General features: G+C 43.4%; 2 protein-coding genes across 5 annotated transcripts; both read right to left on the minus strand.

Annotated features, from left to right (window-relative positions):
• Window positions 1-1,168: 1,168 nt before the first annotated feature.
• Window positions 1,169-25,262, minus strand: LOC117047348 (phospholipid scramblase 1-like). Of its 3 annotated transcripts, XM_033150394.1 has the most exons (10): window positions 25,141-25,219; window positions 19,346-19,378; window positions 15,441-15,551; window positions 13,655-13,773; window positions 12,961-13,003; window positions 10,933-11,159; window positions 9,437-9,598; window positions 7,543-7,704; window positions 2,113-2,312; window positions 1,905-1,956 (listed from the first exon to the last, which is right to left on the minus strand). In XM_033150394.1, exons 2-9 carry the CDS (start codon window positions 19,356-19,358, stop codon window positions 2,145-2,147), a joined length of 1,005 nt encoding a protein of 334 aa, XP_033006285.1. In that variant the 5' UTR covers window positions 19,359-19,378; window positions 25,141-25,219; the 3' UTR covers window positions 1,905-1,956; window positions 2,113-2,144. The 3 variants fall into 3 exon arrangements, with proteins under 3 accessions (XP_033006287.1, XP_033006285.1, XP_033006286.1); XM_033150395.1 differs by lacking the exons at window positions 1,905-1,956; window positions 2,113-2,312 and adding an exon at window positions 3,959-4,202; XM_033150396.1 differs by lacking the exon at window positions 19,346-19,378 and having other exon boundaries at window positions 1,169-2,312; window positions 25,141-25,262.
• Window positions 25,263-39,469: 14,207 nt separating this feature from the next.
• Window positions 39,470-60,307, minus strand: LOC117047349 (phospholipid scramblase 2-like). Of its 2 annotated transcripts, none has more exons than XM_033150397.1 (9): window positions 60,251-60,307; window positions 53,440-53,475; window positions 51,175-51,318; window positions 45,522-45,679; window positions 44,504-44,546; window positions 42,877-43,097; window positions 41,663-41,824; window positions 41,092-41,253; window positions 39,470-39,775 (listed from the first exon to the last, which is right to left on the minus strand). In XM_033150397.1, the coding sequence occupies exons 2-9, from the start codon at window positions 53,450-53,452 to the stop codon at window positions 39,716-39,718; spliced, it is 963 nt and encodes a 320-aa protein (XP_033006288.1). In that variant the 5' UTR covers window positions 53,453-53,475; window positions 60,251-60,307; the 3' UTR covers window positions 39,470-39,715. The 2 variants fall into 2 exon arrangements, with proteins under 2 accessions (XP_033006288.1, XP_033006289.1); XM_033150398.1 differs by having other exon boundaries at window positions 53,440-53,472; window positions 60,248-60,273.
• Between the last annotated feature and the right edge of the window lie 11,610 nt (window positions 60,308-71,917).

The following is a 71,917-nucleotide window of genomic DNA, read 5'->3' on the forward strand; positions in this document are numbered from 1 at the left end:
CGAGATGGTGGACAAAAACATTCCAAACTGCACCAGTTAGGACACTTCTGTAGATACCATCACCATATTAGGTATGACTTCTCAGGAGAAGTGGCTTTTGCTCTCTGTTTGGAAGCCATCAAATGCCATTTCGAATCAAGTTGGTGAACTGTCACTGCCCTGATTTGGACAACTTTGAATATTGTTGTTGTTGTTCAGTCGTTCAGTCGTGTCCGACTCTTCGTGACCCCATGGACCAGAGCATGCCAGGCACGCCTATCCTTCACTGCCTCTCGCAGTTTGGCCAAACTCATGTTAGTAGCTTCGAGAACACTGTCCAACCATCTCCTCCTCTGTCGTCCCCTTCTCCTTGTGCCCTCAATCTTTCCCAACATCAGGGTCTTTTCTAGGGAGTCTTCTCTTCTCATGAAGTGGCCAAAGTACTGAAGCCTCAACTTCAGGATCTGTCCTTCTAGTGAGCACTCGGGGCTGATTTCTTTGAGAATGGATAGGTTTGATCTTCTTGCAGTCCATGGGACTCTCAAGAGTCTCCTCCAGCACCATAATTCAAAAGCATCAATTCTTCGGCGATCAGCCTTCTTTATGGTCCAGCTCTCACTTCCGTACATTACTACTGGGAAAACCATAGCTTTAACTATACGGACCTTTGTCGGCAAGGTGATGTCTTTGCCTTTTAAGATGCTGTCTAGGTTTGTCATTGCTTTTCTCCCAAGAAGCAGGCGTCTTCTAATTTCGTGACTGCTGTCACCATCTGCAGTGATCATGGAACCCAAGAAAGTAAAATCTCTCACTTTGAATATACGGTCACTCAATTTGGCATGATGATCCCTGAGGTGATGGTTTTGGATACCATCAGACACTCTTCTGAATCAAGGTGATGGGCCGCTAAACCTTTCAAAACTGAAATGATTTTACCAAATTTGACACAAAACTAGTAGGGCCATGCCCAAGATTTGGCCAAAGCCTGAATCGCAAACTGAAGCGGATTCAGGTTTCTACCAGGTTGGGTCACAACAGCCCTAGGTCTCCCCAGGTTGGGCTCCCTGGAGTGATGCAGAGCTGTCAGGGAGTGGGGTGTTAGGTGGGAAGGCAGAAAGGCAGGCAGCCTCCACAAAGAGCACCATGGAGCCGTTTCTTTTTTTAAACAAAAATTTATTTAGTTTTTCAGATTTTTTAAAAAAATTATCGAACAGCCAACATAAAAAGAGAATTCCAAAGAGCTGTTTCAAGGGACTCTCAAACAGTCCCACACTGTGTTTTGGCAGTGTATACAATCCATATGTATCCTGTATTTGCCCCGTCATTTCTTAGGAAACCGTGTCTTGATTCATTTTCCCCCGAGCCAGTTCAATCCAAACTGAGAAAAAGAAGAAGCTAGCTGTGTTTTAAGCCAATTTTGCACACACAGTCCAACACTGAGTGTGCAGGCACAGCACTGCTCAGCACCATTGCCAATTGCTTTATTGAGTGATTTGGTAGGTTAAATAGCTGTGTTACCATTGGCAATGTGGCTTCCCAAAAATATACAACTGAACAAAACAGTTACACAACAATACAGTGCGAAACAATGCAGTACAAAATCATAGCAAACATCTTTCTTTTTGTTACACTTGCAGTATAAAATATAAAAAGGCAGATGTTAGGACCATCATATAGAATACAATCCTTCAAAGGCACTTGGAGAGCAGTAATCTGGTCACTTTCTAGGCTTTTCAACTGCAGCAGTGAAAAATGGGTTGGATTTCTGCCGCTTTGCTACTAAGCCTGTTGGTAATCTGGAAAGTATGCACAGTTTATTTTAACTATTATTTATAATTAACACTTATATTTATACAGTGATCTATTAGCTGCATCAAAATAGCCTTTTAAAGCAGGGTTTGTTTTGAATTACCTAGATGGAATATTATACCTTATACGGTATGAAGAATACAGCGATACTTGCAAATTACCAAAATAAGCTACTGTGGCAACCCAGTCAGATGGCCAGGGTATAAATGATTTTTAAAAAGTATTATTATTATTATTACTACTACTACTTTAAATGCAAAACACTGGTAACTTGTTTTAGTAAACAGTTATGGGAGAACACAATTTTGGATATTTGCACTCATATTTTCATTTTCACATTGCAAAATCAGCCTGAACTAACGTCGATGTATCCCATGATGCATCCCAGCACGATGATGTATCCCATGATGCATCCCAGCACGATGTATCCCGTGATGCATCCCAGCACCATGGTGTGTCCCATGATGCACCCCAGAACGACGTTGGCGGTTTCTGTTTCCCGTACGTTCGAAAAACATGAAATCCTAAGAAATAGAAAAAAGAACTATCAATTATATGAACTCTGGACTCAAATCCATAATTTACTTTATATATTACAACAGCTATCCCAAAATTATTTAAATGGAACTACTGGAGAAACCATGTTAAGCAAGAATAAGGAACATGTAACCCTCTAGATGTGGCTGAGCTACAACTCCCATGAGTCCCAGCCAGAATATCTAATGCTCAAGGATGATGGGCATTCTAGCTCAACAACATCTGGAAAGTCACACCTTTTCCATCTCTGCACTAAAGTATGGCTCACTGAACCCACTGCAGTGGAACGTGTGTGCAAGACTTGGGCACAGGCAACAATATATCCAGCTTTGTTTTTATTTTGCTTTAAATTCAAGGACCTGCATCCAGGAGCAGCACATGTCCCTAGGTCTGGTTCCTTTGTATCTTGAATGCAACTCCATGAGGCTGTAAGCAATTTATCAGTTGAGGAAATGTTTCCATGCTTGGAAGTTCATACTTCGGGGGTGGATGCTTCTTCACTGTTCCTTTTAGAACAAAAATGCTAAGTCACGGACATCTCAGTTGGTACAGCATGAGACTCTTCATCTCAGGGTTCTGGGTTCAAGCCCCACTTTGGGCAAAAGATTCCTGCATTGCAGCATCTACACTAATAAAGTGCAAGTGTCTCTGCGTCCAGTCCCTGTGTCCGTGGGATTGCGCTACTGCGCATGTGCCCCACGGACAGCCGTTGGGACTTGGAGCGCAGAGACTTCGGGTGGCCGGCGAAGCTGTTGAAGCGGCAGGTGTGCGTGGGCATGCGGCAGGTGCGCACTCGCGTGGACGTACTTCCAAGCGGCAGCGGCCATTACAAGTGGCGGCGGGCGAGCAGTCTGTTTTTAATAATGTTTCACCACATATGTTCTAGCGCCCGTTAATTTAACGGGTTGAAAGCACTAGTATTATATAATCCTCAGGTCCCTTCCAACTCTGCAATTCAATGATTCTATGATACTAGGCCAGGCATATATATAAAAAAATCAAATGCAAACTGAAAATTGTGCAACGCACATTATTCTGTGCAAATTTGCATTGGGTCATTTTCTTTTTTAAATTCTGGATTATTTTTTAACACAATCACTAGGCATGACTGCCCATCTTTTCTGGCACTCCAATTACAGTACTGACTGTTCAGTACTCATCAGACATAATGCCTCAGAGTGACATCATGCAGCTATGGTGGTTGCTGGAAACCACAGAGTGGCAGAGGGCTTGGTGGTTTCCCACGGGCATGCGGGTTGGCCACTGTGAGAACAGGACTGTGGACTTGATGGGTCATTGGTGGGCTGTTCTTATGCTCTCAACACAGTCATAAAATCTCCATTCCCACTGTTCACCTCCGAGGGCCTTCTGGCGGTTCCCTCACTGCGAGAAATGAGGTTGCCACGGAATCAGGCAGAGGGCCTTCTCGGTAGTGGCACCCGCCCTGTAGTACGCCCTCCCATCAGATGTCAAGGAAATAAGCAACTATCTGACTTTTAGAAGACATCTGAAGACAACCCTGTTTAGGGAAGTTTTTAATGTTTGGTGTTTTATCGTGTTTTTAATATTCTGTTGGGAGCTGTCCAGAGTGGCTGGGGAAATCCAGCCAGATGGGTGGGTTAGAAATGATAAAAAAAATTACTACTACTACTACTTTAAATGCAAAACAAAATTAAAAACTAAAATCCCTTTTACAAGTTGGATGGTAACTTGTTTTAGTAAAGTTATGGGAGAACACAATTTTGTATATTCACACTCATATTCTCATTGCAAAATTGGCCTGAACTAACGTCGATGTATCCCATGATGCACCCCAGCATGATGATGTATCACTCATGACGGTTTCTGTTTCCCGTACGTTCGAAAAACATGAAATCCTAAGTAGTAGAAAAAAGAACTATCAATTATATGAACTCTGGACTCAAATCCATAATTTACTTTATATTTTACAACAGCTATCCCAAAATTATTTAAATGGAACTACTGGAGAAACCATGTCAAGCAAGAATAAGGAACATGTAACCCTCTAGATGTGGCTGAGCTACAACTCCCATGACCTCCCGGCCAGAATATCTGATGCTCAAGGATGATGGGCATTCTAGTTCAAAAACATCTGGAAAGTCACACCTTTTCCATCTCTGCACTAAAGTATGGCTCACTGAACTCACTGCAGTGGAACATGTGTGCAAGACTTGGGCACAGGCAACAATATGTCCAGCTTGTTTTTATTTTGCTTTAAATTCAAGGACTTGCATCTAGGAGCAGCACATGTCCCTAGGTCTGGTTCCTTTGTATCTTGAATGCAACTCCATGAGGCCGTAAGCAATTTATCAGTTGGGGGTTGAGGAAATGTTTCCATGCTTGGAAGTTCGTACTTTGGGGGTGGATGCTTCTTCACTGTTCCTTTTAGAACAAAAATGCTAAGTCAGGGACAGCTTAGTCAGTAGAGTATGAGACTCTTCATCTCAAATTGTGGGTTCAAGCCCCACATTGGGCAAAAGATTCCTGCATTGCAGCATGTTAGATAACCCTCATGGTCCCTTCCAACTCTGCAGTTCTATTTATCCTGTGCAAATTTGCATTGGGTCATTCTCTTTTAAATTCTGGATTATTTTTTAACACACATCACTAGGCACGACTGCCCATCTTTTGTGGCACTCCAGTTACAGTACTGACCGATCAGTACTCATCAGACATAATGCCTCAGAGTGACATCATGTGGCTGTGGTGGTTGCTGGAAACCACAGGGTGGCAGAGGGCTTGAATCTTGCTTGGTGGTTTCCCACAGGCATCCGGGTTGGCCACTGTGAGAACAGGACTGTGGACTTGATAGGTCATTGGCGAGCTGTTCTTATGCTCTCAACAGAGTCATAAAATCCCTTCGTCATGCAAGAAGGATAAAGTGATCTAGCAACATAACTATGGTTCTGCCACAGCTGCACTGGCTGAGCCCAGTTCAAAGTATTGACCTATAAAGCCCTATATGGCTTGAGGCCCAAATACATGACATAGCATCTCTCCCAGCATGAAGCTACCTGGACCCTACATTCATCCTCCAAGGCCTCTTTTCCAGCTATGGAAGGCTCTGCACACCGAGGGTGGCCTCAACATATTTTCAACGCTTACCCTAGACATTTGGTGGATTCTGATGGGTTACCATAACCCATAGAGGTTTTTATAATAATAAGCAGTTTACAAATTCTTTAGGAGTAAGTAAAAAAACTAAACTAAAATATACAGCTGGTGTTTCTATAGTTGCCATTCCCGCTTTGTTAAGTTTATTGATAATTGGTATGCTTTTAACACTATATTTTTGCATTGCCTGGAACTGTATTAAGGGACAAATAAATAAAACAATCGTTGTAATGCTACTCTGCTTTCTTTCCACATATATATACAGCTCTGGATTCAATGCATGTTTTGACCAGTTATCTTCCAGTAATAGCAGCTGGCAATGTGACCTCGTGTACAGCTTAAGCTACCTCAGAATAAGCAATGAATTTTGCTGCTACGACTGGGCTGCAATTCCTTCCCCCTAAAGCTTGCTTGCAAGAAGCCACCTTCTTCCTCACATCATTATCCAATAGTACCAGCCTCTCTGTCTTCTGTCAGAAATAGATTACCATTTAGTTCATGCCCTTGGCAGGAATTGGCAGGTATGGAGATCCAAGAAGCACATTTATGAATAAGTATGGATTGAAAAGAATTCTAGAGCAAAGAAGCTTTCTTTTACTTGTCTGAGCAATTCATCCAAAGCAACTGAATTTTGATGACTGAAAGAATCCTTTCTGCTATTTGTATTGTTGGAGAAGAAAATGTTCTGGACAGAAATTTTAGGAGTTGAAATCACTGTAGCTGGGAGAAATAATGGTGGGTGGTTCTCTACCCTTGAGAATCACAAAGCTTTGCAATAATGGTCTGCCTGCCTGCCCTTCATAAATGCCCTTGTCACTTTCTCCTTAAGATTTCAATTTTTAGTATACACTTGAAGAACTAATTCCTGTGTTGCTGGCTAAAGAAAATATGGCCTGGCCTCAAAGGTAAGAAGAATGAAAAACTTGATATTGTTGAAATCATTTGACGACAATAAAGAGGGACATGGGTGGCGCTGTGGGTTAAACCACAGAGCCTAGGGCTTGCCGATCAGGTCAGCGGTTCAAATCCCCCCAATGGGCTGAGCGCCTGTTGCTCGGTCCCTGCTCCTGCCAACCTAGCAGTTCGAATGCACAAAGTGCAAGTAGATAAATAGGTACTGCTCTGGCGGGAAGGTGTTTCTGTGCGCTGCTCTGGTTCGCCAGAAGCAGCTTAGTCATGCTGGCCACATGACCCGGAAGCTGTACGCTGGCTCCCTCGGCCAGTAACGCGAGATGAGCACCACAACCCCAGAGTTGTCCATGACTGTATATAATGGCCCAGGGTCCCTTTACTTTTACCTTTTAAGAGGTTGTAGCTGAATTGGCCCACTGTCTCAGCAACATCCAAGCAGAAATGGAATGTCTATATCATCCATTTTCTCAGCTTCCTCTTTTTCAGCACGCTGTCTACTTTTGCCCACTAATGCTGCATTCTCCATCCATCCAATATTATCTCCTTATCTTCTCTGCTGTGAAGTACAGCACTGTTTATAAGAAAAGTCTGCTGGATCAGGCCAGTGACCCATCTAGTCCAGCATCCTGTTCTCACAGCGGCCAGCCAGATGCCTGCGAGAAACCCACAAGGAAGATTCAAGCACAAGAGCACTCTTCCCTCCCATGGTTTTCAGCAACTGGTATTCAGAATCATTGCTGCCTCCAACAGCAGAAGCACAGAATAGCCATCATAGCTAATAGCCCTCTTCTCCATTATAAGTTTGCTTAGAAGGTTGAGTGGGACTGCAATCTTAGACGGTAGCTTTTTCATTTTAAATGTATTAAACCATCAGTGTAAAGGAAATAATTTACTATACTGTACTCCTAATACCAAACAAATGGGATTCTTTGGTATTATGGGCCTATGGCCGTAAATAAAATTCTATTCTATTCTTTGGTATTAGGAATTTAGTAAATTATTTCCTTTATGTTGACAGATTAGTTCTGTTGCACATGGCCCTGGGCATCCAATTGTGAGGAAGAGTGGTGTAACATTAAAATAAAGGTCCTTATGCCAGTTCCCTTGAACCACTGCTCTAGTGCAACGGACCGTAATATCATACTGTGGAGTCTGATGTATAAGACTTACCAGGAGCATGCAGGCCCCCATGGTGATTGCTTTCATTTTGATATCAAGGTCCATGGGGAACTGGACATCAAAGATGCTAGCATCTGTGGCGGCCTCTCTTGCTAGGCCTGTCCACTGCCTATTAATTGTTCCGACCGTAGACTTCCCATCCAGTGTCTTCACCTGGTTTTTAGTATGAATAAAAAACAACATTTTATTTGCAATGTGGTTTTTTTTGTTTTCATTTAACTACATTTACAGAGTGCATTCAATAAAATAAGCACACAGTACAACATAAAGCACCAAAAAAAGACACAGTAGTAATAATTAAAATTATGAAATGGTCCTAAGTGTAGATGGTTCATCATCAGACATAATCTATCAATAAATATGTTGTGAAATTGTGTCAGGACCGTCACCAAGTCCACCAACTAAGACCAGTTGGACACAGCAGAGTGTGCGCAGTTCTCCCAGGAAGCTTTCGGTTGCGTTTGGTTGCAAGATGTCAATAGAACAGTAAGATGCAGGAACTCACTGCCACTAGTAACTGGATAACTATGTACAGCTTTATTTATATACAGCGGACTTCACACATTACTCTATACAGACTTGGATCTACGTGAAAATAACAAACAAAGCATAAACTATCCCTCTCTCTCTACAACTTACTCCGACCACCAGCATAAGAGCCTTACAGTAGTAGTATAGCAGACCTCAAAGCACATGGTTACTCTTGTCTCTTATGGGACTCTCAACCAATCACAAGGCTGTTGCTGAGGCTCATATCACCAGGCAGACTACTTCTTGGCATGTAGCCAACTCTAAATTGCCTTCAAGTGTGTAGCTGCATGTAGACATTCTAAAACTCCAACAAAATATACATCAACTCCAACATCAATTAAAAATTACACATCTTAATAACAATAAATGCTATAGTCATTTAAAAGGATCCAGTGGATTTCGGGCTGAGACATGAGGTTCCTGGTTCAGCTGATCTACACTGGTGAAACTCCCTCATCCTGGCTCAGCTGGAACCCCCCTAGCCAGCTGAGCTTAAGGTGGCGTAAGCCCTGAAAGCAGGGAATTCCAGGGGTGAGACTGGGGCGGGGGGAAACTTGGGCTGGATCCTAAGCCTATTCAGCTCAAGTCACATGACCTGGTAAATTCAGCCTACCATATTTTCCAGTGTATAAGATGACTGGGCGTATAAGATGGCCCCAACTTTTCCAATTAAAATATAGAGTTTGAGATATACTCGACCGCAGATTCTCCACCCAGCATATAAGACGACCCCAGACTTTTGAGAAGATTTTCGTGGATTAAAAGGTAGTCTTATACGCCAGAATATACAGTAAATTAAGCCAGCAAAAAATGGTATAACTTCAAACCTTTGTTAAAGGATTTCCCCCCTCTGCCAGGATTAGGCTGGTTTAGCCAGCAGTAGCCCTGCTCCCAAATGGAGTTTGGAACTGGTGTACCTTACGTGGGCTTAATTTAAGTTGGCACTCACAGCTGTCCATGGAGGCACAGGTTAATTCTGTGTCCAAGCCGCCTGTCTACCAGCTCCACTGGTACGTTGGCTGATACCCTGCCTGCCTGAGCACTGTCTCACTGAAGTGGTACATGCTCTGGTTATCTCCTTTTTGGACTACTACAATGCACTCTGCGTGGGGCTACCTTTGCTTTTATGATTTCCACTCCTGACCTTCAACAAAAACGTGAACTGCAGCAATTCCTGCTACCGCTTTGGACAGAATTATCCAACACCCCTAGCCCTGAGACACTAACACCTGCTCCTATGAGTAAATTCAATGCCACAGTAATGAATGCAATTAGCGTTCTGATACAATACACCTCAATAACAATGATCTGGGAGGGAAACCTAGGAGTTTAGTTTTTTTAAGGACTGACTTACCTCGAAATGAATATCCTGCCAACAGCGGCATGGCACACATGGCCCAGCCATTTTAAGTACGCTTTCTCTGGCCTCGTTTTGGAGAACGAATTTAGGGAGACAGGGGTGCCACTTCTGTTTAACATAACCAATGACCGTGCCTAGTGGGGCTTGAACTTCAAGCTTCAAAGGAAAAACAGCACAGTAAGAACAGGACCTTGCACTTTCGTCTAGTGCAGACATACACAAATAAGAATATGCAGGTTTATAATCCAAGCTGGAGTATGCCCAGGATGAAAATACATGGAAAGATAGGTTAACCAAAGGTATAGTGTGTCCTCACATACCGTATTTTCCGTGCCATAGGGCGCACCGGACCATAGGGCGCACCTCGTTTTTAGAGGAGGAAACAAGAGGAAAAAACTATTTTTCTGGTTTTCCTCCTCTAAAAGCCCTGGTTTTTTTTGAGGATCAACTAAAAGTTTTGCAGCTTTTTTTGCAAAGGGAAAAGCCCTGTTTTTCTGAGGATCAGCTAAAAGTTTTGCAGCTTTTTTTGCAAAGGGAAAAGCCCTGGGTTTTTTTGAGGATCAGCTAAAAGTTTCGTAGTTTTTTTTTGCAAAGGGAAAAGCCCTGGTTTTTTTTGAGGATCAGCTAAAAGTTTTGCAGCTTTTTTGCAAAGGGAGAAAAGCAAAGCTCCTTTTGCAAAGGGGGAAAAGCAAAGAGGAAAAGCCCCATTTTTATGGGGTTCAATTCACATTTCTGCAGCTTCAGAAGGAAAGGGAGCCATTTCTACAGTTTCCAGACAGATAATCTAATCAGCCAGTCACATGTCGCTGGGGAAACAAACAACCTCCCTCTGCAGCACATTCAACAATGGCGGGCGGGGCTGAAAGGGAGCCGGGACTCTTATCTCTCTCCCGATCTCTTGCTGATCAGCTGCTGAGCGGGGTCCTTTCAACACCCCTTTTTCTCTTTGTAAAATAAAAGGCACTATCTGCTTTTGGCCCCTGGGCAATTCGGCTCCAGGGACCACTATTCGCTCCATAAGACGCACAGATATTCCCCCTTAATTTTTAGGAGGAAAAAAGTGTGTCTTATGGAGCGAAAAATACGGTACATGGCATGTATTTTCTTGGGAAGGTATATGCTGGCATAAATGGGTATTTGCAGGGACATAAGCCTTAAGATGTCTAAAATAAAACACACACTCTTGCTAATGGTAGAGAGAGATGCACTTAAAGTTGTCAATGTGGCTTCAGAAAAAATAAAGGTCCCTGTCCCTACTATAATGGAAAGTTTCATAATTCAAATGAATGGAGAGAATCTCTGCAGTCGAAAATATGAACTGAAATGATGGGAGCCACCTGAAAAGAGCCACAAAGAAGTCTTGAGAATTAACAAAACTTATGTGAAGATGCCTAAGTAGGTATCCCTAAAGACCATCATCTTGAAAGTTGGAAAGACTAATTTGAGGAAGAAAATCAGAAGCTGGGCTCCTAGGATAGGTGCAAGTTTACCTCTTGCAAGCAGCAGATACAAGGGCAGCAGCAAATGGAACACTGGAAATCTCTTGACAGCTGCATGATCGGCTGGCTTGCACTGTCATAGAACTTAATGGTGAAGGGGCGTAAGGGCCCATAGCAATTCAGTGTGTAGTCGTCATTTTCCTCAGCTGCAAAATACACCATCTGCCCCGCAGAGTTTTTGACTTCGTATCTGTTGCAAGTTTCAAGGCCGCTTATCACTGAAAAGGAAGCAACTTCAGTTTGAGTGCCTAGTTGATCCAAATGCTTGTCACGAATATTACGAACAAAAATTGGAGCCATCAACTTCAGCCTCAAATCTACAGTACCAAAGCCTTGGAAGAACATTCAGCTCCTTGCCTGTCTAGTAAAATAAGGCAACATGTAGGTATTAGGCTGCCGGGCCAAACACTGAACCAGTTGAGCAAGCACCACAGTGAGGCTGCCGGGCCTCACTACATGTGACATCAAGGACATGAGTAGCAACAAGTATTGGCAAATGTTAATATACAGTGGTAACTCTAGTTACGAACTTAATTCATTCTGGAGGTCCGTTCTTAACCTGAAACTGTTCTTAACTAGAGGCGTGCTTTCGCTAATGGGACATGATTTCTGTTCTCATCCTGGGGCAAAGTTCTCAACTCCAGGTTAGCGGAGTTTGTAACCTGAGGTGTTTATAACCTGAGATGTTTGTAACTCGAGGTACCACTGTACTAGGTTCAGAGGGGATGGTTAAAGATTTCAGCAGGCGGGGATGTTTAAACCTGCCTCTCCAGCTGCAGTTTCCACCAAATCTACCACCTTCATGGACAGTAATTAGCACTGGAGGAAAAATCCTCTTGGTGCCAATGAGAACTCCCCCCCCCCATGTTAACTGCTGCAGGGTGGGGCATGATTTCAAATGAAGTAGGCCTAGAGAAAGGATCAAGCCTCCACTCCACACATGTCTAGGTAACAACCTGGTCCTTCATATTTTTAAGGTACAATGTGATTGCTCATCATGTCGTTAGCATTACATGTAGTCATGTTTCAGGATGTGAAAATCAGTTTGTATAAATAAGGGAAGAAAAGGAAAAGAATGCTCTCACTTGAATTCTTAGTCTTTTTTGCACAATGCATAATAATAATAATAATAATAATAATAATAATAATAATAATAATTTATTACTTATACCCCACCCATCTGGCTGGGCTTCCCCAGCCACTCTGGGCGGCTTCCAACAAAATATTAAAAATACATTAAAACATCAGTCATTAAAACCTTCCCTTCAGATGTCTTCTAAACATCAGATAGTTTTTTATTTCTTTGACATCTGATGGGAGGGCATTCCACAGGGCAGGCGCCACTACCGAGAAGGCCCTCTCCCTGGTAGTTGTGGTTGTTGTTGTTGTTAATTCTGACCTTTAGGTCAGCTGGCTAATTTGCCTTTACAAGCGTGCTGTTTCACCCCATCCCATTTTTGCTGGGTTTTTTTGTTTGGTTTTGTTTCATCCATCAAAGCATATACCGGTACTTGTGTTAATACAATCTAATTCACACATGACATAAAAATACATATTGATCCCAGGTACTTCAAATACAGGACTCTGCTTAAGGCTTCATGCAAGTAACTGAATTTAGCCTATTTTTATTTACCTATAGATTCTGAAGCAGGAAAAAAAACTTTTCTAAGGTAACTACTCCAATAAACTCCCGCAGCCCACATGGGCTGTGGAAATCTACCATGTTTAGGCATATAAACAACAAGTTTTTTTTAAATTTGTGAGGTCCATGCCTTTACACAAAATACCATAAAACATTATTAAAAAGATAAACAATAAAATTATTAAAATAAGTTTCTTTTTTCAAATGTGGTTTATTCTGAGTTGTTGTTTATCACGCACCACCTCTAGTACAGGAAAGGTAGCTAATGCATAGCTTTAGTAATAGATATAAATTAATTTTCCATCCATGAGAACATCCTGGATTTTTTTTAAAAAGGGACAGACAATTAGAGTTTAAGTAAAATAGCAAGATCATACTTTCCATGAGTTCAATCTGCTGTTGAATTGATAGGCGATCAAGCTGTTGGAAAGATGAAAGGCAAAAGACAAAAGTATACATGATAAAACAGAAATGCATTACAAAACGATTACATAGGTGCAATTATTTAATGTAACGCTGTGCATTTTGGGTAATATTTATGGTCATTTACACTGCCGCCATTTAAGTTTTCTGCACACTGCTTAGAGGTACTTATATCCACTGTTGATATTCATCTGTCTCGAGAGACAATTGAGTGTGCCTCCAGGGGTGAAGCCAACCTTCGACATTAGCCAGCTCCTCCTCAATGAGGAAGGCAAAGCAATGCAGCTCCTTTCGAATGGTATGAAAGGGTCGAAAACGGCTAATTATTCTTTTTTATGATTTATTTTATTTTTATTGCCATGGTGGGTGTCTGCGGAGAGTGGGGGAGGGAGATGGCAGGCAGCTGTCCATCTACTCATATTAGGAGAATGTGATTTTGAAAGTTTGGGTGGTAAGAAAAGAAAAGAAAAGAAAAGAAAAGAAAAGAAAATAAGGAAGGAAACGCCACAGCTGGTTCTTGTGCATGGCTTCCCAATTATGTTTGCCAGGATCAAGGCAGGGTTCACCACTGCAACTGTGGCGACCATATTTGTGGAGACTGCTGTGCTTGGTAAATGATGAGACATAGGGTTAAATGGAAGGAGATACCTGGCTTAAATATTCCAATCCTGGAGGGCATTTTGGAATTGCAGGAGGTGGCGGCATCCAAACCACAGGAACATTAGGCTGATACTGAACCGGGATAGCACTGTAAGTTGCTGGCAGACCTAGGGAATTTGAAGAAAGTTATCCAGGAGTGTTTTGAAAGATCAAAACCTAATTAAAACATCATTTTAACCTCTAGAATTCTTGAAGACTCTAAAGCTACAATCCGAACTCCCATTTACCTGGGAGGAAAAGCCACTGAATTCAATAGGACTTGGTTCCAAGTCGACATGGCTAGGGTTGCACTGCAAAGCAAAAATAACTGAAAGCAAACTGAGCAGCTTCAGAAGGGTTCGTGGTTGTATTGTATGTTTCAACAACAAAAACAACAACCCTTTACTTTCACCCATCAGTAAGAGCCCATAAAGGCATTCAATAAGGTGGAAGGGTCACTTTCAGTTTCCATATTCTCTATGCCTTTGGACTTCAGCCTTGCTGTATTTGATCATGGATTTGTTTCATTGCGGCAGATCATTTTGGATAATTTCACAAATGTGATTTATAACTATTGAAAATAAAATAGAAAATTCTTTCCAGTAGCACCTTAGAGACCAACTGAGTTTGTTCTTGGTATGAGCTTTCGTGTGCATGCACACGAAAGCTCATACCAAGAACAAACTCAGTTGGTCTCTAAGGTGCTACTGGAAAGAATTTTCTATTTCGTTTCGACTATGGCAGACCAACACGGCTACCCACCTATATTGAAAATAAATTCAATGTTAATTCTTCATTATGTTCCAATTAAATTCTGCAATAATCTCAGTCAAGATTGCAAGCCTTCTCTCCCCCCCTTCCCCCCCCCCCCCGAAGCCAGCTACATTACAGGAAATAAAATGCATTCCAAATGCAAGGTTTCACAAATGCAAGGTTTCATGAACTTTTCACCAATGGCTGAAAAATCCACTAGAGGGCGCGCAGAGTATTCACCATACACACACGGGTGTAAAATGAAAAATCAAAACACAGTACTACTTTATACAAACAATTTCCTCCACCACATTGTTGATAGATGTGTTGGAGGCCTGTAAGGGATATGGGGATGATGCGCTCTCCAGTTTCAATTCACCTGAATTCCAGTTCAAAACACAATTTAACTTCAAGCAAAATCACACCTGTTTCTTTGGCGCCCACTTCTCCCTGCTCACGTTGGGAGGAAGCAAGCTATGATGTGGAAGCCAAGAACAAACTTTGGCTACGAGTTGTGCTTTGTTAGCGGCAAAACAAACCACAATCCCCACCATGGACACGGCACAAAACCAAGGTTCGTGGTCTGTTTCTCCCAGCGGTGACACTTCCATCATCCACGGTGGGTGTGATTTCACTCTCACACAGTAAACCATGGGTTGTTGTTTTTTTTGCTTACTGTGCGATGTGGTGATGCAACAACCCAAGTTTTATGCTGTATGCCTTAACCTTGCACTACAAAAATCTGAACAGATAACAGCAACTGAGTCGTGATTAAGGATAGCAAACAGACTTTCAAATCCCCAGGAAGCCAGTAAGCTCAAGTGATTACATCAGGCCAGTCACTATTTCTTAGCCTAACTTGTTGTTTTCCGGGGGGGGGGGGAATATGGGCAGGAGGTGGATCTTGGAGGAAAGGCAGGATATAAATGTAATAAATGAAGATTTAAATGAATAGTCATACAGCCACATTCTGAATATTTTACCTATCTAAACATTGTTTTGTAAGCAAAGTAAGAAAGCCTGCATAGACCTAACTGCTTACCTGGGACTGCAGGTCCAGGTGCATTCTGAGGATATCCATATTGGGCCTGGCCAGGTGGATATCCTGGGCCTGAATATTGTGGAGGCGATGGGGCAGGCTCAGATTCCTTTGCTGGAAGAAGAGAAAGACAATCAGGTATATGGCGCATTACACTTGTGCCGTGCATCTCCATTATCCATACCCACACACTGTGCATGTGAAACATCTTGAAGCCTGTTAATGTTTTTTGAGGGGGTGGGTTATTGGTTTGTTTTTTGTTTTAATTATGCATTTTGTGTTTTGTATTGTGTATTTATTTTGTTGTTGTTATTGCTGTGAAGTGCCCTGAGATCTGTGGAAGAAGGGCGGCATACAAACTTCATGAATAAAAATAAATAAATACATGAGAGAGGCGAGGACAAAAGATTATCGATCAAAATTCAATTGCCAATCGCTGGGGATCCTTACATCCCTATTTCAGCCTTTTTAGAAGTGCTAATTTGTTGCAATATTCATATTAAAATGTGTTAGGTTTATCATTTCTAACAACATTTATAAATGTTTATAAACGTTTTATAAAATATTTCTTAAAAATATTAATAAACACAGCTGGTTGCTGAGAGAGAAACGTAGGCTGTGAGGTCAAGAGGGATGAAAAATGCCAAAAGTTGTCAATCTGCAACTTCTGAGTTTCATTTCCTTTGAGTGTTTTCATAATCTAGAGTGGTTGGCTGCTCAGACCCACTTGGATAGCCAGCCTGCATTTTATCAAGAAGCAATTCTTTTTGAGGGTTGTCATATCAATAAATCTAATTTTCAAAGTCTTTCTGGATAAAGGCTTGCAGGTCTACTTACCAACATGGGTGGTTTCCCCACAAAACAGAATAAGAACTCTGCTTAACAGTAGAAGCCTGAACCATTCAGAAGCAGAGAAAGAACTTCTGGTATATAGAAATGGATTGGGAAAGCTGAAAGCAGGTAATCATGAGCATGCTGCAAGTAAGACAAGCCAAAGTCTATGATTGACAAATGTAGACAGTGTACGTTCCCTGTCTTAGGAGAGAGAGTTATTAGGCTGCTAATTTGTAAGCTTATAATGAAAGGGATGGGACAGATGCAGCAATACAGCCTTCTGCCATCAGCAGAAATACATCAAGAATCCAAGCTTTTCTCTTATTGTACCTGAAAACTGGAGGTTGAAGCCATGTGCTCCAATGTATACTCAATGTATACTCAATCCCATCAACCAGCCTCTTGGGTTGCACAGAGGGTCAGCTGCTAAGCAAGTGCATGCCACACAGGCTATAGTCAAACTGTAAAGGTAAAGGTAAAGGGACCCCTGATGTTAGGTCCAGTCGCGGACGACTCTGTGGTTGTGGCACTCATCTCACTTTACTGGCTGAAGGAGCCGGCGTACAGCTTCCGGGTCATGTGGCCAGCATGACTAAGCCGCTTCTGGCGAACCAGAGCAGCACACGGAAACGCTGTTTACCTTCCCGCCAGAGCGGTACCTATTTGTCTACTTGCACTGCATGCTTTCGAACTGCTAGGTGGGCAGGAGCTGGGACTGAGCCACAGGAGCTCACCCCGTTGCGGGGATTCAAACCGCTGACCTTCTCATCAGCAAGCCCTAGGCTCTGTGGTTCAACCCACAGCGCCACCCACGTCCCTGCCATAGTCAAACTGTAGGGTTGAGCAAATATATCATTTTTAGTTTCTCTCATTTGTTTGTTGTTGTTGTTTTAATCTCAGTTTGCACTTTTTTAAATTCTGAGGGGGGGAAATCTCTACGAATTCCTCCTACTATACACATTTCAGATGCAGATTTCCCCAATGCACACATTTCCCCCCAAGACAATTTTAAATGTTTGTTTATTTAAGCAAATTGCACAGCACTTAAATACAATTATCTCTTAAGTGGCTTACAAAGAAAACTGCTTTGAGGCTGGTTTTATTTGACCATCAAGCGGTGGACTAAGTCTGTGGAATAAATAAATTTAAATGTTACTGTTAAAACTGTAAAATAAAACTGTCTGATGGAGTAAAAGTCTTCAGTATGTGCTGGAAATTCAGTCAAGAGGAGAGCCTGTCTGAACTCAACTAGATTATAAAATTGGGCCCACAATATCAAGTGAACAGCTCTTGGTGGGTTGAGAGCTGGACAATGGAGCCATGGGAGATCGACCCCTAACAGTGACTCCCCAAAGACGTCAGTGATCAGGCAGGAATAGAAGAGTTTAGGGAGTCCTTGAAGTATTCTGAACCCAAATTGTCAAGTACCTTGCAAATTAATAAAACAACCATGAACCATGAGAGCTCTACATCTCTTTCAAATCGGAACCAGTGAAGGCCCTGTGTGAGTGCCTGGAGGCGGTTGGAGGATGGATGGCGGCTAACAGATTGAGATTGAATCCTGACAAGACAGAAGTACTGTTTGGGTGGGTGTGGGGGACACCCCGGTCCTGAATGGGGTAACTATGCCCCTGAAGGACAAGGTGTGCAGCCTGGGGGTCATTTTGGACTCACAGCTGTCCATGGAGGCGCAGGTCAGTTCTGTGTCCAGGGCAGCTGTCTAACAGCTCCATCTGGTAAGCAGGCTGAGACCCTATCTGCCCACAGACTGTCTCGCCAGAGTGGTGCTTGCTCTAGTTATCTCCTGCTTGGACTACTGCACTCTACACCTTTGAAGGTGACCCGGAAACTACAACTAATCCATAATGTGGCAGCTAGACTGGTGACTGGGACCACAAAACACTGGTCTTGAAAGACCTACATTGGCTCCCAGTACGTTTCCAAGCACAATTCAAAGTGTTAGTGCTGACCTTTAAACCCCTAAATGGCCTCGACCCAGTATACCTGAAGGAGCATCTTGACCCCTATCATTCAGCTCAGACACTGAGGTCCAGCTCTGAGGGCCTTCTGGTGGTTCCCTCACTGTGAGAAGTGAGGTTACAGGGAACCAGGCAGAGGGCCTTCTCGGTAGTGGCACCTGCCCTGTGGAACGCCCTTCCATCAGATGTCAAAGAAATAAACAACTATCTGACGTTTAGAAGACATCTGAAGGTAGCCCTGTTTAGGGAAGTTTTTAATGACTGATGTTTTAATGTATTTTTAATCTTTTATGGAAGCCGCTCAGAGTGGCTGGGGAAATCCAGCCAGATGGGCATGTTATAAATATTATTATTATTATTATTATTATTATTATTATTATTATTATTATTACCACCAGGTTCATCAGTCAGTGCAGACTTTTCAGCACCAGATTTATATGCTGGCAATACATAGACTGTCTCACCAACAGCCTAGCTGCAACGTTTAGCTTCAGCTGCAGCCTCCTGTTTTTCTAATATAATGCCTTTCCCCCCCTTACTAATATACATATTTAAACCCACACTTTACTCTAGTTAATATACAGTACGTATTTTACACGTTACTCGGCTGGAGAATTGTACAGTGGTACCCTGGGTTATGCACACCCCGTGTTGCAGACGTTCGAGCTGCGAACGCCCGCAACCCAGAAGTGTTTCTGGAGTGCGCGTGACCTGTGTGCGACCCCCGGATGCGCAGAAGATCGCGTACGTAACCTGGGGTACCACTGTATTGCAAAATTCAGATAAGTGTGAATTTCAAACGTTTGCTGTATTTTGGTTTTTATGTGAGTGAGAATGATGTCACTTTGACTTCAAATGTAAACGGAATCAAATTTCTCTCCCAACTCTGTCTAGCAGAAGAGATTCCTGCTTCTGTAGCATTTAAGTCTTGCTCTTAAATCGGAAACTTGAGCACCCTCCTACATCAGACTGGAAATAAGAGCAGAAGCAGAAGCAGAGAGGCATTCATGCAAGCAAAACCAAGGAACGTGCATATTCCAAGTTCAAAAGCAAATAAGTCACACACATGAACTGCTTTTTTGTTGTTTTACTCACATGGCATTTCCATGATTTTGCATACAATCCTGTCTGAAAAAAATAATATATTTATTTTACAGTATGATCATTTCTCCCCACTTCAGTTTGCTCTTTGGGGTGATTGACAAAAAACAAATGTTACATCTGACCAGCTGTTATGAAAAGATAACATAGTCCATGTTTGTTTTCAAGGCACCCTTGTGGAGACATGAAATGCTACAAACCTAAACACACTCACTATGAAGTACCGGTAAGTCCCATTGAACTTGCTTCTCTAAATATATATGTACTGGATTGCACTGTACAAAACTGCAGGCATGATTCCATTTTGGTTCCAGGTTTCTTGGTTCCAAATCATAGATTTCCACAGAAACCTCCCCTGCCTGTTTTAAGGTTTGTTCAGTTGTATTTGCACTGCTATTCTCCGTCCCCCTCTGCAATGTTATCAACTATGCAATTCCTTCAAGGGCATGAATATAATCTTTCCGTTGAAGTCACAATCCACCAGGGGCTTTCTAATCTTATCAATGCACAGACAGTATTTCTCAAAATGTGGGGGAGTTACAAAATGTTTTCGGAATCCGACCTACAGCACAACAGAAATTTCTTCTGTACAACCACTGTTTGCAGTGTTAAAGTTCTTTTACACAATAGGCCACTCGGAAGGGTTATTCTTACACATACACAAGATGTCCTATGTTTGGAAGAATCTGTGGCCTCTGGATATTGTTGGATTCCAACCATAATTGTCTATTGGCAATGTTGGCTGCAGCTGATGGGGTTTGGAACTATACGTTCCCTATGCCTGCCCTAGGGAAATCCTGCAGGAAGCCTGTGTTATGGGACCCAGCTAGTGCAGCATGTAGGGTTCTGATAATAAATAAACTAGTTCACTTACCACAACTTTTGTAGAGTCTGAAATGAGTTATTAAATCCAACAGTCAATGGAAACACTATTCAATTTCTCAGGTGGTGACAGAGTTAAAATGAGGGGGGGAAATGATCCTTGAGACATCGGATTTCCTTACTTGTTTGTGTTGAGTGATCATTTGCTAGACTTGGTGGTGTGGAAATATGAGGTGGGTGGGCAGGGTATATTGAGAGTAGATTCCCAGGGTTGGAATTCTATGGCATGTTATTAACAAATGTTCCGTCTGTGCAAGCATATCAGATTGCCAGGTGGAATGACCTCCTTCCCCTCTCCCTGTGTGCTATTCTGTGGGTTCCCCTGAGCCAATTTGGGTGTGTGTGCATGGAGTATGGAGGGAAGGAGATGGGAGAAGCTGCATGGCACAAGTGGAAGCCCTTATGAAGGGCTTCCTCTGATGGGGTTCATCGGGTGAATCCCACCACACAACTGACAGCATTTGTCCTATATCAGCAGTGGCATGTGTGGTAGGGCAGAGCTACCTAACAATGCCATCACCGCTGTTGTTCACCTGGACAGGGTGGTTGGTGGTGGTGAGGTCAGGGCAGTGTGGTTGCAGTGGCAGGAGCTTAGTGCAACCATGCGGCCCTGACCTTGTTGTTGCTTCTCTCCAGTTTCACTAAGGGAAGAAGAAGAAATGCTGGTATCAAGAGGTAGCCTCGCTCTTGATTACAATTGAATATAAGCAATTATAATTACAGATTAGGACCTAGTCTCTGGGCAAATGTTCTCCTCACCAATAGACACTGCAGCTTCCGTTTAATAAGATGCAGTTTGTTGGCAGAACAATGAGCCAGATTAACATAAGGGCCACCATTTTCCACATGGGCCTGTCCAGTTATGGAGCTATGTACTGGAAAACCTTCTTCACATCCCTTTGCATTCAAACGTTAGATGGGTGAGGACTTCTCTTCAGTGGTGGTGCCATGATTCTGGAATTCACTTGGCACTGAGGGTGCTTCCAGGCAGGAGCATTATCTCACAAACAAGTCATTGAGATCCAATATTTCTATGTGAGCCAGGCATAGGGAAACTCGGCCCTCCAGATGTTTTGGGACTACAACTCCCATCATCCCTAGCTAACAGGACCAGTGGTCAGGGATGATGGGAATTGTAGTCCCCAAACATCTGGAGGGCCGAGTTTGCCTATGCCTGGCTGTGAGCAATGGGCGGCATGCAAATATCTACACACTCCTTGTTTTCCAACCATATTCATCTGCTATTGTGACCAGACCCAGAAATAAAGAGGTGAGGTGCAAGTAATGGGTTTAAATAGGGCCACAATTTATTAATAACCAAAACTTTGAGCAAGCTCAACCTTGCCCATTTCAAGTAGCATGACAAAGCCTGGGCCTTATGGTAAGTAGGGAGGCCTTTGTGCCCCACACCTTCCCAGGGCCCCACAATTCCAGGCAGGTGTGCAGGTGAGGCTCAAGAATGTTCCAGATCCAAGCTAAGGGCCCCACAACCTATATTAGCTGGCCTCCAGAAACACCTTTCACCTTTGAAGATGCCTAAGGGTGTTGCCACTGTTCAACCTGCAACTTTGTTTTATGGAGCCATTTGGTGTCTAGCTTAAATATTTGAGTTTCTAACACTGTCTGTTCCCTTATCTAACCTTAACCTTTCCCACACCTTCCTGCCGATAATGTGGCCCAAATAAAGCATGCAACCAAATCAACCTGTTAGCTACACCCCTAAATCACAACATCCCCTGAATACAGTATGAAGTGGGCAAAAAAAAAAAAAATCCCACCCAGCTTGGACAATTTGCAGCCAGACAAAAAAACAACAACACAAAACACTGCTTAAAAAAGACACAGCTGGAAATCCCATACCAGAGGGGGTCAGCTAGGAGGGGGGGGAGGCCAAGGATACCAAAAAGAGGCACACAGCCAAGGATGGTAAAGTCTATGGCATGGGTGTGGTGCAGAAGTACACCAGGCAACCTTGTTTTGCAACTTTCTAAGAGGCAATCTTACAGTGGGCAGTGCTTTTCCGGCAGTATATATTTCCTCCTGTCCCATCCACCCCACTTGTTTCATTCTGAGCATGGGCATAGTTATTTCTGCAGCTGCCCACACATGCCTTAAAAAATGATCAAAATGGCTAGGAACATTTGATTTTTTGCAAGTTAAAAAAAAAAGTTGATATACAAGTTTTCCAATATACCAATTTCCATAAAACTGCATATAAAACAAAACAAAAACCATGTGTGTGTGCTGCACCTAGGCCCACGAGCAGTCCACTAAGGAGCACCTCACCAATGGAAGCAGAGGGTGTGGCAACAGATGGCACCCTAAGAAATGTCATCCCATACAGGGGGGTTGGGGTAGTGGCAAACAATGCACACCAGTACCTCCACAGTTGGGTAACATACATTTTTTTGCCCTTAATGCATTAACCACAGATTAGAAAAATCTTGATTAATTGTGGGGGAAAGTGCAGGCTGACATTTGGATGAGGACAATGTCACATTGCCGGCACACACACAAAAACCCCAAGTAGACATGGATGGATCAAATCCACTTTAAATTGCCATGTGTACACCAGGTGGGACACAGGTGGCACTGTGGGTTAAACCACAGAGCCTAGGGCTTGCCAATCAGAAGGTTGGAGGTTCAAATCCCCGCGACGGGGTGAGCTCCTATTGCTCGGTCCCAGCTCCTGCCCACCTAGCAGTTTGAAAGCCCGTCAAAGTGCAAGTAGATAAATAGGTACCGCTCCAGCGGGAAGGTAAACGCCGTTTCCATGCGCTGCTCTGGTTCACCAGAAGCGGCTTAGTCATGCTGGCCACATGACCTGGAAGATATACGCCGGCTCCCTCAGCCAATAAAGCGAGATAAGCGCCACAACCCCAGAGTCGTTCATGACTGGACCTAATGGTCAGGGGCCCCTTTACCTTTACCTTACACCGTCTGGGAGAAAAGCAATAGTTGGGGCTTTTTGAGCAAGGAGCTGGTAATGAAAAAGTTAAACAGCCTCTCCTCCCTACAACTTGCAGTGCCTTTACCTGATCTCAGCACAGGGAGAATCAAAGGGGCAGAACAACAGGTATAGTTTCAGGAAATCTCTGCCTTCCCTGAAGTTAATGTGTTGCTTCCAGGCAACCTGTTCATGGAGCTTTCTTCTTGATCTTGTTTTCAGAGACACCAGTTAATTATAGTGTATTTTAATATGGGGGGACGGACGGACGGGAGATGACGTTGCATCAAGCAAATGTTATCCCACCACTTTAAGAGCATTTCCCCATCACTTACCACAAACAAAATGAAACATTATTTTAAGAGAGTCTGTGCTTTTTTTTGCAAAAGAGCTCCAAATCAGCACCAGTTGTGTAGCTTGATTTGCTAGCATGACTACAGGAACATAGACGTTGCCTTGCAATGAGTCAGTGTGTTGGTCTATATAGCACAGTACTGTCTACACCAGTGGTGGCCAAACTCAACCCTCCACTATCAGGATCCACATCAGCTGTGTGGCTCTCTTGGGGGGGGGGCAGAGAGATGGTGCTCTGGTTTGGGGGTGGGCGGGAGGGGAACCGTCACCCGGGAGAGCTCCGCAGCCCAGCTGGTTTGAGGGGAGAGAGAGAGCTGCTGGGGGCAGGGGGGAGAGAGAGAGAAAGGGCTGGCTGGTGGGGGAGAGCTGGGCACCCGCAGCCAGCACCCGCCTGTCCACGCTGCCTCTGTAGGGCTTTCAGGTTGGCGCCTCCTCTGAGGAGACCCAAGGGGACACCAGAGTCGGCGGAGAGCGGCGGACTGCTGCTGGGTGCCCCTGCTCCCTCAACTCAAGATCCAGCGCACGCGCAAGAGAACCACGGGGATGCTGCGGAGTTGAGGGAGCAGGGGCGTGTGTCTGCCGTTCTCCACCAACTCTGGGAAACGGGGGGGGGGGGGCGCAGAAGGATCTTCGCGCCACGGCGCCGGATATGCTAAAGACAGCCCTGCTGACTGCTTTTGGCTTTCCAAGGTTTCAGGCAGGGTTCTCTCTCAGCTGTACTGGAGATGCTGGAGACTGAACCTGAGACCTTCTGCACACAGTGCAGATGCTCTGCAACTGAGCAACAGTCCCTCCCAAACTCCTATCATGATTAGCCAAGCTGGATGAGTCTGATGGGAGTTGTAGTCCAACAACATCTGGAGAGTCAAGGGTTAAATTACTGTGATTTATGATTATGCAATCCACCAATTCACATTAGTTAGTAAAGGTTTAACATTCTAATTAAATGTATGGTTTTAAAAAAACAAAAACATCACCACCACCACAGCTTTATAATTCAGAATTCGTACTTTGCACCTTGTTGTAGACAGCCAGGATTGATATCTAGGAAGGCTGGATAAGCACAGAATCGTGGAGTTGGGACCCAACGGGTCATCTAGTCCAACCCCCTGCAGGGCAGGAATCAACATCTAAAATTCAACAGCTTCGCTTTTCCTGGCATGGATATGCAATAACAATGGGGAAGTTTCACCGATGGTGTTGGCCTGTCTCTGGCAAATGCCATCTATGGAAACCTGATTTCGCGTTTCCTGTTTACACCCCCCTCAGTCTGCCCTTACTTAACGGGGCGTCGAAGGAAAGAGAGGTTGATGCCCCGCTCCCCGCGCCGCCTAACCGGGCAGAGACCTCTTTTTTAACGCGGCGAGTCTGGAAGGTTGCAAACTCGAAACAAACTCACTAGGCAGCTACTAATTCGAAGTGTATCTGAAGAAGTGTGCTCATACCAATAACAAACTTAGTTGGTCTCTAAGGTGCTACTGGAAGGATTTTTTATTTTATTTTAATTCGAAGTAAACACCCTTAGGGGTTGCTTTGCAAAAAGTCTTCACTCGCTCTCTCCCCCGGTGCCCATATTTGCTTTCTACCCCGAGGTGAAAGTCAATACCTTGGCGGTGAGTCTCTATTCGTTGTTTCTCCGCGCGCAGCAGGCTCAGAATACCCACCGACAAGGGATGTCTCTTTAGAGACCCGCCCTTGCAATGCAGCGCAGGGGGACGAAGGAGGGGCTGGGAAGGAGAGAAAATGGAGCCGGCGGAGGGAAGGAAGAGTGAGAGTCAAAACAAGAGTGGGCTGAAGGCGGAGCTGGACGCAGCAAGAGGAAGCCAATGCTGACTCTTGCTGGCCGAGACTGCCCTCTTTATAACGCTCCCTCCAGTCCGTCTCCATATTAGAGGATCAGGAGGTAAGCGTTACCAGGACGTCCAAAAGCTGGCTGTCGCGGCTCGGGGGAAAGGAACTCTGCGCGTGCACAGGACTCTGCCCGTTTTTATTACTCCTCACCATGTTCAAGGGCTGATCCTTAGGTTCGAAAGCGGGTGCTTGGGAGCTGTACGCCTGCAAACTTTGCCCCTAAGCGAAGAGAGTGACGCTGCCAAGTGGCAGAGGAAAACGGATGGGCTTCTTCCAAAGTAGCAAATGTGTCTATGCTGATAAGCGAAGCAAAACGTCGGAAAATCTTTTTCTACAACCCAGAATGCAGAACTTTGAAATTTAGAACTACTACTACATTTTGTGCGTGCGTCAACAGTTGTCACCTCCAGTGCATTTTGGTGCTTAAGTTTACTGGGTTTCCCCAGTGTATTCTGGTGCTGGAATGCGGAGTTTGAAATCATGGCAACTAGACAGAACCTCCAGCTCCAGAGGCGCCCGAATATTATTTGCTAGAAAGCCAAGTGGAAGAGTCATATTGGGTTCATGCCTAAAGAAACAGGATGTTGGATTAGGTGGGCTGGTCCAGCAAAACTCTTCCTAATGTTGCAACATAATTGTATAAACAGTGTTTTATAATGTCCAAAGTGATCACTAGCCTACTTGCCTGCTCTTTAATCTTTCTCCTCCTCCTGAACTGCTTGTTCTGTAACTCACAGGAGTCTGTGCAATATGGTCTCTGGGACCGCTCAGTGAGTAGAGCAAGAGACTCTTAATCTCATAGCCATGAGTTCGAGTCCCACATTGGGCAAAAGAGGAGGTGGGTCACTTCCAATTCTGCAAGTCTATCATCTATGATCTGTTGCAGTTGTGACCGCATGTCCATCATTCTCTCTTTTTTATATATAAATGATTTTTATTTGTTTTAAATATGATCACATTACGTAACATCGTACCGTCTTGTTTTATCTCTTTGGCTTAACTGAGCCTAACAACTTCCCTCCCTCCCGTCTGATGGTTCACAAAATTAAACTTTAAATCTTTACATTTCGCTTCGTTTCCTATCCTTGTTATATCATTACCTAAAATATTCTATTACTCAACCTGAATAGGTAGCAATTTCATCTTACAAACCTTCAAATAACCCTGCTAATGATGTTAATTGCTTACAGTTGTCTTTCAAATATAATATAAATTTGTTCCAGTGCTTTTGGAATGCTTGGTCTTGCTGGTTTCGGATTCTTCCTGTCAGTTTCGCCAGTTCTGCAAAGTCTATCAACTTCATCTGCCATTCTTCTTTTGTTGGTAGCTCCTGTTGTTTCCATCTTTGGGCTAACAAAATTCTTAGAATCATAGAATCATAGAGTTGGAAGAGACCACAAGGGCCGTCCAGTCCAACCCCCTGCCAAGCAGGAAACACCATCAAAGCATTCCTGACAGATGTCTGTCAAGCCTCCGCCTAAAGACCTACAAAGAAGGAGACTCCACCACACTCCTTGGTAGCAAATTCCACTGCCGAACAGCTCTCACTGTCAGGAAGTTCTTCCTAATGTTTAGGTGGAATCTTCTTTCTTGTAGTTTGAATCCATTGCCCCGTGTCCGCTTCTCTGGAGCAGCAGAAAACAACCTTTCACCCTCCTCTATATGACATCCTTTTATATATTTGAACATGGCTATCATATCACCCCTTAACCTCTTCTCCAGGCTTCTGCATTTGTTGCATATAAGAACAGTTTTTTTTTTATCTTGTCTTGGTATCTCTTTACCCACTATACCCAATAAAAAAGCTTCTGGGTTTTTTTAAACAAAGGTGTTTTTAAACATCCAATAAAAAAGCTTCTGGTTTGTTTGTTTTTTTAGTAAAGGTGTTTTTAAACATTTCTTTAGCTCATTATATATCATTTCCCAGAAAGCTTTTACCTCTTTACATGTCCACCACATATGGTAAAAAGTACCTTCCTTTTCCTTACATTTCCAACATTCACTTTTTGTTCTATACATTTTGCCCAATACCACCTATACATCATTTTCATAACATTTTCTTTAAGCGTACTGCATGCTGTAAAATTAATACCTTCATTCCATAACCTCTCCCAATCTTCTAATTGTATATTATGTCCAATATCTTTAGCCCAGTGTATCATTACCGAATTTACCTCTTCATCTTTAGTATGCCATTCCAATAATAATTTATACATTTTCGACAATATTTTTGTCTTATCATTCAGTAAATCTATCTCAAATCTAGATCTTGCCCATCATTCTCAAATGTTTTTCTGTTCTCTCTGCTAGCTTTCTGAGAGGCTTAAATGCTCCCCACTGAAGCCTACAAGCTACAGCAGCAATAAAGGGAAAGCAGCTGTTCCCATGCACAACTACTACCCTTTTCCTTCTATGTACTTCTACAGAGAGAGCATAATTCACTCAAAGTGTGCAGTTCTTTCCTCTCCTTAAGCCTACAGTGTTTTTGGTGTGCTGTATGGAGTATACATTCCCAGCTAAAGCCATCTCAATTGTATAATAATAATAATTTATTTATACCCCGTCCATCTGGCTGGGTTATGTTACCCAAATACCCTCAGTTTTAATGGAACTACAGAATTGTAGAGTTGGAAGGAACCCCAAGGGTCATCTAGTTCAGCCCCCTGCAATGCAGGAACCTCAGTTGAAGCATCCATGACAGTCATCAAACCACTGCTTAAAAACCTCCAAGAAAGGAGTTATGTTTGGGGCAGGGTAAAGAACTTACAGACATTAATAAATCTTACAAACTGGATACCCTGGCCCATGATACATTGAAGGATGCGGTACAGGCACAGACTGGTTTGCCAGAAGGATGGAAAGAGATTTAGATATGATAGTCTTGTATTATAATATCATGTTCCCAAGTCCCCATGAGAGGCATGTACAAATTAATGCCTGGAACTGTCAATGACAGTGATTGAAGGAATATATCCATGGATTTTCACATTAAGCTGCAAATATAACAGCAAAATTTACAGATTATTTTACTAGGGTTAAAACTTTATTTTTATCCAGTACTGAGAATTTTTACATCTGAATTCTGAAATTAATTGTTAACTTTTTTGTATTACAATTAAATTAGGTTTTTCTTTAAATGTTCACAAAGTGTTCAACTGAACAAACTACCACTTTGTTTTTGAAACATTCAAAGCAGTAAGATTTTTTGATGTGTTGTTGTTCAGTCGTTCAGTCGTGTCCGACTCTTCGTGACCCCATGGACCAGAGCACGCCAGGCACGCCTATCCTTCACTGCCTCTCGCAGTTTGGCCAAACTCATGTTAGTAGCTTCGAGAACACTGTCCAACCATCTCATCCTCTGTCGTCCCCTTCTCCTTGTGCCCTCCATCTTTCCCAACATCAGGGTCTTTTCCAGGGAGTCTTCTCTTCTCATGAGGTGGCCAAAGTACTGGAGCCTCAACATTCCTTTATCATGGAATTTTAAGAGGCAGCATTTTTAAAATTACAGCTTTAAGAACTTGTATCACATATGTTTGTTTGTTTGTTTGTTTGTTTGATTCATTGTTTACCATTTTAACTGTAATACTGTTACAGGTTTTGTTTAGAGTGAGCTGCCCAGGATCATGGACAGACAGCCTAGTTTATCAAGAAGGTGGTGATTTTACATAACATGACATTGGTACAGAACAGATAAATACTTGCAGCTTGCTAGGAAGAAAGCAAATTGGTTCAATTTCACGATATCCCAAATAATAGATGGTGCACAGATTTTCAAAAGCTCCATAAGAGAAATAATAAGCCAATTTTAAAAGCCTCTAATAGAAGGTTTATCGTTCCATTTAGCAACAGATGAAAAGATGGTTAAAGAAATAAAGAATTTCAATAATCTGCTTTATGGAAGAAAGCAAGAAGCAACAGAGAGCAGAATAAGGGCAGTTTAGAAATAGCTACTGCAAGGTAGACCAGAACTCTTTTAGGCAAACTGAGTATACAGCTAGCAACTGAGGTCAAAGCACAGTGACCCACAAGCTCTAGACACTACACATTTCCTTCTGCTAGGAAAGAGCTACTTCCAGGACATAAGAGTTATTAGGCAGCTAATTTGCTTGCTTGTTTTGATGCATCTAAGTACAGCCATGCTACCTTCTACCACAGGCATAGGCACACTCGGCCCTCCAGCTGTTTTGGGACTACAACTCCCATCATCCCTAGCTAACAGGACCAGTGGTCATGGAGGAGAGGGCTATTGAGGGCAGCTAGTTAAGATAGTGATGCTCTTCCTTCACAGCTACAAGCAGCAATGCTTCTGAATACCAGTTGCTGGAAACCACAGGAAGGGGAGAATGCTATTGTGGTCAAATCCTGCTTGTGGGGTTCACACAGCCGTCTGGTTGGCCACAGTGAGAAGGATGCTAGACAAGATGGGCTCTTTTTTATGTTCTTACAAGGAATATTCTCTCCAATAAAGCTCAACTGGCCCCTATTCTGACACTTCTGTCTTACAAGACATCAGGATCTTAAATCACTTGGTTCAATCTTCTAATCTCTGCTCATTGTTTTATGCTACACTTTTAGAATTTTGCTGATCATAGTACAGGTCAAACCTTGGTTGTCAAACGTAATCCATTCTGGAAGCCCGTTCGGCTTCTGAAATGTTCAACAACTGAGGCGTGGTTTCCGAATGGTTGCAGGAGGTTCCTGCACTCAGGTGGAAGCTGTGTCGGACATTCAGTTTTTGAAAAACATTTGAAAACCGGAGCAATTACTTCCAGGTTTTTGGTGCTCGGGAGCTGAAACGTTCCAAAACAGTGGTGTTTGGGAACCGAGGTTTGACTGTACGTTGTTTTTACATTTCAGCTGTATTTATACATTCTTTTGTTCCTGAGGTTGTGAGCTTGCTTGAAGGGTGGAATAGATATTTCTACAATAAACAAGGTTGTTTGCATGGTTGAACATTTGTGATTAATAAATTGGATGTGGATATCCAAGCACCAAAGCCCAGATTTCCCATCTACACCAGGTTGCCATCCACATTTCAGAGAAACCCAGTTTTCCCATCTTGGGCTTGGTCCTTTAGGCTAGCAGAGCCCACTGCATGTCGTTGGAGGGTGGCTTCCTTCTTTCTTGAAAAGGGTAAAGTTTAGTGCCCTCCTATTTTTACACTGGCAATAACAGCCAAATAAAGTTCCAGTTACAGGTAGGTAGCCGTGTTGGTCTGCCACAGTCAAAACAAAAAATAAAAAATTCCTTCCAGTAGCACCTTAGAGACCAACTAAGTTTGTTCTTGGTATGAGCTTTCGTGTGCATGCACACTTCTTCAGCATTGAGGTACTCTGGAATCATTGGCAAAAACCAGTGTAGTTACCTTGGAACAGTGTTTTTGTAAAAAGAATGTAGTCAGCAAACACTTGTTTGCTTTCAAAAGGAACCTCATCGAATCATGAAATGACCCACTGAGACACATACTAATGAGAAACCAAGCATGTTCAGAGGCAGGGTCGGCCCACACATGAGGCAAAGTGAGACAACCACTTCAGGTGGCAGAATCCAATGGGACAACAGATCCCAATGTTGATCTTTCTGCCCTCCCCTGCTCCTGGTGTAGATCTTCCCACACTCCTTCTTCCCTGGATTTGCAGAAAACTTGTATCAAAATAAAATGGATTCTGTATGACTTCTTTTTGCAATTATATAGGTTGCAATTAAATAGATTTGTATTTTGAGGATTCACGCTGATTTCGTTGATCAAAATGTCCTGCATCCAAAGTGGCCCTGTCTCTGAACTGCATGATACCCAATAGAAATGGTTCTGTTTCCAAAACAGGTGTTTCCAGAGGAATGTGGTTATTAGGTTCATTATTTGGAGTAAAATTATGGTGTTTCCCTCAGTATAGAAAAATACAGAGTACATTTCCTTTCTGAAGGGACAAAGTTCTGTTTGTTTAGTAAATGGAATAAAGGGTACCTCCAAGGAAAAAAAATGTTTGCTAAATGGAACCATTTCCCATTTATCTGTGTATAGTTCATGCAGAGACGTTTAAGGGAAAACATTATGAAAACAAAGGTGTTAACTGGCTCTTCAATAAATAAGCAGAGGACCTCCTGCAAAAGGACACTTTTTCCTGTAATGGCTGGAGCAAACTATTATTATTTATTATTATTTTATCATCATAATCATCATGCATGCTGCAACCCTGGCAACCTCCCCTTCCCAATTATTCTGTCTCTGTCCATTGCTCAGAGTGGGGCGGGGGCAAGGACAGTATTTGCATTGCCAACTGTTCTTAATGGCCTGGTACTCTGCTGCTCTCTTTGTTTCTTAATCAATGGCACCTCTATCAGCTGATTTCCTGAACAGGAAAACCAGCATAGATTTCATTTTTACACTGCTAATTTCAATGTCGGTAAACTCACCTTAATAGTCTAAACACTGATTAAACCTCAACACCTAGGAATCGAGGCGGAGGAGGCAGGGCACCCTGAAATCTGGAGGAATCAGGGCACCCACAAATCCATTACAATACTAAACCAGCCACTGCTGCTGCATGAAGTCATATTCTCAGTGAAAAAGGTTTTTAGACAGAATAGCAAAAATCAACTCAAATTGCTTTCATATGAAACTACTCTCAGCAGCTCCATGCTGTCCATTCCCATACCTGCAAGTCAGTGCAAATGATCTTCTTGGAGAAACCAATGGATTACATTCAGGCCTCAAGTGTCCATTTTCTTCTTCCTTTGATTCTCACCAACCCTTGCTTTTCTGACAAATTATCTTGTATTTGATGTGGCTAGGCAGAAAATCTGGAAGGAAAGCAGGACTATGGTTCCCTTTGCGCTATACATTTAAAGCAGTATCATACCACTTCTAACTGTCATGGCTTCTCATTCAGAATCCTGGGAACTGCAGGGTTTTTGGGTTTTTTAGAGTGCTGGGAGTTTGGTTGTTGGGAAATCCCTATTCCCCCAACAGAGCTACAGTTCCCAGAGAGAGGGAGTGATCATTCTATCACTATAGGAATTGTAGCTCTCTAAAGGCAATCCTGCCAACCTATCAGTTCGAAAGCACATCAAAGTGCAAGTAGATAAATAGGTACTGCTCCGGCGGGAAGGTAAATAGCGTTTCCGTGCACTGCTCTAGTTCGCCAGAAGCAGCTTAGCCATGCTGGCCACATGACCCGGAAGCTGTACACAGGCTCCCTTGGCCAATAAAGCGAGATGAGTGCCGCAGCCCCAGAGTCGTCCGCAACTGGACCTAATGGTCAGGGGTCCCTTTACTTTTACCTAAAGGGAATAGTGTCTCCTATATGACATGGTGGGGGATTTAATTGGCAGGTAAACCCAGCTTCCAGGTGGTGCTTGTAGGGCTTGGCTGGAAGCCAGGGGTGTCTTACCCATAAAGGCTAGTGGCGCGGGGCACCAAGTTCTGGAGGGCACCAGGGAAGAGGCGGAGGCTGGACGCAGCACCCTCCTGGCATCAGCTCACCGCTCTCACCTGCTTCCACCATGCCGCGCCGAAGCAGCGCCGCACCTGGAGCCTCCGTCTGCTGTGGCCACCGCGGCACAAAGCGGCCAGCTGAGCCAGGAGACGCCGCATCCAGCCTCCGCCTCTTCCCTGCCAGAGGAGCCACCCTCCAGCTGCTGCCCGCCTCCTTCAGCCCCTCTGGCAGCACCGTGCTCCCTAAAAATAGTGGACAACTCTGGGAAATGGGGGGGGGGCGCCGGAGGGAGCTTTGCACCACGACACCAGATATGCTTAATATGGCCCTGCTGGAAGCTTTTCTAAAGGAGGGATCAGGTGAGTCATTACCTACCATGGCAGCTGCTCAAGGATGCCCCAGCCCTCATCAAAAAGTCTGCAACCCTATACTAAGGATTTATCATCATCAATTCAATTGTTTACATACTCACCTGTCACCTTAGTGTCCCAGAGTGGGTTATAACAATTTAAAACTCAATATTAAAATCAGTTTAAAACATGTTAAAGCCCATAGCTGTCAACTTTCCCCCCTTTTAAAGGGAAATTCCCTGATTCTGAATAGGATTCCTCGCAAGAAAAGGGAAAAGTTGACAGCTATGGTTAAAGCCACAGGAATGGGGTGGGTCGGAGGGGGATATCAGATGACAAAGGCCAGGTGGAAAAAGGTGGAAAAACCTGTAGTTCTCCATGTGCTGTTGCTTCGAACTCTGGTCAGCCCCAGCCAGCATGACCAATGGGCAGGGATGATGGGGCCTGTAGTGCAGAAACATTTGGTGGATGTGGATCCCCAATGCAGATCTTATTGAGCTGGAAGGACCTATGGCCTGAATCAGTTCAAGGCAGCTTTTGTGTTCAGTTCAGTCCCAACTCTCATGGAGAGAAATGTTCCCATTCCAAAATTGTCCCCTACCCACAATGATGCTATCAGCCCTCTGAGAAAACAATATTAGGTACAGTCGTACCTTGGTTGACGAATGGCTTAGTTGCCAAACGTTTTGGCTCCTGAACGATCGAAAACCGGAAGTGAGTGTTCCAGTTTTTGAACGATTTTCAGAAGCCAAACATACGGCGAGGCTTCCACAGCTTCCAGTCAGAACCCATGCCTTGGTTTTCGAACAGTTCCAGGAGTCTTTTCCGGAATGCATTCTGTTCGTCAACCAAGGTACATCTGTACTCTATTGTTCCTGTGTTTCTCTACAACCAGCTATACATTGTTCCAATTTGTATCAGGGAAAATCCTAGGAATTGTAGTCCAGCAGCATAGGGAGAAGGTTGATCTTACACACACACACACATTGTACTTAGGTTTTGCCACCCAAATGAGCCCTACATCTGAGCTAACATTAAATTATATATATATATATATATATAATTTTAATATTTTTATTACTTACACCCCACCCATTTGGGCTGCTTTCAGTTCTCTCTCTCTCTCCCCGCCACACATAATTTCCATTCTACCTACCCTTCCTCTGAAAGAAGGACCAGTCTGCACACATCCCATGGAAAGGTTTTCACCATTTTATTGTGACTCAACAGCTGCCATAGATTTCAGGGATTTGTGTGTGTTTAATCCTTTCCTCCTCAGCTTTTCTGTTCAAAGCCAACGCCCTCGGAGGAAACAAAACAGGCTGCCTTGTTTTGTTTTGCTATACAGTATCTCTCTCTTGAAGAAAAGCAACTGGCTTGGATCCTGATATAACTCACCTGAAGGAAGTTCATGGACGGGAAGCTTCCCCTCCGCTCCCTGAAGCGCCTCTCTTGGGCCTGGGGGCCCTCCTAAGCAACTGGGATAGGACACCGGGGCGGGAGATCACTGTTATTTTATTATTAATAATATCTATTTATTTGCGGCGCTTTATATAAAAGTGTCTCAAAGCGTAATGAGAACGGGAAAAGAGACCTACCAAAAAGCACTAAATATGAAAACCAGCAAGGGCAGGAGGAGGAAAGGAGAACTTTCCTTCCCCGAGCTTCCTGAGGTGAATTTACCTCAGGAGCCAAGCCAATGTTGTTGTCGTTTTTTTACCATTAGTATCTGCCTATGAAAGAAACCAGAACTATGGTAGTCCTTCTGAGCTGCTGTTTCCACCCCGTCCTCGAGACGGGAGAGCCACGCTTTACAGCGAATGTATCAATAGCACCCAGTAAAGTTTTGTCAAAAATATATACTGGTAAGTTATTATTAGACGGGCATGCAAAGGATGAAGAACTTAAGTAGGTTATGATTAAATGGGTTCAAGAGCTTGGTCATAATATTGAATGTGATAAATGGGAAAGATTATGGACAAAAACAATCAAATTTACTGCATGTACGGCACTTATGGAAAATTTAATGAAGATGATGTATATATAGATGGTATTTGATGCTGACTAAACTTGCTAAAATGTATAGAACTCAAGGCATGTTGGAAATGCAAGGAGAAGGAAGCGAATTTCTTCCATATGTGGTGGACATGCAGTAAAGTCAAAGCCTACTGGGATACGATATACAATGAATTGAAAAAGATTTTCAAAAATACATTTATTAAAAAAACAGAGGCTTTCTTATTGGGTATTATGGGAGAGGAAATTCCAAAAGCAGATATAGACATATTTATGTGTGCCACTAAGGCTGCAAGGACACTTTTAGCCCAGAAATGGAAGCAGCAGGAACTTCCAACTTTGGAAGAATGGTAGACAAAAATGATTGAAAATGCAGAACTGGCAAAGCTGACAGGGAAAATCTGAAACCAACTGTTTGAGAAGGACTGGAGTAAATTTATAAAATACATGAAAGAACATTGCCTTTCCCTGCAAGACTAATTGCAGCCATTAAGAGTAGTCAACAGGTTTTCCACACCTATCAGCTGATCACCCATTCCCACCACGCTTCTGAGTAATACCCCTCCCCACACTCCCTCACTATATTTAAGGATCTGGTGACTTCTGTTTCAGTGTATCTGAAGAAGTGTGCATGCACACGAAAGCTCATACCAAGAACAAACTCAGTTGGTCTCTAAGGTGCTACTGGAAAGAATTTTCTATTTTGTTTTGATGAAAGAACATTGTAAACATTTGAAAACGTTTGCAGGTTTGACTTAAATATTTTGCAATGTTAATTTTTGAAACTGGTTTACAAATACTAAAGTAAATTTTACGAAATATAGAAAGAGGGTAAATAGGGTGATTGTTGTTGTTGTTGTTCAGTCGTTCAGTCGTGTCCGACTCTTCGTGACCCCATGGATCAGAGTACGCCAGGCACGCCTATCCTTCAGTGCCTCTCGCAGTTTGGCCAGACTCATGTTAGTAGCTTCGAGAACACTGTCCAACCATCTCATCCTCTGTCGCCCCCTTCTCCTTGTGCCCTCCATCTTTCCCAACATCAGGGTCTTTTCTAGGGAGTCTTCTCTTCTCATGAGGTGGCCAAAGTACTGGAGCCTCAACTTCAGGATCTGTCCTTCTAGTGAGTACTCAGGGCTGATTTCTTTGAGAATGGATAGGTTTGATCTTCTTGCAGTCCATGGGACTCTCAAGAGTCTCCTCCAGCACCATAATTCAAAAGCATCAATTCTTCGGCGATCAGCCTTCTTTATGGTCCAGCTCTCACTTCCGTATATTACTACTGGGAAAACCATAGCTTTAACTATACGGACCTTTGTGGGCAAGGCGATGTCTCTGCTTTTTAAGATGCTGTCTAGGTTTGTCATTGCTTTTCTCCCAAGAAGCAGGCATCTTCTAATTTCGTGACTGCTGTATAGGGTGATATAGAAATGCTAAGATGGTTGTGATTACTTAAGAAAGCCAGGGAGGGGGCAGTCGATGCTTGGTATGAGCAAAGTTGTATGTGAGGATACGATTCGATATGAATGTGACAAAGGATAAAAATGAAAAATTAAATATATACCGGTGTGTGTGTATATATGAGATAGCATTCATATATTAATTTTATTATTATTATTGTTTTTTATTTATATAAATGAGATAGCATCCAGTAAAGGTTTTCCCCCCATGCAAGGAAACGGGAGAGCTTCGTCAGTCGGCTCTGCTCGTTTTGCTTGCCAGTCATGCAACGGTGGAGGGAAGGGGGCCGATCCGCTCTCTGTGTAATACTACTAAGAGATTCCTGGTTTGCACCCAGTGTCTCCTCCCAACTTTCTGGGAGGAGCGAACTTGCAGCTGGCAGCCAGAAAAGATGCCCGCCAGCGAGTTAAAAGACACGAAGAGCCCGGCCGTCGCACCATCTTGCCCGCTTCTGTTTGTTTCCTCTTCTTGGGGGCGGATTAATCCACTGGAGTTTCGCCGGCTGGAAATACAATCGGGGGGAAGTTGTGTAGAGATCCGCCCTTGCTCTGACTGCACGGCATCGGGGAGGGGAGGAAAGGAGCGGATCGTGAAGGACGACAGCCAGAAGGACAATAGCCGGATGGAAAACAACAGCCAGAGATAAAGAACAGCCAAGACCCGGGCAGCACGGCTGAAGCAAGGAATGGCCGCCCCTGCGCCCTCTGCTGGCTCGATTTGTCCCCTTGCTTCTCGTCCAGTTTACACAATTTCCAGATGCACCTTTAAAACCGGTCGTCAGGCGTCTAAAATTAGGACACCGGGGATTCGGGCCCCTCTTTAAGGCCCCTTCTACCCAGGGTGGGTTATGGACAGTTGCTCAGCGATGAGGGAAGCCCTCTCTCTTGCTTGCTCAAGGGCACGTCGATGTTGTCAGAGCCGATGGCCAAGAGGCTCTTGTCTGAGCACCTGCGTAAATTAATCCCTTCTGCACACAGGCTGGGACGGGAACAAATCACGTGCACACACACCCAAGTATAATTTGCTTACACTTCAACTGCAGACCATTCAGTTATGGGAAGTTATTGCACTTTTCTTGGGTGGCTTCCTGGAAGCATCTCAATACCCCTGACAATTTAAGAGAGACTTGCTGCGTCCGGCCAAAGGCTCATCTAGTCCAGCATCTTCTTCCACACTGTGGCCAGCCAAATGCCGATGGGAAGCCCACAGACAGGACACGACTCCTCGGAAACAGGGTGTCAGTCTTGATGGAATGTTGGTTTGATGATGCCAGTTGGTGCTTCCTTAAAAGTCCGCACTTAAATGTGTAAAGATGCCCAAAGTGATCAGCAGTAAAGTTCTGGTCCATCTGCTCAAGCCTAGCAAAGACCTGCCAAAAGGCTTGATGTGTGCAGTGATTCCTTTTTTTAAAAAAAAAAAGTAAAAATAAAAAGAAGTACAAACAGCCAGATTCCTTTTTATGTGTCTTTATAATTTAATTTTTCACTTACACATATAAAGGCATATACATATTTTTTTTTCCTTTGCTTTTTGAAATTCAGTCAAAAATACAACAGCATCATCCGTCGACTTCTGTGTGAGGCACAATTTGCAACCAATTGTTGCAGTATGGAGTGCTCCAGCCTTCTGTCAGGATAATTCTTTCATCCCTCCTACTCCAATACAGGCACTTGGCATTTTCTGACTACGGAGCATAGTGCGTAAGATCATAACGTAGTGCGTAAGATCATAATGTAAGATCAATGATTTTGTTGGGTCTGTTCCAAGTGTGACTTGGTGAAATAGCACCCTCTGATTAATCAGGATAATTCTTTCATCCCTCCTACTCCAATACAGGCACTTGGCATTTTCTGACTACGGAGCATAGTACGGTAGTTTCTTAAAAAAGAAAACAAATGGGGTGTGTGTGTTGTTCGCTTAGGGTGTTTTTCCCCCTCTCATGATTTTTTCTATATCTGCAAACCTTTAATATCTCCCTCTCTTCTTCTTTCGTAGCCCCTCTTTGGTTATATAGGCACCGTAACATAGCAAGAGCCTGCTTTTGGAAGGAGCTACTGTATTTGCTACCCCTAAAAGATTGGATCAATTTCTTACATACATTCTGAGTGATATTCAACAACAGTCATAACGTGAGATCAATGATTTTGTTGGGTCTGTTCCAAGTGTGACTTGGTGAAATAATAGCACCCTCTGATTAGTAAATGCATCTTTCCTTTACGTCCCGATTTCCCTCAGCGACTCATGTTGGCAGCACCATGTGTTATGATTGCTGAGGGAAATGCTCTGGTGTTTTCTACAGCAAATAACACAAGTTGTGGAAGCAAGGCATGTGTTTAAGTTCTAGGCACTGGTTCATGAGTACTGCATCTAAATTTCCAGATGCAGGTTCATGAGTCCCAATGTTGGACTGGGGATTGTAGAAGCAATACATAATTATTATTTTTTTGCATTTGCACTGGGAACACCGAACAACAGCAGGGAAAACCACAGGCACTTGGGAGGTATGGCATCAGCTCCTTAGTTACCAGGGAAGGGATGTTCACCTTCAGGTGTTATGGATTCTCAACTCCCAACAGCACCAGTCAGCATGACCAATGGTCAGGGATTATGGGAGTTGCAGTCCAATATGATTGGCTCAAAACGAAACAAAGGTTTAGCGGTGTATTAGCGCTGCATACAAAGAACAGATAGGAATCCCTGCCTTAAAAGCCACAAGTTACAGATACCGCCCCTTTCCTCACACAAAATGCAGTTTACTCTCTGAGCACTGCACATGTACAAGGAAGGATCTCATGCCAAAAGTATACGTTTTATATATATATCTATATATAAAAAACTAAAAAAATAAAATCAGTATATATTTCAAGAATTGAGCAGCCTCTAATAAATGGGACTATTCCAACACAGGTGAGAAAGCTGCAACCACAATACAAAAATAAGTAGTTTTAATGTGTGTGTGTGTGGGGGAGAGGGGAATCCTTCAAAGCAGGCTTGACATTGATAGCGAGGCAAGACTTGAAGTGACATGAGGGCTTTCTCAGAAGTATTTATAATCCAGAAATCAACTCTGCTACCAGACCCCAGCTCGCTGCTGACGATTTTGTCCACTGTGTTCGAAAAACATGAAATCCTACAAAGGAGGTGGGGAGAGAGAGAGAGAGACCAAACAAAACAGACAGCAGTTAGGCAACTGCAAACCAATATTCAGACACTTTTCTACTTATTCCATTTTACAGAAGTTTTTGAAAACCAATGCCATTTTAATGGGGAAAGTCATTAGAAGGAATGGTTACAAATCAAGATATACCTCCAGGATCAAAGACATCCCAAATACTGGCCACTGGGGAATATAAGTGGGAGATAATGCTATTGCACTCATGTGCTGCTTGTGGGCTTCACATACAGGTGAAACTCGAAAAATTAGAATATCGTGGAAAAGTCCATTTATGTAAGCAATTGTTTTCATTAGCTACTGGAGTTTAATATATGAGATAGACTCATGACATGCAAAGCAAGATATGTCAAGCCTTTGTTTTGTTGTAATTGTGATGATTATGGCGCACAGCTGATGAAAACCCCAACGTTGAAATTGTTAATTTGGGGTTCTCATCAGCTGTACACCATAATCATCACAATTATAACAAATGAAGGCTTGACCTATCTCGCTTTGCATGTCATGAGTCTATCTCATATATTAGTTTCACCTTTTAAGTTGAATTACTGAAAGAAATGAACCTTTCCATGATATTCTAATTTTTCGAGTTTCACCTGTAGGTGAGAGCATAAACCTGGACAAGTTAGACCTTTGGTCTGATTCAGTTGGGCTCGTCTTATGTTCATCATGTTCTTGCTTCCATGTTTGTAAAAATTGGCACTCTGTCATTAAGCTGCAATTTAGGTTGCTTCCAGACAACCTGTCTGTTTGGCATTCATCCTGATTTGTTCGCAGGGAGACAAAAAATTTTGGGGGGGGGAGCAGGTTTGTTGTGCAATAACTCCAAATCTACTTTAATTGCACAACTCAAATCTGCCAGTATGTGACTGAATCCCACCTGAAAAAAGCAGCAACCTGGAAGTGATCTGAGTAGATCGAACCACCTGGTAGATTCCATCACCTGAAATATTTATTTTGATTCAGCATGGCTTTCGTTCCTCCATCTACCTCCTGGATGCATGCCACTCAATGCTGCAGCAATGAAAGCAACGACTTGCGCCAAAGCTAAAACCGCCAATCATCATTCCAAGGGGTGCCAGAAAATCTCTGCGGTTCTTTAATTAACATAAGGCACTTGGGAAGTTTACATGGCTGTCCTTATCAGACAAAAGGAACCATAAAGTCCTACAGGGCTCAAAGTGCCCTGTAAGGAACATGCATATGTATATAAAGGCCATTACATTAGACTCCAAAATTCCCAATGGCACAACATTTGAGACTATCAGACTCACTATGAGGAAGCAAGCCCCAATCATGACGGCTTTCATTTTAACATCGAGGTCTTGTGGGAACTGGATTCCGAAGTTGTCTGCATCTGTAAAGGCCTCCCTCACAAAGCCAGTCCACTGCTTGGAAATTCTTCCGACACTGTTTTTCTCATCTCTTGACTTGACCTAGTTGTTGTTGTTTTTTTTTTAAAAAAGAGGTTATTATAATTGGAAATTTAAGACATTTTAAATCTTCACATTTGCAAAGTATTTAAAAGGCATGAGGCTAATGTAAGCATTTTATATAACTTGTTGAAGTGAGGCAGAGTGTGCAGCCTCCCAGTGTTTTTTTGGTCTCCCGGCCAGTGGTGGAGGTCAGACCCCATTTCTTTACAGCCTCAGGGTAAAAAATACAGAAAACAAGTTAACACAATAGGTGGCTGCTTCTCCCTGAACTGGCAACACCAGATTACAGATCACTAGAAGATTTCTCCCAATGCTAAACAACAAGTAGACTGGATGGCTTGTGCCATGATACAGGCCCCTGGGCAATGTGATAAAAATTTCACAGGACATGGTCCTATTGTTAACTTGCCTCAAAGTTAATATCTTCACAGCAGCTGCATACTATGCAGGGCCCGACGACTCTCAGTATTTCTTCTTGGGCTTCATTTTGGATAGCAAATTTAGGTAGACAGGGATCCCAGAGCTGTTTAATATAACCAACTGGTGTGCCTGGTGGGGCATGAACTTCCAGCTAAAAAAAAATAAAAAAAGAATGAACAGAGCTGAGTCAGAAGGAGGTGCTTCAGGTTTTTTTAAGCCAAGTCGCAAAATCTGTGAGAAAGACATGTTGAAGCAAAGCAACACCACTGGCTACCAATTAATGTCTGGGCTCCATTCAAAGAGCTGGTGTTAACATACAAAGGCTTACATTGCTCAGGAACCCCAGTACCTCAAGGAACCCCTCTCCCCATAAAAACCACCCCAAACCCTGCAGCCTTCATTAGAGGCCCTTCTCTCTGTGTGTCATGAATGGCCTTTTTCAGTTGTGACTCCTTCCACCCACCCCCAAAGCCTGCCATATGTGGAATCCTATACCCAGGACAATATGTCTGGCCCCATTGTTTTCTGGTGCCAGGCAGAGAGATTTTTTATTAACCCAAGTTTTTAGTGTTTAAGTTAGCCTCAAAGGTGCTGATCGTCTTTTAGTGGTTAAGTTAGCCTCAACGGTACATGACTTAAATTTTCTGGGTTTTAAGTTATTTCATCTGTTCATTTTATATTTGTTGAGTTACTTCCACTCGTTTTTTGTACAAAGCAACTGACAAATGCAACTAATAATAAGGGTGAGAACTTAAAAGTACTTCCTTCTCACAGTGCATTTCTAACTACCATTTTGAAGACATTAAAAGAGGACTGGACAAATTTATGGAGGATAAGGGCTATCAGAGGCTACGAGTTATGACGGCTGTCAGATGCCATTTGCCTCTGAATTCTAGTTGCTGGGGATTTCAAGTGTGGGGGGAGTGCTGTTGCACTCAGGTCTTGGATTTGGGGCTTTCCATGGCCATCTGGCTGGCCACTGTGAGAGCAGGATGCTAAACTGGATGGGCTACTGGCCTGAACCAGCAGGGATCTTCTTCTTATGTGAGGAAGCTGGAGGTGGACAGGAAGCCAGTGTCAGAATTTAAGGAGGGGCATCTCACACGGTCAGAGAAATGAGAAAGCACCCCAAGTAAATATCCACATCTTGGTGGTTTTAAAACTAGGCAAGCCAAAGGACTCAAGGAGCAACAAGCCATTTACCTCTTGCAAACAGCAAGGATAACAACAACTGGAGCACCTGAGAGGTCGCCTGAGCTCGATGACTTCCTGACCCACATTGTCAAGGATTTTCATTGTAAATGGCCGGGATGGTCCGCAGCAGTTCATCGTACAGCAGTCATTTTCCTCAGCTGCAAAGTACACCCTTTGCCCCATTGCATTTTTTATTTCATATTTGTTGGCTGTTTCAAAGCCCGTGAGTACTGAAAGAGAAGGAACAGAAGTCCAGTTCTTTTGATCCGAATGCATTTCCCACCGAACCACGGCCCCTTCCCAATTCCAGCGATGTTGTGGGGCAGGAAAAACCTGAAGAGCTTCATGATGTCACAACATTAGGCAAGTTCTACCAGATATTACAAAGGAAGATGCCAGTTCTACTGGATGCAAACAAGCCCTGCGTGATGACAGCTGCATGTCACCACTTTGGCCCTCAAGAAGATCCTGTGATTTTCCCACCCCTGAAGACACAAAAGCTCAGTTTACAAGACTTATTCAGATTCAGTGAATGCGGTACCGGGAAGAGGGAGCAGAGGTGCACCTACTGGCCCTGGCTAAACAGTATGGTCAGCCAGACCTGTGTAAACAGCTTCTTTAAGTGCAGCAGGATGCCACCCAGAGCCACAGAGGTTCTCTGGGCGCTCCCCACTGCTCAGTCTCCTATGTGGTAACTTCCTCATTCTTGTAATGCCTGGGGAGAGCTTAAAACAATGAAAATTTTGTCCATTTGAACAAATCAAGTGTGAAACGTGTACAGTCATACCTCGGGTTATGGCTGCTTTAGCTTGCGCATTTTCGGGTTCCACACCGCACTGAACCCGGAAGTACCGGAACCGGTTACTTCCGGGTTTCGGCGCTCGCGCATGCGCAAAAATGCTAAATCGCGCCTTGTGCGTGCGCAGAAGCACCGAATTGCGACCTGCATGTGCGCAGACGCGACGCTGCGGGTTGCGAACATGCCTCCTGCATGGATCATGTTTGCAACCCGAGCGTCCACTGTATTGGCATGGACTTAGTCTTTAACAGAAAGGGACTGAGATTAAAGCGATAGTTATTCCCACCCCAAAAAACCCACACTGTTGGCTATTTCTGTGCAGCATAAGCCAGGAATGGGGAACTTAGGGCTCTGTAGATGTTGCTGGACTGCAAGTCCCACAACTTACTGACTACTGGTCATGCTGGGTCTGGTGGGAATTGGAACCCAACAACATCTTGCAGGAAGGGCACAGGTTAGCCACCCCTGCCGTAAACTGTTCCCCCGTCAGAACTATACCTTGATACATATAACCACCAAAGCAATCAGGGATTCTTTAGCTGCGATTCCTGCATTAGACTAGATGACCCTTGTGATCCCTTTTAACTCTACAATTCTATGAATCCTAATTGGCTATAAATCACATTCTCTTTTATATACATGTATGTTTGGTTAATTGCAAATTGAATTTCAGAAGTCACATGCTTTTAAAAACAGGCGATTCTCCAGCAACACTGTAAAATAAAGTCCAACCATCCAATCCTCACCCTGTAGTAAACACACTTATCATCAACTTCAGTTGAGGCATAATTATCTGAAATATCTTTCAATGCACGAACAGTAGCATAAGATACGTACTTTCTAGGAGCTCAATCTGCTGATGAATCAATATCTGATCAATCTATTACAGGGATTAAAAAAAAACCAACATGTTAAAACTGGCATCAAGTAATTTATCTTTCAAACTTTCTACATTATTCACAAAACCCAAGGGACTGCTCTTTTAGGTATTCCTCGCATTTTGAAACACATAAATTTAGAAGCCTCTTTAATGAAGAAAAGCAAAAACCAATCAATATAATTTGCTTCCTGGTAAATGTGTCAAAATTTGTATCTGGAGAGTAACTATAGTTGCTTATAGTTATAGAGCAAATATGATGCTGCTAAGAAACTTCACAAACCAGCAAATGGAATTCTGAGCCAATTCACAAATAAGCCCCTTCATGTGGTCAGGTAACCCTCCATATGGTGAAAAGACTCTAAATCAGGGCTGGTGGCCCTTGTATTTTGGGGGACTTAATTTCCGAACGACTGATTTTTGTGGGGTTTTGTTGTTGTTTGTTTGGAAAGGGCTTCCTTCACCCGTGGCTCTTCTGAATCTTTTCTGCTCGAGCATGTTCCATGTGTGTGCAATGTAGATAAATGCACTTGGGCAGAGAGGAAGGGACAGAGGGAGAGATACACCTGGGAAGAGAAGAACGGGGTACATGTGCAAGCGAGAGTGTGGGGGGAGTTTTGCACGTTATGTGTGGTGTGTGAGAGAGAAATGTGGTGTGTACGTGAGAGGGAAAGATGTACACGTGGCTGCACACATGTGAAGTACATGCGCCTTTTGAATCTTAAGTTTCATTTCTGCAAACCGCTGATTCGGGTGACCACCATCACCACCAGTTAGGGGAAAAAAATGCCCCTTTGTACTGCTTTGAACATATATTTCAACATCAAGGAGCCATTTCAATGGTTATTAAATGGATCCTGAATGCTTTCGCATCTGCCCTACGTGCGACTGGATGTATGGAGGAGAAAAAAACCATGTAGCGTCACTGAAGTATTACTTGCATGCTTTCCTGAAGAAGCTGGACGTAAAGAGAAGTACCTGGCTTAAATATTCCAATCCAGGAGGGCAATTGGGAATTGAAGGTGGTGCTGGCATCCACATGGCACCAGGAGGTCCATTAGGTTGGCCTGCAACTGGGGGAACGCCATAAGCTTGCTGAACAGGCTGGAATGTGTAGGGTGGCTGTCCTGGAGCACCTTGAGGGGGATGCAAAATGACAAATTTAACCCTTTGTATTATAAAAAACTTTTAAAAAAACACCAAACCCCCACACTAACAGATTGGGTGGAATAATATACATTACATTCCAACTATGGCATTTTAAAAACGAAAACGTAGGGTGTGAATATAACAAACAAGTAAAAGAAAATACTCTCCCTTTGCTGCACTACATTAGATAATGTGTGCATGCGATTGCACCACTGGAAATGCAATGCATCCCCCCCCCCTGTCAAGAGCCACATGTTGGGGCATCCTGGACTCTCACAGTTCTGCGAGTAGGTGTCTACTCAGAAGCAAGACCCAAAAGCAGTCTGGGAGCAGGTAGTCCTGCAAATGCTCTGGTTCCGCCATTTGTTGTTGAAGGCACATTTGCGGTATTTTATATTTTTATAACAACTCTTTTGCACAGAACTGCATTCACACAAACCAGCTGTGTTTTATTATTTAAAAAAATTAGATACAACTGGCCCTTGCTGGTACTGGAGGTGGGACAGAAAATAAAAGAGAGGAAAGGAAGCAGCAGCTGTTCATGCAAGTTACTCCAAAATTTCAGGGGTCAGCAAACTTTTTCAGCAGGGGGCCGGTCTACTGTCCCTCAGACCTTGTGGGGGCCGGACTATATTTTGAAAAAAATAAATGAATGAATGAATTCCTATGCCTCACAAATAACCCAGAGATGCATTTTAAATAAAAGCACACATTCTACGCCAGTGTGGTGTAGTGGTTAAGAGTGGTGGACTCGTAATCTGGGGAACCGGGTTCGTGTCTCCGCTCCTCCACATGCAGCTGCTGGGTGACCTTGGGCTAGTCACACTTCTCTGAAGTCTCTCAGCCCCACTCACCTCACAGAGTGTTTGTTGTGGGGGAGGAAGGGAAAGGAGATTGTTAGCCGCTTTGAGACTCCTTCGGGTAGTGATAAAGCAGGATATCAAATCCAAACTCTTCTACTCATGTAAAAACACCAGGCAGGCCCCACAAATAACCCAGAGATGCATGTTAAATAAAAGGACACATTCTACTCATGTAAAAACACGCTGATTCCCGGACCGTCTGCGGGCCGGATTGAGAAGGCGATTGGGCCGGATCTGGTCCCCATGCCTTAGTTTGCCTACCCATGCTCCAAATCCTTGCTGGGCTTGGAGTGATACAGCTTTTTAAGAAACAACCAAGGCCTGCACTTTTCTGCAATTCTGGTCTATAAAAAGAAAGTTGTATTTCGTTCACACACAGAGGGAGGTAAACAGATACCTTCCTGCATGCACCCAATGGATCTCAGGTTTCGGGAACATATGCTGGGCAGGAAGGCGTTAATGGAAGGAAGGGAACAGCAACACAGGCAGCAAATACATCCCATGAAGGGCCCCCCACTAGTGTGGATGGGAAACACCGAGGAATATTTATTATTACAATATGAATGTACCACTAAATAATAAAAGTATATCAACGTGGTTTACAACATTTAAAAGATAAGTACCATATAATAAAAGCACAAAACAGGGTGGATAAAAATAAATGATTTAAAAAAATAAAAATAAAAAATCAGATTTTTAAAAATTTAAATCAGATTGTTTTGATTTAAATTGGATTTTTAAAAATAACATGCTTTTGGAGGAAAAGTCTTTCTAAAGATAGTTTTCTATTTAGGTTACATTATAGTCCAAATGCTATTAATCAGGAAATAAGGATTTGTTTTAAGTTTTTCATGTGTGCTAAAACTCAGTCTAAGTTGTTGTTTTATAAAAAGTTTAACCACATCAGTTAACAAACATGGATATGTATGCTATAATGTTATTGCTTTAGTTAAATAAATTGTTTAGATTGTTATTAAGGAAATGATTATTTTTCTCCTTCCAGTAAAATACAGTAGTACCTTGGGTTACAAACACCTCAGGTTACAAACACTTCGGGTTACAGACTCCGCTAACCCAGAAGTAGTACCTCGGGTTAAGAACTTTGCTCCATGATGAGAACGGAAATTGTGCGGCGGCAGTGGGAGGCCCCATTAGCTAAAGTGGTACCTCAGGTTAACAATGGTTTCAGGTTAAGAACGGACCTCTGGAACGAATGTACAGCAGAAAAGTTGTCCAAATATAAACAGTTAACTTATTAAACCTCACAATAATTTAATAATTATCTGTCTGTGTATTTCTAATAGTATAACCAAATCAGTAATTTCTGATATAACTGTAAAAACTACTTTGAAAAATTATTATTCCAAAAATGAAACCTTCATCTGGTTGTAAATATTAAGATTATACCAGCAAGAATGAGTCTTTCTGTAAAAAAAGAAAAATTAGTTAAATTAAGTCTTACTGACTAGTGATTCAAATCAAGTCTTACTGACTAGTGATTTAAATTGATTTGATTTAAATCAAATCCACCCTGGCACAAAACCTTTCATAAAGTTTAAAATGAAAAACAATCTAAAAGCAAAAAGTATCTCGACTATGGACTTTGTGCTAGCAAAACATGCAATTGATGGCTGAACTATGGCCCTCACAATCCTGCCTGATCATCAGTCTTTGCCCTATCCCCCGCCCAACATACCCCACCCCACCAGCATCATCCTTCAGTTTGCACAAGGTGACCTTTCTGCAACTGCAATCAGGGAAGCAATTGTGTCCTGCCTCCCCAGCATGGCTTTTCAAGTTCAAATGATCTAACCGGATGCGTAAGCTGGATGCACGCATGTTCCAAGGGATAAACACATCCCTTTCGTTGTTTTAATTTAAAGGCCTGCATCAGAAGGGGCCATCATTCACATTAACGTCATCTTGCATTACGCACTGTGCCAGCGGAATTAATGGGATTCGGAAGAGCTATGTTAGAGGCAAAAGAGTACCTCTCCCACTGCTGTTATTGCTGTTCTTATTTAAATAGGACTGCTGCACAGGGCCTGAACCCTGCAACTTAGCCATGTGAACCCACCTGAAATATTCTGATGGAGGGCAGTGTGTAAATCAAATCACACAAACAAACAAATACTGTAAATAAGAAATATGTCCAGACAGCACTGCATAGATTAAAGCAGCTTTAGATTTATTAAATTAGGTTAGCAAACATAAAGTCCATGCAGTTGAGGGGAATAATAATAATAATAATAATAATAATAATAATAATAATAATAAAAAATAATTAGTCAGAAGATGAATAAAAAAATAGCCAGCCATGGTGTATGGACAGACTGGAAGACTTCAGATGGTAACACTGCAACTCTATATGCCCAAGAACTGATTTTCTCTGACAATAGAACATCTAGAACAATCAGCAACCCCCCGCCCCATTTCCTTTGATGATACTAATGTAAAAGAACTACAGAACCATACAGATTGTGTCCTATAGTAATAAGTGCAATTTGTATTTTCAGCTTCAACCACCAAAATGTCTTGCGGTTACCCCAAAGAGGTAAATTCAATGGGAATCGTTATCAAGTGTGTCCACAGATTTTAGGATTAGCTTGAACACAAGGAAGCTAATGATCTGCTACTAGAGCCTGTACAGAGCATTTGCAGGGCACATGCAGACTGGGAAAATAGATGAACAATCTCTTTTATTTTTTTAAAAAAAGCACCTGCTGTTGCTTTGTATGCATGGCAAACACAAACCGTCATACCCCTCACCAGTTTCCATTCAAAAGCGTAATGAGCCCATAATTTAGACTCATTTCAATACAAGAACATTTTGCTTCTGAGAGGAGGCTTCTTACAAATACAGGACTTTGGGCAGAATATATTTTCTGCTGGTGGAGAAATGCTTTCTGTTTCATTTTATGCATAAGTAGTAACACTGTATGGAGACCCAGAACAGGTCCACCAAAAGAAATCCTGAACTGAGACCAAAACATGAAGCTGAACAGAATATGGACCTTTCCTCAAATGGTCTACATTTCTATGGTCAAGCTTTGCTTCTCCGTTACATCTGCAAATGAGGCAGTGGATGTGCTGGATCATTGTTTTGCCTCAGTAATGACTTGCCGAGAGGTACAGTGGAAGCTCGGGTTGCGGACGTAATCTGTGACGGAGGCACATCCGCAACCCGCAGCATTCGTAACCTGCAGCACCGCGTCTGCACACGCGTGTGATGCGATTTGGTGCTTCTGTGCATGCGGCAAAACCCGGAAGTAACCCTTTCTGGTACTTCCGGGTTTCCTGTGGTCTGCAACCTGAAAACACGTAACCCGAAGTGTTTGTAACCTGAGGTACCACTGTAAAGGTAAAAAGGTAAAGGACCCCTGAATAGTTAAATCCAATCAAAGGCGACTATGGGGTTGTGGCGCTCAGGCCGAGGGAGCCGGCGTTTGTCCACAGACAGCTTTCCACATCATGTGGCTAGCATGACTAAACTGCTTCTGGCACAACGGGACACCGTGATGGAATCCAGAGCGCATGGAAATGCTGTTTACCTTCCCACCACAGCAGTACCTATTTATCTACTTGCACTTTGATGTGCTTTTGAACTGCTAGGTTGGCAGGAGCTGGGACAGAGCAACGCGAGTTCACCCCGTCGCAGGGTTTTGAACCGACAACCTTCTGATTGGTGAGGCTCATGAGGCACTGTTAGTGGGTGGTTCCCTTAACCAAATGGATGGAAGGTGGCCTGCTCTTAATAGGGTTATACTTCCTCTGACAGAGCAAGTCTGTAGCTTGCAGGTACTTCTGGATCCATTGCTGTCGTCTGACGCTCAGGTGGCCTTGGTGTTGCAGAGTGCTTCCCATCAGCTTTGGCTGGTGGCCCAGCTGTGCCTTTATCTGGACAGGGATAGCCTAACACCTGCTGTCTATATTGTGGTCACCTCTAGGTTAAATTACTGCAATACATTATACAAGGGGCTGCCTCTGAAGATGATTCAGAAACTTCAGCTGGTGCAGAACTCAGTAGCCAGTTGCTCTTTGGGGCAAGACGGTTTGAGCACCTAACACCAACCCTGGCCCGACTGCCAAACAGTTTCTGGGCCCAATTCAAAGTGCTGGTTTTGACCTATAAAGCCAGCTCAGGACTGCAGTATTTCAAAGATCGCCTCTTCCCACTGGAAATGACCTGGACCCTACGATCATCATCTAAGGTGCCCGCCTCCACGAGAGGTCTGGAGGGTAGAAACAGATGAACGGGCCTTTTGTGTGGTACCTTTCCATTTGTGGAGTGCTCCCCCCCCCCCCCAGGGAGGCTTGCCTGGCACCTTTGTGATATATCTTTAGGCTCATAGCAAAAACATTCCTCTTCCTCTTCTCCCAGGCCTTTGGCTTATTAAACAAAACTATGGCCTTTTAAACTGGGGGGTGGGGGTATTTTTTTGTCTGTTATGTCATGTATTTCTGATTGTGAACCTCATATGAAGGGTGGTATAGAAATCTAATGAATAAACATATAAATGCTTTTTTAAAATATAGAATTTACATACATCAGTGCACGTGATGTTGGGATGTGTCACAACAATGTAAAATACAAGCTTACATGCATAATAACTTCTTACCTGGAAAACCAGGGGGATATTGGCCAGGCCCTGGGGCATACTGGCCAGGCCCAGGGGGGTACTGAGGATATCCATAAGGCGGCTGTGCTCCAGGGTATGCAGAAACAGGGTACCCAGGAGCTGGTGGGACAGGTGCAGATTTACCTGGTGGAAGAATGGAAAGACATTTCAAAGTCTCACTTCTTGAGAAAACACACACACACACACACACACACACACACACATAAATAATTTACATTTGTGCAGAGAGCAGAAAACATAAAGGCAAAACACAGCATTATACTGCTTGAGCTTTACTCCTTATTTAGGGATCAATCCTGTTTGCCTGTTTGCAAGATGTTCCAGGATTTAGTGGGGTTAGGATTCAGAGGAACTCTGGTTGAGATGGGAGGTTCCTGGCACTGTCAGGCTAAAATGTCTTAACTACTTTATCTGCAGCTCAGCCAGATATGCCAATGTATCTCCCCCATCCTGGATCTTAAACCCGTGTAAGCCCTGAAAATAGGGTGTTATGGGGGGTGTGGTGGGGAAGAGATTTAGGCCAGATCCCAAGTCCATTCAGCTTGACCACATGATCTGGAAACCTGGCAAAAAGCTTTTTCAAAGGTTTGTTTCCCCCTTGCCAGGCTTAGACCGACTCAACCAGCAGTTGCCCTGCTCCAGAATGAAGTTTGGATCTGGTGAACTTTATGACAGCTTAATTTATGCCAGGCTTGCTCTATGCCAGTATCTAGTGTATAGGATTTATCCCTTAATTCTGCTTTACCTTTAGGTAAATTCTATTTAAAATACAAAACAAAACTGGCAACTACCAGATAATTTTACAAAAGGGTGGAACATGGATTCGAATAGCAGCCAACATATCGGGGTGCAGCCACCTTCCTGATGTTGCTACATTGTGCAGGGTGGTAAAAGGGACATCAATGCATCAAGCCCATGTACCTGCCAGGTAAACTGCAATATTCTTACACCAACATTTCCATAAACTCAATGAATACAATATTACTATCTTGGTAAGAATTCTTAAGTGGCGAGTTTACCAGATTCCCTATTTTGAGATTTATATCTTTAAAAGTAGAACATTTGCAGAATACAACTAGAGTATCTACTTGTATAAAATAGGTGCAACCAGATTGGGCTAGGGAATACCCCTGTCTGAAATCACCAGCAGTCAATGTTTTAGGTAGAGCAATGGTCTAAATCGGTATAAGGCAGGTTCCTAGGTCTGAACCATATAAACTGTATAATTTCCAAATGTAGCACCCTTTGGAGTGCTATTTTTACTTACTAGGGATGGTGCTTTTTTCTCCTGCCAGAGGCTATGTGCTTTTGACACAGGGGCGGGGAACCTGTAACTCCCATAATCCCTGAGCATTGGCCTCCAGAGTCCTAAAGCAGCTGGAGAGTCATAGGTTCCACACCCTTCAACAGATGAAATGCATGGAGGGCAAAACTAAATAGGCAAAACTTCTCCTAGCACAGCGATACAGTGAGGGGAACAGTCCACCTGTTGAATTTATGTCTGTCTGGCAGGAAATATTTTTAAAAGTTGGAATTCTGCATACACCTTATTGGTCAACATGAACTAACATAATTTCAACACAATCCTAAAATGTATTTGGAATTTACATTTTCTTTTGTGGGCCTATAGGGGTATCCTGAATGTTTGTTTAATTGGCTGCTACTCTCGTTCCCCACTTTCCACATATATTTTATATTGCAAGATTCACTTCATACATGATTTGGGGAAGGCAACCCAATTTAGGAAAAATACTAAAGCAAAACAACAATATCTGAATCAAGCAAATATTTGAACATTAAAGCAAAAAGAAAATAAATGAATATTCAATTGATTTATGCAGCATTTTTCTAGAACATTTGATGAAAACCTTGGTAATGTTCAGTCCAAATTATTTAAACTCCCAAAGGAATAGTTAACCCATGATTGAATAGTAGACCATACAATGTCTGAGTGGGCTTCGTTTTCTGCTTCCTGGAGCCACCAGCACACACCCACAATCTGCAACCCTTTGCGGCAAATGTTGAGGGCTCATGGAGATGAAAGTGAAGTCTAGTTGTATTTCTACCTAACAAGAACATACCAGACACAAGATTCCCGTTTCTACAGGTACCCTATTTTACCACCTCCGGTGTCTAACAAGAGCAGCCAAAACAGGCACACAGTAGGCAAATAGGCAAACAACGCTTTATTGATGGTCAAAAATGAACATTCACAGAATTAAAGCAGAAAAAGATATTACTCACCCTGGGGTTCCATGGATTTTTGTATACTCGTTTCTGAAAAAACAAAATAGGATAGTTTGTTGTTGTTTTCAAATAAAAAGCAACATTGCCATATCCTCCTCCCTCCCTCCTAATTTTGTATTATTCACTACCAAAGTTATAAAACCCAGCTCTTCCCCATTCATGATTGGAGTCTGGCTCCGTAGCAAATAAATTAGTATACAGGTGAAACTCGAAAAATTAGAATATCGTGGAAAAGTCCATTTATGTAAGCAATTGTTTTCATTAGCTACTGGAGTTTAATATATGAGATAGACTCATGACATGCAAAGCGAGATATGTCAAGCCTTTGCCTGTTATAACTGTGATGATTATGGCGCACAGCTGATGAAAACCCCAAAGTTGAAATTGTTATGTACGCCACAATCATCACAATTATAACAAATAAAGGCTTGACATATTTCGCTTTGCATGTCATGAGTCTATCTCATATATTAGTTTCACCTTTTAAGTTGAATTACTGAAAGAAATGAACCTTTCCATGATATTCTAATTTTTCGAGTTTCACCTGTACACGTACTGACTTTGCCCCAATGTGCCCACTTGTAAGAACAGTCACAGTAACCATTTCATCTTTTGCCTGAACTAAAAGGCTCAAAATGATTTCACCAGTCCTGGTCGATGGGCCGACGTCCTTGATTAAGAATATCAGAATAGGCCTGCTGGATCAGACCAATGGCCCATCTAGTTCAGTATCCTGTTCTCACAGTGGCCCATAAGATGTCTGAGGAAGCTCAAATGCAGGGCCTGAGGGCAATCTGGTTGCTCTTTTCTGCATTACAAAATGCTTTTTGAGCAGCGAAGACAAGACTCTCATGTTCAAAATGTACCTGTGCCATAGATTTATATGAAGGCAATACAATATTTATATCAAGGCATGACACCTTTTGAAAATGAAATGGTTCTTTCCTAACAATTCCTAGCATGGAATTTGCCTTTTACATCATTACCGCACATCAAGTCAACATGTCCATTCAGCTATTTATCATGGTCTCTTTTCTGGCTACTCACAACCTAGCAAACATAGGCTTCCCCTTCGGACTTTTGTCTTGGAGGTGGGGAGGATGGAGACACCAGGGATTGCCCCCCTTGGAACTGGAGGCAGAAAGAAAAGTGGTACTACACACTCTCTGAATATCTGAAGGGGCTCCTGTCAAAAACCCTTCTGGAAACTCTGTTAAATAATGGGGTGAATCCAAAGTTTCTGTGGGTAGAGCTCTACTCATTGGGAACTGCTACTGGAGAACAGGGAAGGAATTTCATCCATTTTCTTGAAGGGCAGGAGTTCTTCTGCAAATGGAAGGGCAAGTCTGGGTCCAATCAAATATTTACTAAGCCTTCAGACCGCGATACCACTCCTCTCCTCATAGGAACCGACCCAGACCCTGAAATCATAATCTGAGGCCCTTCTTGTGTCTACCCCACAAGAGATTTAGGGGGTGTCAACACAAGAACAGACCTTTTCTGTGGAGGCTTCCGGTTTGAGGAGTACTTTCCCCAAGGAGGTTCACCCATGCCTTCATTACATATATATAGGTGCCAGGCGAAAATGTTTCTCTTCAACCAAGTTTTTGGCAGTTTAACGTTCTATGGCCTTTTAAAATGTTTCTGTTGGATGAGTGTTATTGGGTTGTTTTGCTTTTGCTTTATTACGTATTTTGTCAAAACAAAATAAAATAAAAAAATCATTCCAGTAGCACCTTAGAGACCAACTAAGTTTGTTCTTGGTGTGCTCGGGGGTTGCATAACTAGTTAGCATGCCAGAGTTATGCGACCCCCCGAGCATACCAAGAACAAATTTAGTTGGTCTCTAAGGTGCTACTGAAATGATTTTTATTTTTTGTTTTGTTTTGTCTTTAACAATGCTTTACACCAATTTATTCAGAACAGATATTGGGCTATTTGGGCTCTAATATCGTACAAGCCCCTTAAAAAAACCAAACACCCGTATCATGTTGGCTTTCTTCCAGTCTCCATTAAGGAAGCTGATTTTAGTGATAAGTTATATATTTTTGTTAGATCAGCATTTGATATTTGAGGTATTTAAAGACCTACAAATGTATGGACCTCAGTAGCTTATTAAACTTAAATTTGTTGATCAGCTCTAGAACTTCATATACTGCCCACTATTTGACTTCAACCTTTTCAAAAGAAGCAACAACACAAATCCACTTTAACCCTCCAAGAAATCACCACAGGAATCTTTATATTTCCTTTATTTTAAAGCACGGGCACTTTAAAATAAGCTCAGCCACTTCACCATTCTGGACCCCACCAGTTTCAATATCCTAACCCCCCCCCCCCCAGCTCTTTCCAGTACATGGTATCAAAAATGCTGCAAAAGGGTTGAAGGTGCAAATGCATGAATTCAAATGAAAACCAAATACTTATGTACAAGAGCGAGCAAATTCAGATGTCAAAGGGGCTAGATGAAAATCAGTGACAACATAAATGCTCCTCCCTCTGGAGGAGAGAAACAGAGAGAACTTGGACCCCAGGAAGTGATATACAATATTAGTTCTATTGAATATTTGCACTGATTCTTTTACAGTGCAACCCAATGCATGCAAGCAAGTCCCACCTTGTTCAATGGGTTTTACTCATTGTATCGGGTGATATAAGTTTACAACCAAACACAAAACTACCACGTCACTTTTCTCTTAATCAAAAGCTGCAGTGCAACAGCTGCCCACAAGCACACAGAAACTTTTATTTACTTTGGGAGGCCCTTTTGTAGTCCAGAGATTACCATCAATCTTCCTGCTTTTGTATTTGCTCAAGGCCAAGTTCTATACTGGCAAACTTTCCATCAAGATCTACTGTGGTTTCATGAAAACTGACTTCCAAGTGAATTTCATGCTATGGCAGTTTTTCCTCTTAGCCCACGGAGAAATTTCCTGTTTTAAAGCCTGCATGGAACCCCCAAATCCACAACTGGGTCATACCTTTCATGTCACAAAATAGTTCTGGAGAACACAAATTTTGTTACATTTTGATTGGCCCTAATAAACGTTTGGACCAACTTTGAAGTGTTTTCTTATGGACAAAAATGACTACTTTTGCTTTTTTACGCATGAGATTATGTTCAGCAGCAATTCTGAAAGAAGGAGAATTGCAGTCTTCATACTCCTTAACATGTAGTTTCACCAAATGGTCTGCCATCAAATTATCGTGTTTAGTATATTCAAGTACAGTTTATTCAGACAATAATTACAAACTGAATTTACTTTATACAATTGTTAAATCTTTTGTTACAAATGGCGATACAAGCTGCTGAACTGGGAGGAAGGATAGATGTCGTTTGGCGGCTGTATGACCGAGGCACCCAGAGAGCCTTTGCAATACAGGGATAAACTGCACCCCCCTCCCAGAAAAAGCCCACACAACGCAAAAATGGTGGCTGGTAGCAGTTCGAAAGGACGTCAAAGTGCAAGTAGATAAATAGGTACCACTCTGGAGGGAAGGTAAACGGCGTATCTGTGCGCTGCTCTGGTTCGCCAGAAGCGGCTTTGTCATGCTGGCCACATGACCTGGAAGCTGTCTGTGGACAAACGCCGGCTCCCTCGGCCTATAGAGCGAGATGAGCACCGCAACCCCAGAGTCGGACACGACTGGACCTGGTGGTCAGGGGTCCCTTTACCTTTACCTTACCATTAGGACTGAAGGGCAGAAGGCAAGGAGACAAGCAATAAATGGAGGCAGGGTCAGTGACAGGCAAACCTTACTGGTTGCAAGTAAGATGGTAGGCAGGTGAAGGCTTGCTTGAAGGCAGGCTGAGGTGGGTGGGGCAGTGCCCCCATTTGCCCTAATGGATCAGCCTCCACTGTCCAACACACCTGCCAGCTTTTCCTGCCCCATAGCCAGAACGGCAGGCAGGCACACTTGCATGCTGTGGCTGGAAGATGCACATCCAAGCACCAGTGCTCCATCCCGTCACTCAACCTGATGCTGCTGCAGGGCTGTGTTGATGCTCATTGATGGAAAGTGCTAGCAGCACCCAAGACAACGTGGTCCCTGAGGCAGACAGCCTGGCCAGGGGAGGAGGTATTTGAGAATGCTGATGACTAACAAGTTTCGGCAAAGTATCCTGCAAAGAGGAGTGGAGCCACCTACTCACAGAAACAGGCTGAAAAGCAAAAGCCACAAATCTGTAGACCCCCAAACTGCAACAGCTTCCTCATTCAACAAAATGCCAAAACAAATCCTAGCGGGATCCACCTTAAAAAAATAAGCTCCATGGATTCCAGTGGGAAAGGGTTAAGAATGTGCTTGGCATTCCTACTGGCTTCCCTAACACTTGAAATGTGCTTGCATTTACTTGGGTCGTGCCCAGACACTGTGGGAAACTGCTGGCAGGACTGCAGTTACCCAATGTCCATCGGGAGATCTAAATGATGCAATATTAATTAGTACTGAATTGAATTATAAACCCAGGACTGGATCAGTTCTTGTCTGTTACCATATTCTACATTTCTTTGTTACTAAGATGAACTCATTTGTTTGTTTGTTTTAATTGTTGGCTGCCTTGTGTGCTCTGGTTTTTAGCACAATCCCAAGTTTATTATAATGATATTTTAAAATGTTGGAAAACACACAAGTAAGTCTGCTATCCTGAGCCTGCTCTTCCTGATTAAGCACCATTGAAGTTAATGGGACTTTGCAATCTGATATTCAAAAGCTTACATTTGGTATTTTCCTGGCAGGGCTGGGCAGAGGCACGAAAGGGGGTGCCTCTGCCCAGCCCTGCCAGGAAAATACTGCAGTCTTTGAGCTTTCTTGAAAAAAGAAGTTCCCACTTGCACATGAGTGCCTAAAACTGACTTCCAACTTTTCTCCAGGCTACAAAACACCAGGCATTTATTGATCATGCAATCTAAGATTATATATCAGTGAAAGGGGTGTGTGTAAATCTGCGTAATTTGTTCTGTTTTGCTCTAGAAAACCAAAACAGAGCAAAAGTGTGTTTCACACTAACATGATCTAGATTACAGGAAGTTTAGAAATTGCGTCACCTTTTTCTTTGTACAATGTAGGAAATACTTTCTACTAGTTTTGCTTCCTTTTACTTAAATGACAGAAAGTATTTCCTACATTGTACAATGAACCAAGGAACACTGATGCAAGATATAGGTCAAAGGTGAAAGGGAGTATTTTTCCAGTTCTTTTTTGAGCTCTCCAGCCTTCCCCACACTTTCCTGACATCAATTCCTGGCATCAGTTACGTCAGTGCTACTAAGGCAACTCTCATCTAGACCACATTTAGGGAGGGGGGAGAATTCAAACACAGCAACAAGGCTGATCACATCAGCCTGATTCAATGAACACAAGCTATCATGATGCTGATTTTGCTGCAGGGCTGTTGAAACTACAAAATCTGCAATATTCACCAACTAGAAAAACCCTGTGGGATGCGGTGGTGCTATGGTCTAAACCACTGCGCCTAGGGCTTGCCGATCAGAAGGTCAGTGGTTTGAATCCCCACGACGGGGTGAGCTCCTTTTGTTTGGTCCCAGCTCCTGCCCACCTAGCAGTTCGAAAGGACGTCAAAGTGCAAGTAGATAAATAGGTACCACTCTGGAGGGAAGGTAAACGGCGTTTCTGCGCGCTGCTCTGGTTCACCAGAAGTGGCTTAGTCATGCTGGCCACATGACCCGGAAGCTGGCTGCGGACAAACGCCAGCTCCCTTGGCCTCTAGAGTGAGATGGACATCGCAACTTCAGAGTCGTCCGTGACTGGACCTAATGGTCAGGGGTCCCTTTACCTTTAGAAAAACCCTACAACTGTGGAAAGAAAATCAGCAAGTAGGTGACTAGGTCCTAAGATTAGTTAACTTTGGGAAGTCCATAGCAGATAAGTATCCTACTTTCCCAACTTCCCTGTGCCCTCGTGAACCGCTCAAAGGGCAGGAGGAAACTCCTGCACAAGACAGGGCTAATAAGCAGAGAATGTGCGCTGATGAAGTGGTATAGGAAAAATTATGAATTCTGTTCATTTTGGAAATCATCTCACCCAGTGTAAAAGAACTTACAACCTCATGTGACTTGTCAGATTTTCCACCCCCCACTTCTTCGTGTTCAGCACAATGTCTGAAAGATATTTGTTCCTATTTGCATACAGGTGTATGTGTCAAAGCTTCTCCAAAGAGCCCCCATGCATGTTAGGAGTGGGGTTGGTGTGTACCACATGTGAATCATAGCATTGTAGTGTTGGAAGGGACCCCGGGAGTTATAGTCCAACCCCTTGTCCAATATGAGGCTCGAACCCTCGACCCTGAAATTAAGATCCTCATAGCGGTGCTACCAGGGCAGATTGCCACCGACCCCGTCGAAAACAGCACTACTTAGGCGCAGAGGAACAAACATCTTTACCGAGGGAAGGGAAGAAATACACATCCCTGTCGAACGAGAGGACCATTTGAAGCAGGAAGAAATGAGGACAACAGAAGCAAAGAGGATCAATAAGACCAGAGCTCCAAAACGATCGCTCCCCCCACTCGCCACCCTCCGCGAAGAACACGGAGAGCAACCTCGTCGGAAACGAAAGCGAAACCACAGTGAGAGCTATGCAGCTCTTGTCTCCCCGCCATTTCCCCCCTAGAACAATTCCCCGGGTTTAGCCGCAGCCGCACACCTGTGGGGCTGGGTGCCCACGAGTCAACAGCACCCGAGGATGGGTGGGCGTCTTAAGCGGCTGTATTTTTTTTCTCCCTCCCCCGCAGTCATGTCTTTATTCAGCCCCGCGTCTCTAACGCAGGAAGAGCCTAACTTACATTGATTAGCAGCCTCGCGTGCCGGACGCGTCCCTTTGCAACTGATAGTCCCGCGCTGTTGCCCAACAAATCGCTCCGGCGTCTCCCAGCCGCTCTAGACTGGCAGGGCGGACCTGAGGGTGGGGATAAAAGCGAGTGTGGGGCTCCGGGAAGGGGCTGAGGTCGGCCGGGAGCGGCGACGTCAGCAGCGGCGAGCGCAAAGTGAGCAGCCCCTGGCGAGGAGGAAGTGGAACCGCAATCACGGCCGACGCCCACAAGTGGGGGAAAATGTACCTGGGAGCGCTTCTGCTCAGAACATCTTCACTTGGCCGCCCGCCTCCGGGGGCTAAGCGGGGTTCAAAATTAAAGGAACTCAAAACTGGATTGTGCCTTGCAAAGGCTATGACTGCAGCCCTGGAGAGGGAGCCACGTGCCATGAAGTCTGGTGGCTTGGCTTTTTTATTCTCCATGCTAGATACACACCTTCGGAATGGAGATTTCCCCCAGCCGCTTTGTTGTTTAGTAGTGTCCGACTCTTCGTGACCCCATGGACCAGAACACGCCAGGCACTTCTGTCTTCCACTGCCTCCCGCAGTTTGGTCAGACTCATGTTGGTAGCTTAGAGAACATTGTCCAACCATTTCGTCCTCTGTCGTCCCCTTCTCCTTGTTCCCTCCATCTTTCCCAACATCAGGGTCTTTTCCAGGGACCCCTGACTGTTAGGTCCAGTCGCGGATGACTCTGGGGTTGCAATGCTCATCTTGCTTTATTGGCTGAGGGAGCCTGCGTACAGCGTCCGGGTCACCGTTTACCTTCCCGCTGGAGTGGTACCTATTTATCTACTTGCACTTTGACGTGCTTTCAAACTGCTAGGTTGGCAGGAAAATAGGACATACCTGTCTCAAGGCTCAGCTGCTCTGGAGAGGGACAATACACACCTCATTATTATTCACTCTTTCAGAACACAACAGAACACTGAACGCCATGTAAAGAAGGACCTTAATGATAGTGTCAAGCTTAGCAGTAACAAGGATGATGAATGGAATGAAATGAAAATGAAAAGGCACAGATGTGCAGTCTTTTGAACCTTCATTCAGCAAGGTATTCATGAATGCAGATGCCCATTTTCAGACTTTTGGATTTTGGAGATGCATCAGTGGGGCACAGGAACATCAGGGTCAGGGCAGTCCTGTTTCTGTCTCTACACCTTTGCTCTGAATTGAGGGGGATATTGGAATGAGGTTTTGTCTTTGTTCTGCTGTCTGCTCAGGGAAGATGCATACATCATTTGAATTCCTCAGTGAGAGTATGTAAAAAGGTCAGAGGCTATCCAGGTTCCCCCCCCCCCCCCCGTAACTATTGTCAGGAAAATCTGGCTGATGTGAGGTAACCTTGAAGTAAAATGTTTTAATTTCACCTTGCATGCACTGCACACTGGTCAACTGACCAGAAATGCAACAAAACCAGCCTGCACTCCTTCCCCTCTGGCTTTAACAATTTGCTATGCAAAACAAATAAACTAAAACAGTAGGAGAGGCTTTGCATGCATGGAAATAGGAAGCATCATTTTCTAAAAAGAAAGTATTATGATTTGCTGTTTAAAAGCACAGGTGGAGGAGCTTTAAAAACAACAAAAAAGAGTGATCTGCAATAGAGATCTACCTACCAATACAGATTTGAGGCTTCCTGTGTCCATGTTTACATAGCGAAAACCACAACACCTATACATGAGAGAGGGAGATCAGCTGACTCGGGTACACAAAATCTGAAGGGGGAAAAGAAATGCTAAGGGGTCCCATAAGTACAGGAAGTGCCCCACTTCAGGAATTTTCCCTATAATTTTGGGTGGCGGACAGAATAGAGATGACGGGCACAGCTGGCTCACCCCTCCACACACCTATGCGATGTTCACACAAATATTGAATGCCTGAATAGTATTGGAAAGGAGAAAGAAGACTGACAGCTCAGTAGGGAAGAGGAATTGAACATATTTGTTGTAGCAGAACAACAGCTAAATACTTATAAAGGTGGAGAAATAGGCATCTCATTGCCAGTGTGGTGTAGTGGTTAAGAGCGGTAGACTTGTAATCTGGGGAACCGGGTTCGCGTCTCCACTCCTCCACATGCAGCTGCTGGGTGACCTTGAGCTAGTCACAATTCTTTGAAGTCTCTCAGCCCCACTCACCTCACAGAGTGTTTGTTGTAGGGGAGGAAAGGAAAGGAGAATGTTAGCTGCTTTGAGACTCCTTCGGGTAGTGATAAAGTGGGATATCAAATCCAAACTCTTCTTCTTCCTCCTCCTCCATAGGTCACTTCCTGGTTTCACAACTTGAGTGTTCGCACATAGCATTTAACAGTTATTCATATGTAAAGTTCAACAAGTGTGCATCTGTGCACAATAGTTGTATAGATGAACATGTGCCACATTCTTTTGCACCAACAGTTGTAGAGATAGCTTGTCTGAAGAGCTACAGAGTATGTATTTTTCAGTATACTCGGAGATGGAAGAGACAGCTGTCTGTATACATCACTGGAGAAATTAAAGCATTGAATGTAGCTGTGGCTGAGCCCAAGTTTATCCCCCTCCCCATTCCCAAAAACTCAAAAGTAAAAACAAAACAAAAATAGGCGAGTGAGGACAGAATGCTGTTGTGTGGTGCATGTGGTGGGTGGAGGGGGTGAATCCTGAACAAATAGTACTTTCATATTCAAATAGCTATCTCAGTTCTTCTGGCTGGTTGTTGTCACTAGAGCCACTCGTGGACAAGAGGGAGGTATCAACAGGGCTTGGGGGAGGGAAGGAAGTCCACCATTAAAAGCCCACAAGTACCCCCCCCCCAAAAAAATAGCCTAATGAAGACTGAGTGTGCTCTGTGGTGCAAGAATACTATCTGCTGGATGGGGATTTGGGGTTGGGCATGGAAAATTGCAAACTGGGAAGAGAGAATGAAACAATGTGGCTGGATTCCTGAACTTCACATGGTAACATTTTGCTGCAAGTTCCACCTGTCTGTATTTCTGATTTTAGTTGCCATTTCCCTCTCCCGCCTTCCCCATTTTTCCTCGTGTTTGGTTGTTGGATCAAACTCTTGGGCTGAAAAACACAAGGCTATTGCCAACTTCTGTTTGCATCAGTGTTCCTGTAACACAGGACCACAACCACAATATTTCCAGAAAGTGGACCCTCCCCCCCTTCTTTTCATCAAGTTTTCTCCTGTTTGCATCGCACCTGCAGACACTCAGCTCTATTTCATCTTGATGTCTGAACCAGGCGTGGCAGTGGAGGTGCTGAACAGGTGCCAGGAAGCTGTAATGGGCTGGGTAAAGGTGAACAAACTAAAGTTCAAACCGGAATGCTGTTGAAAGCTGTTTCAATAGAACAGCGACAGTAAACACCCTGTTATGGACTGGGTTGTACTCTCCCAGGTAAGGGTGGTAACTGCTGCACAAGGTCATGGTATACCTGGTGGAAGTCAACTAATGAAATTTTATTATTATTTTCATATTGAGATATTTGTAGAATAAATTTGGAAGAAATTCTTCCAATTCTTCTTCTTCTTCTTCTTCTTCTTCTTCTTCTTCTTCTTCTTCTTCTTCTTCTTCTATATATATGCACTTATTTGTAATACATATATACGTGTGTATTTGCAATATTTTGTAATAGTTATGTTAAATATTTTTTTTTAAAAAGGTAATGGTGTACCAGTTGCAGCCTCCCCCACCCCCCATACAGAAATAGGACATAATTTTAGGTCAGAGATCCAGAGCCCCACTCAGCAGAATGTGTAAGAGGGCCTGAAAATGCAGCAGGTTCGGCTCACCACATTTTGAAGTAAGTGAAGCAATGTACATTAACACCATAAGAACATAAGTATAGCCCTGCCGGATCAGTCCATCCTGTTCTCACAAGGGACAACTAGGTGCCCATGGGAAACCTGCGAAGACCTTAGTGCAGCAGGATTCTCCCTTCCTGCAATTTCTAGCCACTTGTCTATCCAACAGCATCTAAAGAGGGATGTTCTCATTCGAATAAGACTCAGGATACAGCAGCGGCCAGAGTTTTGATAGGTTTATGCCATTTCGATATTGTCTCGCAAGTTCAAAAAGATCTGCACTGGTTAACAGTTCGCTTCATGCAAATGAAACCTGATGCAGCTCCCACTTCGACTACACAACCATTACAAGTTCAGGAGCCCTGTCCTCTCTTTCACCTAGCCACCTTAGCTCCAGATCTAGTAAAGAATTCATTCTTAAATCCAAGTTAGTCCATTAAAGCTGCATGCCTAATCACTACCAGAGGGTAATTCCCACTGAATGCAGTGGGGCTTACTTCTGAGGACAAATGCTTAGTTATGCCATAAAGCTGACTCACAGGATGTGATGGCAGTGTGCTCATTTATGCTTAGTTAAATACCCACTCCTGTAGAAGGAGGAAGATAAAAGAAGAAACTTAACTTGCATCATTGTGACTGGAAGTCAAGAACCTCATAAAAAAACAAGATATTGCTAAAATTGAGCAATTGAAAACTTACAAAAGTCACTCTAGGTATTCTGTGTCTTTTTTTTTTTAAAGAAAGGCTGACATTGAACCAGTGTAGCTATTATGTGTATAGCTGTTTTTCATTCAGGCTTTGGGTAGGAGAAAACACCACCTGATATATTAATCACTACTAAAGGCAGAAACAGGTTTAAGGACTTAGATTTGGTGGATAGAGTCCCTGAAGAACTGTGGATGGAGGCTCGTAACATTATACAGGAGGCAGCAACGAAAACCATCCCAATGAAAAAGAAATGCAAGAAAGCAAAGTGGCTGTCCAATGAGGCCTTAAAAATAGCGGGGGAGAGAAGGCAAGCAAAATGCGAGGGAGATAGTGAAAGATACAGGAAATTGAATGCAGATTTCCAAAGAATAGCAAGGAGAGACAAGAGGGCCTTTCTAAATGAGCAATGCAAAGAAATAGAGGAAAATAACAGAATGGGGAAAACCAGAGATCTGTTCAAGAAAATTGGAGATATGAAAGGAACATTTCGTACAAAGATTACCACAATTAAGGACAAAAGTGGAAAGGACCTAACAGAAGCAGAAGACATCAAGAAGAGGTGGCAAGAATACACAGAGGAACTATACCAGAAAGATATAGAGGTCTCATACACCCCAGGTAGTGTGGTTGCTGACCTTGAGCCAGACATCCTGGAGAGTGAAGTCAAATGGGCCTTAGAAAGCCTTGCTAACAACAAGGCCAGTGGAAGTGATGATATTCCAGCTGAACTATTTAAAATCCTAAAAGATGATGCTGTTAAGGTGCTACACTCAATATGCCAACAAGTTTGGAAAACTCAGCAGTGGCCAGAGGATTGGAGAAGATCAGTTTACATCCCAATCCCAAAGAAGGGCAGTGCCAAAGAATGCTCTAACTACCGCACAATTGCACTCATTTCACACGCTAGCAAGGTTATGCTTAAAATTCTACAAGGCAGGCTTACGCAGTACGTGGACCGAGAACTCCCAGAAGTGCAAGCTGGATTTCGAAGGGGCAGAGGAACCAGAGACCAAATTGCAAACATGCGCTGGAATATGGAGAAAGCTAGAGAGTTCCAGAAAAACATCTACTTCTGCTTCATTGACTACGCAAAAGCATTTGACTGTGTCGACCACAGCAAACTATGGAAAGTTCTTAAAGAAATGGGAGTGCCTGATCACCTCATCCGTCTCCTGAGAAATCTGTATGTGGGACAAGAAGCTACAGTTAGAACTGGATATGGAATAACTGATTGGTTCAAAATTGGGAAAGGAGTACGACAAGGCTGTATATTGTCTCCCTGCTTATTTAACTTATATGCAGAATTCATCATGCGAAAGGCTGGGCTGGATGAATCCCAAACCGGAATTAAGATTGCCGGAAAAAATATCAACAACCTCAGATATGCTGATGATACAACCTTGATGGCAGAAAGTGAGGAGGAATTGAAGAACCTTTTAATGAGGGTGAAAGAGGAAAGCGCAAAATATGGTCTGAAGCTCAACATCAAAAAAAACTAAGATCATGGCCACTGGTCCCATCACCTCCTGGCAAATAGAAGGGGAAGAAATGGAGGCAGTGAGAGATTTCACTTTCTTGGGTTCCATGATCACTGCAGATGGTGACAGCAGTCACGAAATTAGAAGACGCCTGCTTCTTGGGAGAAAAGCAATGACAAACCTAGACAGCATCTTAAAAAGCAAAGACATCACCTTGCCGACAAAGGTCCGTATAGTTAAAGCTATGGTTTTCCCAGTAGTAATGTACGGAAGTGAGAGCTGGACCATCAAGAAGGCTGATCGCCGAAGAATTGATGCTTTTGAATTATGGTGCTGGAGGAGACTCTTGAGAGTCCCATGGACTGCAAGAAGATCAAACCTATCCATTCTCAAGGAAATCGGCCCTGAGTGCTCACTAGAAGGACAGATCCTGAAGTTGAGGCTCCAGTACTTTGGCCACCTCATGAGAAGAGAAGACTCCCTGGAAAAGACCCTGATGTTGGGAAAGATGGAGGGCACAAGGAGAAGGGGACGACAGAGGATGAGATGGTTGGACAGTGTTCTTGAAGCTACTAACATGAGTTTGGCCAAACTGCGGGAGGCAGTGGAGGATAGGCGTGCCTGGCGTGCTCTCGTCCATGGGGTCACGAAGAGTCGGACACGACTGAACGACTGAACAACAACAACAACAACAAAGGCAGAAAAAGAATGGGTAGCAACTTTATTAAAAAGATAGCGAGGAGAACACATTGCAGGAAGCTAGAGAGTGTCTTGCCACAGAAGTGGGTCAGGATGAACTAGACTGGAAGAAGCCAAAGGGAGAAGTTTGTGATTCTCCATGGTTTCGGATGCCTAGACAGAACCCAAGTGCTTCATCAAATGAAATTTAAGTCATTGTGCTGCTGTTTTCCAGCAGACTTGTCTCCTCTAAACTAAAGCCTCTTCTTTTTTCAACTGTAGAATTCATTATCCCAAGATGTACTGAGGCTTAAACAATGGATAGTACACAGTGTTCCCTTTCTAAGCCTTCTATGTGCTTTTGTTCTGATTTCACATTGGTTCTTCTTTTTGACCAGCCAAAATGACAACATTCCATTGCCTCACAGAAGGTAAATTGCAAAGTGTTAAGTTCCCAGAGAAAAGGATCATTCTAAGTACAAGCACAGTAGACTGCAGAAACAAAACCGGGCCTTTAGTGAGGGGAAGATACAGAGTAAAAGCAAACATTTAACAGGCATAATTACTCATATGCTTTGGCATTTTCCATTTTTGTCACAGCTTCCTCATTCATGCACTTTTATAATCTGCTTGCCTCTCCAGAATGAAGCAACAAATTAGCTGACAGCAGTGATAAAGCTGTGTCCTTGACATTATGAGGCAATGCCATGTTTGCATTCTTACCAGGAAATGTGCTCTTCAACTTGGTGAGACATGCATTCAAGTAACAGCACTTAGGGCTGAGCTATAGATTTGTACCTGCTTTGTTATAGAAGGATCGTGTTCTGTCTGTTTCACTTTCCTTCTGCAGTGCAGTGTACACAGTGTCTTATTAGTCCAACTCCCACCACCATCCCTGATCATCTCCTCCAGCATCCTGTTCTCACAGAGGCCAACCTGATGCCTTTGGGAAACTCCAAGCACAAAGGTACTTACCCCTCCTGAGGTTTCAAGACACTGCTGTTCAGAAGCATTACTGCCTCTTTCATAGCTCTCACTTCCTTTCTGCAGTCAGTGTAAACAGAACCTTATTTGTTCAGCTCCCACCATTGCCCCATCCAAGCAAGTTTCGGAAGCTTTGTAAGCAATAGAAATGAGACTGTAAGACCATATTACAAGAGGCCAAAGAGAGGTGAACATGCAAACCGCAAGCAACAACCTCTCTGGGGGACTATGGTTGCGTACACATTACCATGTACTGTGGCTCTAGTGTGCTCCACTGCTCGTGTTTGAAGTTGTGTACACATGATGTTAGCCACAATCCATATGGATCCTGTAGGTTCTTGAGAAATACCGCTGTTTGGTGCATGTTCCCTCAAACCAGCATCTATCTGATTTGAAATTGTAAGTCGTATTCACTTTGCAGTTAAGCTGAGGTGTGTACATTTAAGAAAGCCATTGCACATGTGCAGATAGTGAATGTGCAGACAACAGCTTCTTGAATAGGAGTTTGGGGAGTTGCAGGCTTGGGGAAACCAAGCAGGTAATGCACATTGGGTGAAGACATCCATGCCCCCTTTCTGGAGTGGACAGGGACAGCATGGGCCTCTTCCATATCGACCTAGCTGCAGAAAAGCAGCTTATCAGCTGTGCTCAAGGGCTCCAGCATGGAACCACATGCTCAGCTGCCCTGGAACATACAGCTCCCTTATCTTACAAGGTACAATAAAAACATGCAAAGAACTGAGAGGAAAATGTGATGTCAGGAGCATCACGTTGAGCTTTTATAGTGGCTATCAACCTATTAACAGTAACATGACCTTGATGCAACTCTGAGTCATAATGAGTATTATTTATTCTTCTACCACAACTCATGTTTCATAGAATCATAGAACTGTAAAGTTGGAAGTGACCCAGAGGGATCTAGTCCAAGCCCCTGCCATGCAGGGATCTCAATTAGATCATACATGACAGATGGCCATCCAAAATCTTCTTAAAAACCTCCAAGGAAGGGGAGTCTAGCCCCTCTCATGGGATTCTGTTCCGCTGTTGAACAGCTCTTACTGTCAGAAAGTTAGTCGGCATCTCCGTTCTTATAACTTCATGTCCTAGCCTCCAGAAGTGGCCAGCTGCAGGGACAGTGCTGGTGTTGGGCCCTATGGCAGTGGCAGTCAGCTCAGCTGTTGCGTTAGTATACTGCATGCTGGCACCAGGCCTGAGATGGACCTTTGGTCTGAGCCAGTACAGCCCATGATACAACTTTACGATCTTTTCCATGTAGGCGTGTACTGATAAAAGAACATTTAGTCACAAGGGGAAGTCAGGTTCTTGAAGGCCCAAACTGATGAAATTCTTTTCTTCCTCAAAGTTCTTAACCTTGTGTAGGAAGGAAACTGTCAGTCACATGGGGACCAAGGACAGTGGCCACTACTTGTGCAGCAACCCAGGGGGAAATATCACAGAAGACCTCCCAGAAAATGAAATCAAAAGATGGCTGGGTCTTTGACAGCCATCACTTCCAGACCAACACTATTTTGGGTGAGCACAATTAAAGTTGACTTGCCACTCCTGTACAAGAAACCTACTTCCCCTGCAAAAATCAGACATTTGAGGGGTTCTCACAACAGATAGTTTTTATTGAATTTTAAATTATAAAGAGAGAACAGGACTTACAGGAAAAAGAAGGGGGGGAAATCATATACAGTCCTGACTGTTGTCAAAATACACAAACAACGCAAACCAATATAATTATAATATAATATAATATAATATAATATAATATAATATAATATAATATAATATAGGAGGCTGGAGAGTAGCACAGTGAAGGCCCTTTTGAATAGAAGGCAAAGGTATGAAAAGTTGGGGGGGGGGCGTTTCCTTAACTTTAACATTATATTTTCAAAACAAAATAGGAAATTCTTTCCAGTAGCACCTTAGAGACCAACTGAGTTTGTTCTTGGTATGAGCTTTCGTGTGCATGCACACTTCTTCAGATAGAAGTGTGCATGCACTTCTATTCTTCAGATAGAAGAGTGCATGCACACTGAAGAAGTGTGCATGCACACGAAAGCTCATACCAAGAACAAACTCAGTTGGTCTCTAAGGTGCTACTGGAAAGAATTTCCTATTTTGTTTCGACTATGGCAGACCAACACGGCTACCCACCTGTAACTGGAATTTTCAGCTCGGAGTGACGCAGGAGAATGAGCTAAAACATGGTGTCTTTTCCACAACCTATTCAAACTTCAAGAATATACACAGCAAATTATGTAATTCTTACAGCCCAATGACAGCCCACCACATCCTCTTTTCAACTGCGGGGTGGATCTGGTATCCACAGTTTGTTGGAAATGTGTGGAAGTATTCCAATTTAATACTCTCACACTGCCACCTCGTGGTGCCTTTAAGCTATTTCTCATGTTTTACATTCCTTTGGCACTTTAAAGCTTTTATTCAAGGCCACTTACAGTGCAGTATGGAAGTGAGAACTGGACAATAAATAAGGCTGGTCGCTGAAGAATTGATGCTTTTGAATTATGGTGCTGCAGGAGACTCTTGAGAGTCCCATGGACTGCAAGAAGATCAAACCTATCCATTCTGAAGGAAATCAGCCCTTGAGTGCTCACTGGAAGGGCAGATCCTGAAGCTGAGGCTCCGATACTTTGGCCACCTCATGAGAAGAGAAGACTCCCTGGAAAAGACCCTGGTGTTGGGAAAGACTGAGGGCACAAGGAGAAGGGGACAACAGAGGACGAGATGGTTGGACAGTGTTCTCGAAGCGACCAACATGAGTCTGACCAAACTGCGGGAGGCAGTGGAAGACAGGAGTGCCTGGTGTGCTCTGGTCCATGGGGTCACGAAGAGTCAGACATAACTAAATGACTAAACAACAACACAGTGCAGTCCTACACACGTCCACTCAGAAGGTAAATCCCCAGTGAGTTAAATGATGCATAATCCCAGGTAAGTGAATGCATAGGATTGCAGCCTAGCTATGTTTTGTAACACAGCCTTGGGCAGTCCCAGACTGTTTGCCATTTTCGAGTGGGATTCAGTCAGATACCAGCAAATTCAGGTCCCACATTTATTGTGAATTGGAAGGCCTTGTGCAACAGACCCACTTCCTTCCAAAAGACTGAGCTTTGCATGGTAATGGAAGTAATGGGGCGCGCGCGAATGACTGGAATTGTGGGGTGACACTTGCTTCGATACGTCATCTAACTCCCCTCCAAACAAATCAAAGTGGATGTGCATGAAACAGCCCAAACCATCTAATCTCTCTGAAAACAAATTAGGATGACTCTTCAGTGAGCAAGTCACCTGGACATTTCCCTTTGCCAACCACCCCCAGCCGGTCAGCTCAAACACTCTTTTCTGTACTGCAGGGATACTATAGAAACCGCAGGGCCTCCAGTTACCCAGTCCATATTTCCACAGTGTCCATGGAGGGATGGGGGGGGGAATGATTTGTTTAGCCATCTTCAGAGGAGAATCAGCTACAGTACATACCACGTACACATACTTAGTGCACTTAGTGGCTGAGCTGGGAGGCTACGCTGGCATAGACTCCCCTCATTCTGCATCTTAAACTGGCATAAGCCCTAAAAAGGGGCTGGACTCCAGCTCCTCTCACCCCGACCCTTGGCCATGCTGTCTGAGGCCGATGGGAATTGCAGTTCAACAATATCTAGGGGGCCACAGGTTCCCCCATCCCTGATCTAGAGCAGTCATAAGAGCCAGTGTGGTGTAGTGGTTAAGAGCGGTAGACTTGTAATCTGGTGAAACGGGTTCGCGTCTCCGCTCCTCCACATGCAGCTGCTGGGTGACCTTGGGCTAGTCACACTTCTTTGAAGTCTCTCAGCCCCACTCACCTCACAGAGTGTTTGTTGTGGGGGAGGAAGGGAAAGGAGAATATTAGCCACTTTGAGACTCCTTCGGGTAATGATAAAGTGGGATATCAAATCCAAACTCCTCCTCCTCCTCCTCATAAGCTATCACAGCTCTATGTGTTC

This window comes from Lacerta agilis, chromosome 5 (assembly GCF_009819535.1).
Source record: "Lacerta agilis isolate rLacAgi1 chromosome 5, rLacAgi1.pri, whole genome shotgun sequence".
NCBI lineage: Eukaryota > Metazoa > Chordata > Lepidosauria > Squamata > Lacertidae > Lacerta > Lacerta agilis.

Coding starts and splice junctions, on each gene's coding strand:
- LOC117047348 (XM_033150394.1), bottom strand. Junction 13,774..15,440: donor ACCTGGACCTGCAGTCCCAG/GTAAGCAGTTAG, acceptor CAAATTCCCTAG/GTCTGCCAGCAACTTACAGT. Junction 13,004..13,654: donor GATTGGAATATTTAAGCCAG/GTATCTCCTTCC, acceptor TCTTTCCAACAG/CTTGATCGCCTATCAATTCA.
- LOC117047349 (XM_033150397.1), bottom strand. Junction 43,098..44,503: donor GCAGATTGAGCTCCTAGAAA/GTACGTATCTTA, acceptor CTTCTCTTTCAG/TACTCACGGGCTTTGAAACA. Junction 39,776..41,091: donor TTGGGGCTTGCTTCCTCATA/GTGAGTCTGATA, acceptor CCTCCTTTGTAG/GATTTCATGTTTTTCGAACA.